Raw genomic sequence first — 71,619 nt, 5'->3', positions numbered from 1 at the left:
TTTAGATAAAAGCACATTGAGGCACAATCCGTACAGCAGGTCTTTCCTGCAATCAAAGGGGAGAAGAAAATCTGAAAACTTTCTATAATGGGGGCTATCAGAAAGCATTCAGTTGGGTGCCGCACCCCGCTCCAACAGGACTTGTAAAAAGCCGTCAGAGCGCAGAAGGGACTGCTCTCTCCTCTCTGCAGGATAATACATCAGATCATGAAGTAACGGGCTGTTTAAAATCATCAAGGACTCTAACAGACTAGTAAACTGTCTCCGGCCATCACACAAGTGCATTCCTGTTGTCCTAATGGCCCAATCTCATGATTACCCCATAAGTCTCTTATGCCTGCTATTGCTGATTTCATACGTAGTTGGCATTACTTGGTAATGTTGTTGTGATTTTTTTTATATGTTTACTACCTCCATACCTACAATTTTGTACTTCCTCTTTTTGCACAGTTAACTATTTAACTTATTTTATCCAATGTTTCTATATTTAAAATCACAGTCTGCAGTAGCTGACCTGGTTTACATTTTACTGACAGGTTATATTCTGTTATATAACTTTGTATGTGACAAACAATCTTGAGTATAGTTTTTTGTTACTTTCCACCCTATCTTGGGTAGGCTACTTTAAGTAAGCGTCGCTTTAAAAAATAGCCTTTTCTAGGTTCTTGTATGTAAAAGATTGTTTCCCACAAGTGAATGAACCGCTGTCGTCAAATGCTTTTGGGAACATTCTCTAAGTGGCACATCTCTAGAACGACCCCATCCCAACGCACGTCTCTCCAGAACTCCCAGGAGCAGAGCAATCAGGGGGAAAGAAATACAGGACAACAGCCTCGGTCAAGGTCTGTACAATAGCTTTCCAGTCCGAGAGGGAGCTGGATGAGTCAGAGAGAACCCGAGGGGACCGTGGTGAATGTCTCCTGATTGTCCCTTGGGCCCACCACAAAGGATTCTGGTGTGCGCAGCCTGTAAAGATTGATGGTAAGCAGACCACAAGCTGTGTTGTCAGTGCGCACAAACACATGGTGCCCTCCCTTTTGAGGTCTGGGAGCTTGAAAGAGGGACCTCTTTCAGTGCTTGAAGATACAGCCAGCAGCTCTCCAGGCACGTTGATGTTCCACATAAGATGGTGACCACGCCACAGACCGCCGGCAGGGGATGGTCACTTATGACCTGACACCCAACGCGGTGAGGGGACGCGTCCGTCGTTAACGTTTTACGTGTTTGACAAGGAGATCCCAGCACCAGGGCCCCCTGTGACAAGAACCAAGGTTTCCTCCACAGGTCTAAGGCACAAATGCATTGCAGCCGTGACCTTGAGTCATTGCGACAAGTGGGATCTCCCTTGGGGGAGAACCCCTGGGTCTTGAGCAACACAATACCTTTGAAAATGAGGCGGAAAGAGAACCAAAACTGAATTTTTGCAACCTCTCCCCTCTGCAGTCTGCAAGTACCCAACATGAGAATATTTGGCAGAAGAGTCCACACTGCCAGAAACTTACTAAGGGAATGCAGTGTCTCGAGACGGACTCTGCTCGGTGTAATAGGAGCGAGCCAGTTCAGTGCCCTGAAGCAGAGGACCAGCAGGAGGAAGACTGAACTAGCCACTCAGGAGACTCTCACTTAGTAGCAGCAAGACTCTCAGAGCTGAGACATTTCTGGGGCAGACATCTAAGATGTGCGCTCACTGGAGACGGCTGTGCTCTGAAGCACTGGAGGTGACAGGGTTAACAGCCCAGCCTCCTGAGGGGCACTGAGGATATATGGGCACCATGTGATGAGGTGTACACCACTCTTACTCAGTGGGGTCTGCCCTCAGAAGCCCTGGGACACAAACATCAGGGCTTCTTGGTCGAAAGGACTTCTTAGCCAACAGGACGGTCCTCAGATCGTTCCTTTAACTTCAAAGTTTTGAACGCGCAGCATCGCCGTGGAGCCACAGTCCCCACGTGGTGGGAGTATGGGTCGCAACGCTCACGGTATGTGCCTCTCTGTCATGAGGAGCACGGTACACGGGCTGGGGCTAGAAGCTTAGAGAGCAGCGAGGGAGGAACCGATGAAATGCCACCGCTTGGTGGGCAATGCCAGGGCTTTCAGGGATGAATGGCAACACCAGGATCGTGACAGACAATGTAAATAAGACATACACACACAGAGCGCTTCCACTGAATGACAAAAGCTGCCACTGTTTCCACCCCACAAGCTTTTATAGCTTCCTGGTCACTTTGTCAGCCCGTCTGTGATGTCTCGCCCATCCATTGAGACTGATTACATGTGATTCAGAGCGTAGTCCATACTGGAAGCATTCTCAAAGCATTTTGACACAGCTCGAGTTCCTGAAGGGGAACAATCATTAATGCTCATGCATCTTCCTGCTAACCTGATCTCCATGAGAAATCATACAATGTGATTTGTAGGAAAAACGTACAATTTGTAACAAAACATAAGCATGAATCGGCACCGTCCTAACCCACCCCTAAACATAATCCTCATGGGTTAGCTGGTTGTATAAAAATGTACAAAATGAGATCAAACAAATTCATACAAATTTGTCACTTATTTGGCTACTAAAACATGATAGAATTACAAATTGTCATTAGACCCATGTTGTCCCAAAAAAAATCGAGTGGCTGGCTATCTACAGCGGGTAAAATAAGTTTTGAACATTGTATGTCACCATTTTTCCTCAGTAAATATATTTCTAGGTGCTGTTTGACATGAAATTTTCACCAGATGTCCGTAATAAACCAAGTAATCCATAGGTACAAAGAAAACAAAACAAATAATTTTAGAAATTAAGTTATGTGGTAATAAAAATGGAATGAAAGCATGGGAAAATTATGGAACTTCTGAAATGTATTTAATAATTTGTACAAAAGCCTTTGTTGGTAATGACTTAGCTTCAAAGACGCCCCCTGTATGGAAAAACTATCTGCAATCATTGCTCAGGTGTGATTTTTGGCCCAGGTTCTTCCACATCTTCCACATATTGAAGTTGCGGTGGACCTCTTCTATGAACTCTGATCCTTAGTGGTCTTAATTTTCTATTGGATTCAAGTCAGGTTATTGGCTCGGCCATTCTAGCAGCTTTTATTTTCTTTCTCTGAAACCAACTGAGAGTTTGTCTAAGTGCTGTTTGGGGGGGGCTCATGCTGAAATTTGTCCCACCCTTGTTTCATCTTCATCATCCTGGTACTATAGGGCTGCATTCGGAAAACTTAGGCAGCTGACTCCTCTGCCTCGCTGCAGGCAGCGTTTTTGCATGAAGGCACCTCATGAGACAGGGTTCTGAGGCAGCATAACGGTTTAATGATCTACAACGTGGTGTCAAACTCAATTCCTGGAGGGCCGGAGCCCTGCAGAGTTAGATTGAACCCTAATTAAACACACCTGGTCCAAATAATCAAGTCCTTCAGGCTTATTTGAAAACTACATGGTATGTGTGTTGGAAGAAGGGTTGGAACAGAACGCTGCAGGGCTCCGGCCCTTTCAGGTAACTGAGGGCTTCGCGTTTACACTTGGCATCAACATGCGATCACCGTGATCCGATCAAGGCAGATCAGATCATCAGTCAGTCAAAGAAAGATGGCACGTTTAAAGAAAACTTGGCAACATCAACTGACATTTCGTCTGGGATACACCCAATCGAGTATCTGTCTTTCCTCCCGCGCAATATTTGAAATAAGTCTGCAGAGAATGGCGCTGGTGCAAACTCAACCTGAAAGTTGTGCAGTCACAGAACATTTTACAAAATCAAAGTAAGGTGTAGGAGTCTCACTAGTCTCCACACGGTGTTCTCCGTCTTTTTTTCTGACAGTTCGTGGACAGGGGGGGTGTGTGTTTTGCGTGAGTGTCACCCCTGCGAATTGCCGAAGCAATGCTTGATTGCCTTACATTACACCTAGATCTGATCACACATTTGTCCTTTACCTACCTCTGGACCAGGACACACTGATCGGCGAACATTCTGAATCAAAAGTGCTTTTATACTTGTTTTTTCAATGTGTATGTGGAACAAAATCCGGATACAGGTTGAATGTGTTCAGGCCAAGTGTGTAGAAAGGTTTTACCAACCCCTGATCTACAAAAAAAAAATTACCGAGTTTTGGTGTTGGAAAACGAAACTATAATTTCATTACCATAATACTGATTTCTCGCTAGAAATAAACATCAAACTGCCAAAAGTGAATCAGAACATATACATTTACACACAGACTTGCCCACCAAACGCCAACTTTCAGACACCAGCTTTATTTTTTTAGCTCAACTGTCACGGAATGGAATGCAACGGATTGTGGGATATCAAAGGCAGCGAAGGATTAGATCTATGCTTCCTTCCAAATGTGATCGAAAGAATGTTTATATTGCCTAAACATCCAAAGTCATTTGACAAATAACATGCAGGTATTGGTATAGAATCGACCAATCGTGGCCGCTGAGAAGGTGAGATCTACAGAGAACGATCAAAGCGATTGCAAAATGCACGCACGTTGTTTGTTCATATCGTTCGACTTGGACGTGTCGCTGCACACTTTTGTATTATTTTTACACACGTTAAGTTGCCAAATGATATAAAAATAATATAAGAAACCATTACTGTGAATCTAAAACAGTTTTTTTTGCTGATGAATTTATTTATTTTTCTTTTTATTTATTTATTTGCTCTACTAGTTAAGTACATTAAAAATCAATGAAAATTAAAATTGAAACTGGAGTGATTAATACTTTTTGGAGTAATATGTATTTAGTGTAATACTGAAACCAATGTAAAACTTAGTTGCCTTAAATTTTTAATAGATTCACTGTTTTTGTTTCCTAGCTCTTAAATCATCACTAAATTAAATGATTTTCTCAAGAACTAAGTAAACAATATTTATCGAATATAAATGTAGTTCGGTTAACATTAATAAAGAACAATAGCAGCCATTTTTACATGCATATCTCAATGCGCCAAGTAATAAAAGTGACGCTTATCATGTTGGCTTGGTTCTTGTAAGGCCTGTTTCCTCCACTAAGGATGGTTATCGTTCGTGCACAGATGACATTGCTATGGTGTACACACAACAATTTTGTCTTTCAATGTTTTAATTTTTAAAGGAATTACTATGCATTTTCCCAATGTTATTGGAAATTGCAAATTTAGTTGCACTTGTTCTTGATCAGAAAGTACACGCTGGTTATTTTTTGTTTCTGGGAACGTCTCAGGACTCAGGTTTAATGTGAAAAGCAGATACCACTGCTAAAGACACAAAATTGACGGACTTGGTTACATGCCCACCACTTCCATACATTGTGTGTTCAACAGATTGTTGACATATATGTATAGATGTAGGTGCTCTATACGTTTACCTTGTGTTACATAAACCTTTTCAGGAGGTGGGAGCTGTAGCATTGCCTATCTGGCAAGATTTCAGAAGGGGTGTCGTGTAATTTCTCAACGACAGGCCGTGCAACTTATTCAGTGTGTTTATGAGTCTGAGGGGGCAATTTCGAGTCTTAACGGCTACATCTTAGGCTGAAGGCCCAAGTTTGCGCAGTTGAGTATCGTAAAAATGGCAAATAGGGTTGGTCCGCGGACAGGCAGCGGGCCTCGGGTGTGCAGTGATTTGTACCAGAGAAAAGACGGGACGGAAGAAAACGGAGGACCGACACTGGAACAGAAGGACAGGCGTATATTGGGGGAGGGGGGTGATGCCAAAGGGGGACACGGGGGGGACTGGTTGGGTTTTCATTCATACAGCCGGTGATAGCAGCGAACAAATGTATTGTTGCTGACCTGTGGAGGCAATGTCGACAGGTGTGGGGTTTTTTTTTGGTTTGGGGCTTTTATCTCTCTAGTAGAACTCATTGAGAAGTGTGGTGTTGTCGTCTAAAGTGATGGGGATGGTCTTGTGTGTTGGGTTGAGGGGGGATAGGAGCGGAGGGAAACTCTCTCCTAGTCTCATAGGGGGGTCTGTGGGGAGGAAGCAACTGTGGTGTCTCTGGGAGGAGTAACCATAAGGAATCGAAGGATAAGAGGGTGGGAAAAAGCTGTGTCCCATAATTTACAAGTATATTTAAAATGGAAAAATGTGTTTTTTTTTTTTTTGGCCAGAATGTGGCTTTCATATGACAGATTGCTATCAAATAGCTCACCTATGTTCTTATCTGATGAAGAAGTAGACCCTTTTTCCTCATCAGTTGGTCAGGAGGGATGGGGTTTTGTGAAGGATCAAATTCATTGCATATTTTAGATCATTTCAGATACATGATTCATATTTAAAGGGATAGTTCCCCCCAAAAATAAAAATTCCTATAATCATTTACGCAGCCCTCATTTTGTTTCCACAACCCGTAAGGACTTCTTGTCAATCTACAGAACACCAAATCAAGAGGTTTTTAATGAAATAAAAGAGCCGTTCTGTCCACAGTCCACGTGTAGCCGGAAGTCCTTTGCTGACAACTGCTAACCATAATCTTCGTTGTGTGTAATAATGCTCAGGGACGACTTTCACTTTTCTGGTCACCAAAGGGGATTTATGGACAGCCAGCCCTCATTAATTTCTCTCTTTGGATTAACATGATAAATTTCATATCTTTCTCTCTCTTGGGCATTCCAAAGACATCCTCTCTGACCAGCATATACAATGCGAACTCCCTTAACAATTGAATTTTAACAATTAGAAATGAGACATTAACACTTGAAACAATAATGTAAAGTAGTACAAGAGTATAGAAAATAAACCATAAAGTAAAATACCTGTGTGGATTAACTGAATACGTTTGCAATATCTTTCTCTCTCTTGGGCATTCCAAAGACAGTCTGTTAGATATAATATTTTTATCTATTAATTACTCAAAACATGCCAATAGCAATACATACGGCCCAACATGATATAACTTCATATTCCTTATCCACTCACTCATAGAAACTTAACAACAGAAAACTGCATACAGTCCTCCGGAGTACTTTATTAAGTGAATATTTAGTCATTGTATACACTTGGCAAAACTTAATTCACTGCCATAAAATTAAGAGCTCTGACAAACTCTTACCTCTCACCAGCATATACAAATCGAACTGACGAGAGCCGCGCACTCCACTTGAAAATGGCGTCATTCGAGGGCGCCAATAGCAGTTAATCAAAATAAAAGTCTCTAAACGGTGAAACAGCAGCATCAAACTTCGATTGGTTCACATTCATCTGTGGCTGCATAGACAATCAGACATTTTTGTATAACATGGTTTTTAAATGTAAAGCTTAAGAAAACAGACCTAAAATAAGATTTCAACAATAATAATATGCATATGTAATCAAGGTGTAAGGTCTAACAACCAGTCAAAAAAAAGAAATTCACATTGATAGTGATTGTATTTTGTATATCTATATATGTCGCATCTGAGTTCAGCTAAAGATGGATTCCAGCAGCAGGCAAACATCTAATGTTTTCCATTCTCATGCACAGGCTTCAATGTTCTCATCAGCCTCTTCTTTGTACTCTCTCCATTCCTACATGTGTTTCCCTTTTAGACATATTGTTCTCTATGCTGAGAAAACCTCAAAAAGAACTGAGAACTTTTCAGAAAGTGTCACCCCGCTAATAAGAGAGGCTGGAGAACAACTGCGGAAAAAATATAACTGTGCTAAATGGAGTCATGGTTTGATGGGGTAAAAAAGATGCACTGGTTGTGCGGAGGGACTCTCCATCAAGACTTATTATTATTTATTTATTTATTTTATAAACACATTTTGGTGCCTTTTAATGGGAGACAAAGCACATGGCATGCACTCCACCCACAGCTCGTTTTTATAACCACTTCTAAAATCACATTCTTTGCCGCTAAGGCTCTATTCTATGAGAGATGAAAACTGTGATGCTGCACTCAACGCAATTAAACCAGACAGTGATTTTAGTAAAATTAGCGTCCTTGACACCATGAGCCCCGGGGCTTCGCGTGCATGTAAGTTTTAAAAGCATAGATGTGTTGTGAATGAATTGTGCTCATAAGCAGCTTTGAGAAAAGAACGTAAAAGATTATTCATCAAGACTTAAACAGATTTGGGCTTTTAGGCAGATTTTTATAATATATTTTATGTAAAACATGCTTTTTGCAATTTAGGGTATGTTTATAATAATAAAACAAATTTCATCCATTAAGGGAAAGCATATTGCAATCTCAAACTAATATTCGTTTTCACCAGTTTGTTTGAAATTGCACTGAGTTTCTTTAAGGAGATGAGGTTTTGATGGTGACATGCTTGTAATGAAACTTAAAAAACAAAAACTTCCCGTTTCTATGTTTTCTATAAAGCTGAAGTCTGATTCTTTTTTAAAGTATCAATGTCCAGGTTAATGATTGTCAAGCAAAGTAAAGGGATTATTTAACTAGGCTCACATAGAGAGATCTATATAGTCTATAGTGTCAAATATACTTTAAAAACATCAAAAACTTGAAACAAAAAAAAACCTCATGTAACTGCTAACGAAACATTGTCTATTCAAAATACTTTCTAACGTGTATTTTAAATTACCTCATGTGTCGACATGATGGGAGTGATGGTTGCAAAAATATCCCATTGTAGGGATGTAATGATAATTCAATATCGTTTATATCGCGTAACCAAATATATTAGCGTGGGTAAGAAACAGTGAAATTTTCTAGATGAATGGTGTAATGGGGGTCATATGGTTAGAAACATTGCTCAGGTATTCGGATGGTTGCTAGGGTACCGGGAGGGTTGCTAGGGTACCAGTGTGGTTACTAGGTTGTTGCTATGCGGTTGCTAGGGTCCCCAAAGGGGGGTTGCTAGGGTTTTGCTATGCAGTTGCTAGGGTACTTGGGGTGGTTGAAAATGTTTCTATACGCTTTCTATGGTACCTGAGGTGGTTGTTAGGGCGGTTGCTAGGGTACCGGGGTGGTTGCTAAATTCAAAGGAATTTAACTAAATTAACGTCTAAATGAACGGCTCTGATTGGTTGTTGCATTTATAAGCTCAACAGACTTGTGTGTGATTGGTTAAAATGCACAACACTGTAAAAACGGTTTAACAAAATCATGGCGCAACACTGAGTAGATCTAAATATTTAAGCTTTTCACTTCTTGCATCTTATTCGTGACAGCTGTAAGGGGTTTATTTATCTGTACAGCAGCATTTGTGTCCCGGGGTGTACAAGAGAAACCTGGGGATATTCGTCACTGATGAACTAGGACGACCACTATTTAAATAGGAATTTCTCTGGATTTACAAATCCTTGGGAACTTTTGGATAAGTAAGTACAGAACTACATGAAATATATCACATTTATTGTAAGAAAAAAAGGTACAAAAGCTGTCACTGGGGCAGTACCTTTTCAAAAGACACACTTTTGTACCTTTAGGTACTAACAAGGACTGTTTAGGTACAAAGGGTGTGCCTTTTGAAAAGGTACCGCCCCCGTGACAGCTTTGTACCCTTTTTTTCTGAGAGTGTATCAAGTAGTTTTTGGATTTATTATTTATTTTTATTTTTTTTTACGAAAATCTTACATATAGTGCCTTTAAGAGCTTATTAATGCATTAAGGGTTAAGAAATAAAAACAAAAATGACAAAATGGGCCTCGTCTGTTAGTGTGTACAGCCAGTAAACAGAAAAGTAATATTCTTAAATAAGGTAGACATGTTTTGAACATCTTTTGTGCTTTGATGCATTTACCACTCTCCCTGACTTCCCCCTTCGCCCCTGCCACTTCTCTTTGTTGATAAGTTTGTGGGCTTATGCATAAACAAATAAAAGTGAAAGCCCGTGTGGATCTGTCTGACGACAGCTGGGACCTGTGGCATATGGCAAAGCAGGCGGACGCCGTCCAGAGACCTGGAAGCAGAGAGACAGAGAGCACAAGGAAATGACTGGGGGTGTGGGGTTTAAAGAAGGGAAAAACAGAGAGCGAGAGGGAGGACGGGGCCCCGGGCCCTGCCCTGTCTTTGTTTACAACAGAAAGCCATTGTTTGATGTGGCCCTCAGAGCCCTGCTTCAAACCAGGCTTCTTCTGCTGCAGGATGTGCCGTGATGCCAGCGAGACCGAGGACTGGAAAAATTGTTCCCTAGGGACACTCGGGATCTCACCGCTCACTCCTCGCTCCTCCGGGGACGCTCATCGCTGAGCTCCTGACTTCTCCCACAAAAGCTGGATTGTTCCCCAGCCAAACCTTCCTTTAAATTTTTTTTTTCTTTGTCCTTTATTTAGAATGCAACCAACATGGTTTGCTAAATAACAAAATGCCCACAGCAATGTGTGCTTTGGTTTGAGGGCAAATGAAGTGGCGACTTAAGAAGTCAAAGGCCATAAAGATATGCTTAAAAAGATACTCTGTTATAAATATAGTCTATTCTGGGCAGCAAGATGAATTTTAGTATAAAGGTTTTTGTTTCCTGAAAATTGAATTTTATCCGGGTGCTCCAGGACAGATGAACTTGGAGACCTAAAAAGTGTGTTTGGGTTTTCAGTATTTAAACATGTACGTCAGTTCCACATGGGAAACATTACAGCAAGTATAACACAAAAATTGCTCACAGCATTGAAAATAACCACTTTGAGTAGTCTCAGAGTGATTTTATTTTGGTTCCCTTTTAATAAATTTTTTTTTTTTTGCACTAAAAATGGATAAAAATTCTGAATGTTTGTCTGTCCTTAAAGCAGCAATAATCGTCCTCAGCCTAATAAAAAGCTTCTCTTCACCACAATCTTTCCCCGTGAACTGAAACCGTTTTAAATCTCAATATAATTTGCCCCCTTTTCTCATTTTTCTAAAAAACCCAAAAAAAAATATTTTCTTTTTTTTTTTTTTTTTTACATCGGCCCCCATGCAAAGCATACTGGGAACTACAGTTTCAGTTACAGTATGTCATTGAAAATCAACTATTTACATTTAAGTCCCCTAATTGAATAGTTTGCACATTTAGAGAATTACAAAAGCGCGGATTCTTTTTTGTGTAGATCACGAATAATGATTTAGTAAGCTGGACAGTCTGAGCTTTTCGAATTTTTTCTTTTTTTGCCATGCATCCCAAAAAAATGCTGCTAGTTGTTTCAGCCCCAACTTTGGAGTCAAATATGGACTAACTAGCCATTGGGTTAAATTTTTGACATTCTATTTACCTAACCCAAGAAAGTTGGGTTGAGTCAAATTGACCCAAAGTTGGGTTGAAATAACTCCAACATTTTTAGAGTGTACTATTTCTTAAGATAATAAAAATGTTATAATGTAGGTGTATATATATATATATATATATATATATATATATATATATATATGTGATGATGATGATATGTGTGTGTGTGTGTGTGTGTGTGTGTGTGTGTGTGTGTGTGTGTGTGTGTGTGTATGTATGTAGAGCCTATGTATGTATGTGTATCAGCGCCTTCATCTTTACCCTTTGGACATCTGTAACTGTTATTGCGCAGATCGGGGTCATGCGCTGACTTTCGCTCCTTTTTGCCGCCTCACCAACCCCTTTCTTTTCTGTGAAGCTTTCACAATTTGTTGCACCATCAGTCTCCCCTGTTTTCTTCGCCGCGCCCCTTTATCTTGATCGCTTGTTCGGGATTGCTTAACGGCAATTCGGGTCCTGGTGTTTATATTTAATAATCCTGTGGAACCGGATATATGTCATGCTCCCCCCCGTCACTGGCCTGCTAGCCTACAACCCAACGGATTTGTTGTGAACCTCCGGAAATTATAGACTCTTTTACTCCTACGAATTTTGGGGGTGTATTACTTGTGAACAACATGCATTGGAGAACAAGGCTTGTGAGTCTCATTCCACTTGTGTTCACTTCACTGCTAGGTGAGCGAAGTTTAAGTGACCATTTTTCTGAATGAAAAAAAGGGTAGAGCAATAAACATTTTATCCCCGATGCAGATTTATTTTTCACAACACGCCACTCGTTAAATCTACTATTGTACCAATGGTGTGCTATAAGCAGAGTATACCAACAATCAACCTGAGGGGCAGTGTGTGGTGTGTCTGTTGTGTATGTGTGTGCTGTTCGTGTGTGTGTTGGGTACGTGCTGGGGTGTGTCGGGCTGTGGTGCGTGTGTGGTGTGGTGTTGTGTGTTTAAAAAAATCGTTTGAAATCACTACCAAGGGGGTTGTGTTCTCTTTTGTCACATGTACATGAATACGCCAGTTCAACCAAACCTTGATTCTGGACTAAATGCGAGATGGAGCCGATCTTAGGTCCTCAAATCCACTTGTGCTGTACTGTATTGTTTGAACATTGTCCAATTGTGTATTAGTTATGCCATCCCATCAAACGTCTTTGCAACCGGGTATGGTTCAACCCAACGACACTCTCTTCCCAGCGTTCATTTAATGTACTGCCCCTTTATCCGCCTATGTAATAAAAGAGCCTTATATTGACACTAATAATAATAATCAAATTACATTGAATACGTAAACGAGAATAATGTATCATACTTAAACACTCAATCCCCTACCTTTTTAGGCTAGATACTGTGACTTCACCTTGTGTACCTCGCTCAAATGTCTTCGGACGGTCTGTGCACGGCCTCTGAATCGAGTTTCGCCAGCCACTACATCATCCCACAATTGCCACCAATACCACCTTACTGCCTTGATTCCTAAAACCATTCCAGGGACCTCAGAACGGACTCGTCCTTAGAACAGCGGACTTGAACTTAGACTGGCCGCCTGTAACTGCCTAGCAAAATGCATCAACAGCTGATGTTAAAAACACATTTTCACTAGATTGTAGCAGTCATCGAAGCCTTGTTACTGAATCGGGGCCTCCAGGGACCTGGGAAGCGATAGTTTAGCTGAATTCACTAAAACAGCTTTATGTGCAGAATCCTGCTAGCGCCTAGTTCCTTACAGCACACTAAACTACGCAGATTTTATATGGAGGTCAGGTCAAGCTTTGTCAGCATTTAAACTCGAACTTATAATACAACAACACAGTAGCACTTATTCACAAATTAATAATAGGTTTATATAGGCCAAACATAAGAAGCTTCTTTCAAAAACAAAAGAAACAAAAATCTTGCTAATCCCAAACTAGTGTAATGGCTTTTGTAAGTGTAATCACAATATAGCACGGTGATTCGGCTATGTTCTGGTGTCTGAAATTAACTTACAAATAGAGGTGATTTAAAATATGGACTATCACCAATCTCATGCTAGGTCTAAAAATGGAAGTGGTTACAGTAATGCGGCAACAGTGTTAATATCCGACCACTGTATTTTCCATTAATATAGAATATGTCATATTATAGGCTGCAGTGCATGAATGAGGGAGGTTATTGAGGAATGGCAACCCCCCAAAAAAAGCATCCCTTCTTAAAAAAAAGCCTATCCTTTACATTAATATGCTCGTCTATTAGGTAAAACTCTTAAAGCAAATGAAATATTAAAACTATAGGATAATTTACAAAACTATAAATATCTCATATCTCTAAATCTGAGCACATGGATCAATCAAGGGTTTGTCGGCTAAAAAATGCCCTAAAAAAGGTGTTTGCAAAGCACATTTACACATGGCTTTGCGTGACTGTCAGTAAAACCAAGAGAATGAAAGAAGTGCTTAGATGACACAAGCGTTTCTCTGAACATTCCTCTGACTGAGTACATTAGAAAACATCACGGAGAACAGTAGTCTACTTTATTCAGTAACAGATCGTTGTCAAAGTTATAGCGAATTGTTGGAAATGAATGCAGTCACCGAGGTTTCACACACATGCGCATGATAAATAAATGCATGCGTGTCAGGTTTTAGTCCCCAAAGTGTTGAGCTATTTGCTTCTTAAGGAACTGTGAGGACTGACAGTCTCCATTCACAAAATACAAGCTTTGGAGAGCTGAAAAGTGTGGGGCTCAAAAATAACGGTCATTTTGAACGCACTGAATTTTTATTAATTTTTTAAAAAATAAAAAAATAAAAATTATAATCACAATCAAATCAAAACCATAAAAATAGAAACTTGACTATAAACCATAAAGAGTCAGTGCTGCAGTCATAGGCCTGCTTCAGTAGATTTTTTTATTCTCCTGGTTTATCCTCCCTAGATAAAGCCAAATATTTTCAACATGGGCTAATAAGGTTTATTTCTGAAAGTGAAAGTGAGACTGAAATGAAGAGAGAACAACAGACACACACACACAAACACACACACACACACACACACACACACACACACACACACACACACAAAAATCATAATAGCATTTGTCTAGATAGGATGCTGAAAATTATAATTCAGCCCAAACTAACGAGGCGATCAGAGCTGATGATGATGATGATGATGATGATGGAGTGACAACACGATAATTTTATATTGTGCATGATTATTTATGATTAAACAATTCTGCTAACGTTATTAGAATGATTTCTAAATGATCATGTGATAGACTGGATGTTACATGTGACACTGAAGGCTGGAGTAATGATGCTGAAAATTCAGCTTTGCATCACAGGAATAAATTATTTTTTTAAAAGTATATTCAAATAGAAAACTATTATTTTTAAGTTGTAATAATATTTCACAATATTTACTATGTTTTTTTCTGTATTTTTGATCAAATAAATGCAGGCTTGATGAGCAGAAGAGACTTCTTTCAAAAACATTAAAAATAGTAATGTTTCCAAACTTTTGACCTGTACTGTATATATACTTCTTTTTTTCTAAATCAGAAGAAACAACTACCAGTTAAGCTGTACTTAGGGTTTTTAAGACTATTATAAAAACAAACAAATGAACATTATCAGTCATTATATTTCATAATCTACCCTCTCTGATGTTGACAGCTGATTTTAATCTCAGTAAATTACTTGCACTTATGCTCATCATTTGCTGTCCCCGGTTCTTCCACTCTTTTTTTATTTGGTCATTTTTAAAATGTATTTTTATTTTTTGTATTTGTACAAACTGCCTTCTCTTTGCTTTACCCACACATTTTCTCTGCTATGTCTTGATGTTGTCTGTATGTTTCTCCTGCATGTTTATATGTAAATCATAACAACATTTTTGGTTGGAAGAAGTCTGTCATAAAATGGCATCTTAAAAAGCGGTTAGTTTCTGTAGCGGTGACTTACGGAGTTCCTCATTGTTATCTCTCAAACAAGCCTGACAGAAGACTTGACGCTAATCTCAGTAAATGGCATATAGTGTTTAGTGACATCCTTGCTGTGGTCATTTGTGTACTGCCCGCAACAATCCCGCTGTTGAACAGCTGTATTTACCTGAATCCGGAGCGTTTGGTAGATGTAGCTAGTAAGCAGAAGGTGTCAGGATGAGATGCAGCGCAGAGATTGAGGAGCGGCTGCTGACAAACAGATCATGTCACGGCCAACACTACAGCGTCTGCTGGTGTGGCATGAGGCTGCCTGGGAATTATACAGCATGCAGACGTGTAGAGATACAGAAGCACAGGAGCAACGCCTCACAATCCGGGACAGTCCCCATACAAGACAGGATCAGTGTCAAGAAAAATTTGACTCACAATTATTGTGTTTTTGGTCCCCGTCTCCACAGCCTGCAGCTGTGCTCCAATGAGCCATTTTATTGTGTTTATGCAAATGTTTTGCGGGCCAATTTTCAAAACTGACACTTTAACTTTTAAAAGTATCATTTTAGTTTGCTAATCTCCCATTAGCTTAGAGAAGCCCATTGGTTCAAGTGCAGGAATTCAGTTTCAGATCTTCTTACTTCCTGAGAACTTTGGCTTAAGAACCTTTTCACACTGCCTTAATGATTTTAAATGAATGAATTGTAAATATTTGTTTTTATTTATTTTAAATAAATGCCGTATTCTAAACAAACAGCATGCACAAGAACAAATCACTTATTACATCAAGGAAACATTTCACATGCATCATAGCACAGCAGAAATAAATAAAAGAGACGGCACATTAGTTGTATAAATTATACCATATAATGATTTCACATTTTTATTTACATTAGACATTATAATAGAATTATATTAAAATGCACATGGGCGATTAAGCACCATTAAGCATTCTTTTTTATATAAAAAATGTTATTGGAAGAGCATCTTGCACCTGTTAGATGCGTTACTGTTTTTAGATTGATGTATATTTTCACCTCTTCTCAAGTACTTTAATGTACTGATTATTAGATTGATAGGATAATTTATAGGTTAATCTGAAATGCTTTTAAAATACACTGGGCTTTTAAAAAACACTGGGCATCGTGGCAGGATCAAAACAAATGGGAAACTGTTTAAGTGGAACTTTTGCAGAAAATATCACTTTTCAGTTGTCTGATAGGATGAATTATTTTGAATGAGATTTTTGAGGAAATTTTAAGGCAACGTCCAAACTTGAGTCCAGTTTACATTATTAAAGAGATAAAAATCCCTGGTTCACTCATTCTTGCCTTTCTCTGGACCTCAGTTCTGAGAGTTTTATTTTGTTACTGGAAATTAACATCTAGTTCCATATATAACAGATATTAACATCCATAGCCCAGCAGGTGGAGGTATTTACACTCCGAGTCTGAATCAACAACAAGAAGCTCAGAGAAGAAGCCAGCGCGTGTTAGTGAATGAACAGAGCTGATGGCGGGGCTCGAGCTGCTGTCGGATCAGGGATACCGTCTAGATGGACGGAGAGCGTGCGAGCTGCGCAAGGTCCAGGCGCGCACGAGCGTGTTCGCGCAGGCGGACGGATCCGCGTATCTGGAGCAGGGCAACACTAAAGCGCTGGCCGTGGTGTACGGACCGCACGAGGTCAGGCCTTGTATCGTGTGTCGGATACACCAATAATAATAATACTACAAGCAATGCATGCAGTGTGTTTTATATAACAGGGACTGAACGGCATTGTTCTGAACACAACTGTAAACTTTGTGTCAATGTTGTGCTCAAAATGAGCAATAATTCTTCATAGTAATTTCTCATTTTCAAAAGCGCAAACGTAAAATAACGTTTAAAAAGTTTGTATAATATTAGCAGGTTTAAATACTGTTTTATTTATCACATGTTCTTATATTTCGTTAGCCTCAATGTGTTTTTGTAAACTCATAATCTTGTTATAATACTGTTCGAATCTGGGATTTTCAATGGTTGCAATTTACTATTTTTTATTATTTTATTAGTGTGCTGTCAAACGATTAATCGCATCCAAGATAAAAGTTTTTATTTACACAATATATGTATGTTTACTGTATATTTATTACTTATATATAAATACAAACACATGCATGCATGTGTATATATTTATAAAAATATGTTATGTTTACATGTTAAATATATTTATGTATAATATAAAATATAAGAATGTAAATACATGAAAGTATTTTTAAAATATATACTGTATGTATGTGTATTTATATATACATAATAAATATACACAGCACACACACATATATTATGTAATTTTGGATGATATTAATCTTTTGATAGCACTAGTTTTTTGACATTATAATATTAAATTAGTGATGAGTACAAATAATCCACAACAATTAAATGAAAAACAAAATCTGTTGTCCCTGCTTTTTAATTCATAAAAAATAAGTGAGATTTCACTTATGATATTTTGAGCACAAAACTAGTAGTAAATGTCCTCAGAAATCTGGTCACCTTGCATATTGAGAGATCAGGAGCGCTGCTTATTAGTTATGATGGGAGAACTTTCTGAAGATCTGAGGATTTTATCAACATGCAAACTACTGCAACACGATTCACAACTCCTCGAAGCAGTGTTTCGAACACACCGTCTCAGTTATGAGGTTTTACCAAACAGATAGGATTTAAGTCTTTCTCGTTTTCAGTGTTATCCCTGACAGTGTGTCAAAGCTGCAGTTTGTGTCATTTATCCATACTGTCGTCTCATTTGCTCTCTCTGGCTCCCTGTAGACGCGAGGCTCTCGCAGTAAATCTCTGCACGATCGCGCGGTCATTAACTGTCAGTTCAGCATGGCCACGTTCAGCACGGCGGAGAGGAAGAGACGTCCACACGGGGACCGCAAGTCCAGCGAGATGAGCCTCCACCTCAAACAGACCTTTGAAGCTGCGGTGCTCACCGAGCTCTACCCACGATCACAAATCGACATCTACGTTAAGGTAAGAGCACTCAGCTTAAACTAGATGTAATCTAGACGTGTGTGTGTGTGCTAACCTGCCCAGTAATACTGGATATTAATATTTCTTTCTGCTTTCACTGACATGGATTTATTATTGTGAACATCTGTCCTGTAACTACCAAAAATTCATTCGTTTCAGAATTTTAACCCTTAAAATGTCAGTTTGTTTAGATAATGCCACTGTTGTTTCCTTTTATGAACAACACAATAAATATATATATTTTTTTTTTTATCCATATGCACAATGCCAAGCATTTTGGGGGAGTTATTTAGTCTTGGATATGTCAGTGATTAGCAGCAACATTAATTTAGATGCATTATCATTTCTTGTGCATTTCTCCTCAATGTCCTGAGTCTAACGAATTTTGTACCTATTGTAAAATAGATTCTTAAAGGAAATGAGGGTGAAAATACACATTTATCAATTTATTGCTGTTTGCATTAATACAGCCAAAATTATATATATATATATATATATATATATACATATTTAGGGCTGTCAAATGATTAATCACGATTAATCACATCCAAAATAAAAGTTTTGTTTACATAATATATGTATGTGTACAGGGTATATTTATTATGTATATATAAATACACACACATAAATTATATATTTAGAAAATATTTACATGTATATACATTAATATATTTATATTTCTTATATTTCATATATATATATAAATATATTTAATATATAAACATCATAACATATTCTTCTTAAATATATACATGCATGTGTGTGTATTTATATATACATAATAAATATACACAGTATACACACATATATTATGTAAACAAAACTTTTATTTTGGATGTGATTAATCGTGATTAATCATTTGACAGCCCTAATATATATATATATAAAAGAAAAGTTGAAAAATATACGTAAGGAGACACGAGGCTTAATAAAGATAAGGTTTTCCTTCAAGAACTGGCCCACTGTGGTTTCCACCATTTATCCAGAGACTTTATTGATTTATAATACCTTAATTCACCTCCCAATACATTTACATTTAGTCATTTAGCAGACGCTTTTATCCAAAAGCGACATACAAATGAGGACAATAAAAGCAATCAGAATCAACAAAAGAGCAATGATATGCAAGTCTCTGTTAGCTTAACACAATACACATAGCAAGGTTTTTTTTTTTGTTTTATAATATAATAAATAAAAAGAAAACAGTCTGTCTGAAGCGTCTCGGCGTATTTGTACAACGCGCAGCCTTTCAATCTATACTTCATTTGATAATTATTTCCATCCAGTGTTTGCGCTATTTCTCTCCAGAAGTCATGAGCGACAACACTGTCTTTATACTCGGTTAAACTAGAGTTGTGGATATCTCATCACTTTGTGCCAAATTTCATGAGAGAAGTGTCAAACAAATCAAAAATCACATTTCGCAATGCAAAATCGCAAAGAATTGAGGACTCTCGCCAACTACCACATGTAATATTGTGAAAAGATTCAGGGAATCCGGAGAAATCACAGTACATGTAGGGCAAGGCAGAGCTTGACCTTTGAACCCTCAGATGGCATAATGCATAAGAAACCGTCATGCTGCAATGTTAAATATAGCCACATGGGCTCAGGAGTACTTCGGAAAACCACTGTCTATTAACACAGTCTGCTGCTGCATCAAGAAATGCAACTTGAATATGTTACTCCAGGAGAAAGAGTCACTTACAATACAAAGATCAGATCGTGTCACATTTTATTGGCTATAATATCCACCATCGCTGTCTCTGGTCCTGTGCTGTAGATTCTGCAGGCAGACGGTGGGAACTACAGCGCTTGTGTGAATGCTGCGACTCTGGCTCTGGTGGACGCTGGTATTCCCATGCGGGACTATGTGTGCGCCTGCACTGCTGGCTTTGTGGAGGACACGCCGCTGGCCGATCTGTGCCACGCTGAGGAGAGCGGAGGAGGAACGTCGCTGGCGCTGGCCCTGCTGCCCCGCAGCGGAAACATCGCCCTGCTGCAGATGGACGCCCGGCTCCACCAGGACCACCTGGACGCTTTAATAGAGGCAGCCATGACGGCGTGTAAAGGTGTCAGTAAAGTCCTGGACGGCGTTGTGCGTCAGCATCTAGAAGAGGTTTCAGTTCTGACCAGAGATTGAGGAGGAGAGAGGCTTTGACCGTGTTATCATTTGTAGAATGAAGCCTACATTTGGCTGACGTGATAGATTTGAACAACAACAAAAAAATATGGATGAAACCTCATGTATCATTTCTACAAAAAACTGTTTTGTAATAATAAAGATTTGAAAGAGTTTCCATGAAAAGGTCTTGGTATGTTTCTAAGCAGTTGACAATCATTTTTCCTTCTGTGTACCTCTGTACACAATCCTTTTTGTTTCCCCACTAATAGATTATAAACATTTGTTCCACGTCTATTTTGTACTGCCAGTAATTTATGCGCAAAAAAAACATTGTGAATAAACACATCCTAATCAGGGTTTATCAAACCAGGGAGTTCATGAAAAGTTATTAATTAAATGAATTGTAAATAAATAATACAATTAAATATTTAATAAATAATACAATTTTAAAAAGGTTGAAATGCTAAAGTCCCTTTAAGGCAAGTCATTTCGCTCGGCAGCCTTTTTTGAAACGCCTCTCCCATTTCTTTGAATGGAGAAACATCAAATTCTCCAAAACAAAACACCTAACCAAACTAACAAATAAATTACTTAAAATAAATCACCAGTGAAATCTGACAACAACTGCCTCATAAATGTTGTTCCTTATGGTCCGATAGCATAAAAAAATACTTATTTGTCAGGCTTGACCAGCCAGTGCGCATGCGCTCGTCTCAGAACGCTGACTTTACAGATTAACGATTGGCTCTTTCATTCAGAAGGCGGGGCTTCCTTCGGTAGAGCAGCCATATGGAGTGTTGCATTTTTCACCATTCAGAACTATAGGAGTGACACATGGGTATTTTGGAAATGGGCAGCTGGTTTGTTTACAGCAGTTACCATGGAAACAGCTCTATTTCTGATGCTCCATAAGCGCCACCTGCTGCCAGAGAGTGGATTTACACTTATTCAGCCTGTCTGCTGTATTTGTTCAGACCAATGAGAAAACAGGACCAACATTTTGTTGTGAATCTGTTAGATGGAAAACAAACTAATGTGCATTCTAAAAATCTGAACACTTCAATACTAAAGTAGCCCATGTAGAATTGTTAATGGAGCGTTAGTATACATTAGCAGATAACATGATATGTTGTAAGTCACCCAACCAGTATTTATTATTTGTTTAAAGTCTGTTGGTTTTTAATATAATTTCACTGTGTGTATGAGTACTTATTGAACATTTCCAGCACATTTGAACAATACCGTGATATTATTATTTTCTATATATATTCTTGGTCACAATAATCATATGAAAATGTCATGCCATTTTATCTCTAATGTAAAATCATTCTGATTAAAAAAAAAAAAAAATTAAATGGATAAAAAAAAAAAATGTTTTTGAAGTAAACATGTAAATGTGCCATTACGTTTTTGAAAGGAGCTTGGCTGACAAAATTTCTGAAAAGTCCTATGCTAAGTGATTATTGAAATACAGTTTATCACAGGTGGCTGCAGATTCAATTATGTGAATGTTTACTCAAATTTCTAAGCAAAAATTGATGCAACCATACAGTTTGTGTGTTCAGTCTAGATCTGTTTAGTGCAGCAATGAAAAGCTAATATAAAGCATGTCATTAACCATGTTAAAGGGAGAGTTCATCCAAAAAATTAAACTGTTATTTGTTGTAATTTTTGTTATTTTTCCACACAAAAAAGTATTCTCATAGCTTCGTAAAATTACGGTTGAACCCCTGATGTTAATTGGACTATTTTATGAATAGTTCTTGCTACGTTTCTGTGTCTGGGAACATTTAAGTTGCGTTGCTGTCTATGCAGGGTCTGTGAGCTCTCGGATTTCATCAAAAATATCTTAATTTGTGTTCTGAATATGAATAGAAGTCTTACGGGTTTGGAATGACATGAGGGTGAGTAATTAATCACATCATTTTCATTTTTGGGTGAACTAACCCTTTAAGAATGGCCCAGTGCCCATTTAGATTGTTGTGATGAAAAATTGTTTACTCTTTATTTTAAAGTGTCCTTGTTACAGTGTAATTATACATTTAAGTACCGAGTAATATTAATTAACTACATGTTCTTACTACTGTATATGGTTAGGGTTTGGCTTACATAATTTTTTTGTTATTATAATAACAAAATGCAAGTACATGTAACGTTTAATAAGGACACCTTAAAATAAAGTATTACAGAAAAAGTTCATGCATGTAACAATAAGTTGCTAATCTGTAAGTATCCTATTTAACCACACTTGGATAAAAGTCCTTGAATATTTGCAGATGTATTATTTAAATATTTCTGCATAATTCCTGAAATCTTAATAAACCAATTCAGAAAATTGCAAGCAATGATAAAATAATGCAACAAGTGTTTAAATGTACCCCAACACTACCACAAGAGTCACTAAATGAGTAATAAGCTACAATGAATAGGACTATTCTGAAATTATTATTATTACAAATGATAAAAAGAATTCTATAATACAAAAACATTCTAAAAAATTATTGTAAAGATAAAAAACACAAACATATTATTAAAAAACAAAAAAACAAAACAAAACATGTCAATGAATCACAGCCCAGCAGAGGGAGCCCATTGTCCTCTGGCCAGCTTCTTTAAGTGCTTTTTATTTATATTGTGTCATATCTGACCTTTTGCATCACATTTGCATAAACGCTTAAGCAGCTATGCTTAATTCAAATAAAAATTATTCATAAAGTACAATTATAATTTAAAGAAAGCACCGTAACACGTATGCTGAATTATTTTAACATAAATTAATCAGTTTTATTTTATGTCAGTTCTCAAAGTATAATTAATGAATTGAACATCCTGAAAGAGAACAGTGTGTGTAAATGATAAAGACACTGTTACCCAAAGAATGAAACTTTAGTAAGTTTTGGTCTGCTACTTTGATAGTATTACTATAATAATAACAATATATGCATAATTATAAGCAACTAACCCATATAGTAAATACATGTTACTACTCAGTACTTAATTGAATAATTACACTGTAACAAAGACATCTTTAAAAAAAAAATGCAACCTAATTGCCATATTCCAAGTATGTACATAAATAAAGAATCCTGAAATATGGAATAAAAGGAACAGATTATCAGAAGAACATTTAGAAGTATCGGAAAAATCATCAAATGAGTCTTCATATGTTTCATGATGTGCAAAAACACACCAATGGTATGTAGATGTTATACGCTGACCTATAAACAGTTCTGGGTGAGTCCTCTTTTCAGCTCGGTGAAATGTTGTGAAATAAATCATAATAAAACATGCATAACTTGTTATGCTGCTCTCCACGTGTGACATATGAAGAGTTTGGTTCCAAAAACGCCTTTTTAAAAAAGTTTCCGCCAAAATCAGTATTGTATCTGTATTGAAAAATTTTCATTTTACGCAAAATGCGATACCCGCCGAGTAGTTCTGTCATCTTTTTTTCCAAACTGCGACAAAACACCAGTCTCCTTTTTCTGCAGAATGTGATATATCCGCTAAACCAATCACAGCGCACCGTTCCACCCACTGTAAGCGGTAACAACCAATCACAGCGCCCCACTCCGCGCACTGTAAGCAGTAACAACCAATAACAGCGCACCACTCCACACACTGTAAACAGAAACAACCAATCACAGCGCACCACTTCACGCACTGTAAACGGTAATGGCGGCGCTTTGAATACACCCAGCATCCTAGTTTTCCTCATCTACTTTGTACTTTGATCAACAAACAAAGGCTCCACGATAAATCGCATGTGCATCATTCCACCATTCCAGTTTCTAAATATTGTAGAAACTTAATTTTCTGTAAAGTTGCTTTGCAATGATTTGTATCGTAAAAAGCGCTATACAAATAAACTTGAATTGAATTGAATTGATTGTCAAGCATCTCGTCAGTAAAGCCGGTTCTGTGATTAATAGTAAACTACCGGTAAATCTCCATCACGTGCTTTCAGATGGAGTGACATTTAATACACAGAGCCGTACATCACTGACAAGCTACACTATATCGCATTCATTAGATTAATCGCATTCGATTATGAATGCGATATTGTGTAGCCTGTCAGTGTTAGTGTTTTAATTAATGCCATTTATGTTTTTGTTAATACAGCACTAGTCAGCTAAATGAAGGTAACATGGCAAACATGAATGCACTTTAGGAAGTTGAATGTAAGGGAAATGTCCTGTAAGGGAATTCCTGTGGTCTAATGTGATGTTGTTCATGTTCTTGTTCATGATGAAATTTTATTTTATTGTTGTAATTAATTTATAGCATTAACAAGATGACACGCTGAATTCATTTTGGGAGCTATGAGTGATGAATGTATTTTTAGTCCAGTGCCTGCATATAAGATTAGTATTGACCAAGTTCAGAGCAGGTCATATTTGGATCAACTTACTATGTTGAGTAATTTCAACAGTTTCAATATGAAAAATAACTTTCATATTGATTCAATGGATTTATTGATTTTTGGGGGGGAAAAAAAAGAAAAAAAAAACTATCATAGATTTATTGCATTTTATTATATACATAATAAATCTTTGAAAATCAAAATCTGGATTTGAATTTTTAATGTTAGCCTATTATAACCTAAAGATGCTTTGTGAAAGTTTGAAACAGAAAACAGTGGTTTTCATCTTGCCACTTTCTTGGTAAAGAAAACACACTTTTACTCAAATGAATCAAAATGGATTTATAGCGTTTTGTAACCAAACTCTTCACGAATACTCGATCCTCCATAAAGCGCTGTACGGCGATGAATCGCGTGCGTTGTGACGTCAGTGCATCTGCTTGCATTAAACGAGGAAGTCAGAGATCCGGTAGTTCCCCTTTACTCTAAGAGAACTATTAGATAGTTCGGTTAAAAACCAGTTCGAGCTTCGCCATCGCATGTTCAGAAAGTCTAGCCTTTTCATGCGTTTCCCGTATTTAATGTTGAGCTCGTGATCATATTTTCTTACCGGAACTAGTTGAAAACTCAAAAAAGGTGAAAGCAGACAACAGGATGGATGTTACTCACCTGACGGAGGACGAAATGGCCGATATAAAGAAGGAAGTAGGTGTCTTGTGTATGAATGTGGTTTAAAACAGATCAGAGATGCCGTGTGTGTGTGTGTGTGTGTGTGTGTGTGTGTGTGTGTGTGTGTTAGTGGGGTTGCCAGATGATGCTTTGTATCGAGGTGGAAGCGAAAGCGGTGGCAGTTCTCTGTTGATCCGCTGACCATAAACCCGATCGAGCCGCTAAATATGTCAAAGAGTGCAAAAGACTCATGAGAAGCATTACATCACATGAAGTACACACTTCAACTTTCCAGCATACTTAAGCTATTAAATAGGCCTACGCGATAAATCATATATCCTATAGATTAGATAGATTATAGACATATTAATCTTATAAATTATTGTCCAGCGTTTCTGTGTTAAATGTTTAACTCTGTGCATCTGCTTTCAAAAACAATAGCCTTCCTGCTTTTAATTCTAAGAGCATTTCTCCTGCTTCTGTTATAAATGAAGGAAAGAAAAGAAAAGTTGTAAATTGCTCTAAAAATGTTTTTTGTGAGAAATCACAGAATAGTGTGCGAGCAAGCATCTGTCTGGATTGTATTGTATCCATGCTTTAAAGAGATACTTCACCCAAAAATTAACATTCAGGCAACACTAAAACAATGCAATGAACACGGATAGTTCATCCCAAAATTAAAAATGTTGTTCCAAACCTAGTTTCTGTCTTCTGTTAAATCGAAAAGGAAATGTTTAAAGAATGTGGGTAACCGTTCATTCGCTGGTAGCCATTGACTTCCATGGTGTTTTTTTTGTTTTGTTTTGTTTTGTTGCCAAACTATGGAAGTCAGTGGATGAGTAAATGATGACAAAAGTATCATTTCTGAGTGAACCATCCCTTTAAGATGTATTCTATTCATGGCCTGATTAGAAAACCTACAGCTAGGCCATTTGATATGAGTATTAAAGTCTTTTAAATTATATGTTAAGTAATATGTATCACGGAAAATAAACTAAACTACTTTTTTATTTTTTATCCTGTTTTGGAAACAGGCTTCCTTAAAAAAAAAAAAAAAAAAAAAAAAAAAACACTGCTCACCTCTAAATATTTGGTCTTCGTGTTTCTTTTTCCTCGTAGGCCATAGACAGGTTACGGCCGTACCTGGTGGATAAGATCATCGCAGAGCGCCACTTTGATTACTTGCGCTCGAAGAAAATCCTGACCAGAGATGACACAGAAGAGATCAGCTGCAGAACCACGAGAGGGAGACGCACCAGCAAGCTGCTGGATATCCTGGCAGAAAACCCTCGGGGTCTAGACATGCTCATCGAGTCCATCAAATGGGGCCGAACGCTCAACTTCATCATCGCGAAGATCACTGATGAGGTGCAGCGCGTGAAAAATGAGCGACTGGAAGCTTTAAAAGGTAAAAAATAACCTATGTTAATTAAAGGGGTTATATTTTGAAATCCAATTTTACTTGATTTTTATTTATATATATATTTATTGCTACATCTCCTTTAAGACTTGAGAGTGAGCAACATTATTATTAACATTATTGTTAAAAATCAACCATGCAAGAAATGCAAAATGTCTAAATTGAGGAAAAGCCCAAAGGGTTTTGGACCCCATTTACACCCGTATTTTACACTGGATCAACCAAAATGTATTTGTGACCCTGGAGCACAAAACCAGTCATAAGGGGTTAATTTTTAGAAATTGAGATTTATACATCACCTGAAAGCTGAATAAATAAGCTCTCCATTGATGTGTGGTTTGTTAGGAGGACAATATTTAGCTGAGATACAACTATTTGAAAATCTGAGGGTGCAAAAAAATAAATAAAAAATTATTAAGAAAAGTTATCCAATTGAAGTCCTTGAATGATCTAAAATTCAGTTTTGATATTTATGGTAATTTACAACATTCTCATGGAACATGATCCTTAATTAATATCCTAATGTTTTTTGGCATAAAAGAAAAATGGATAATTTTGACCCATACAATGTACTTTTGGCTATTACTACAAATATACCCCAGAGACTTAAGACTGCTTTTGTGCTCCAGGCTCACATATTAATATCAGATGTAAACATGGACAAACATTTCTTCGTTATTAATAGATTACAGCATTGAGAGCTTGAGCTCTTACCAAATGAAACTGATGTTTATTGCTTACAAGATCATCCATTCATGTCCCGTTCTGAAAATAAGACATATACTGTCTGTCTTTCTTTGAAGAGAGGAATACATTTAAAAATGAGTTTTATAAGCTTGAAGTGAATAAAAGATGCTGCTGAACAGTGACTCAGAGTGAAGCAGAAGTGGTTCAGATTTTGTGTATGTCATGAGTAGCCTACGTAACTAGTTCACAATATAAACATCTAGAAAGGAACTGATTTTAGAGGGCAGCTGGCTGTGATTTGCTTGTGCATGTTGCAAATGTGATTTTTTTTTAATTGTTCAGATTTAGTTCAGTGTGCTGGTTTTATTTTTCAATATCTTATTTTTTGAAACCGATGGTTTGTTATATCATAGCTGTAACATTTGTTTGAAATGTATCATTTTGCTGTATTTATTTAATCTTAGAATGTATAGTAATATCTAGCAGTTGGGTTTAAGGTATTGAATTTATAATAGTAGACAGTGTTAAAAAACAGTTAATACAATACCACATGAAGCACATTTTTAGGTAAAAATTAAGTAGTGTATTAGACAACAGAAAAGCTTTGTGTATTAAGCTGCGAGCAGAACTGGATACATTCACTCATTTCTCATTTCACATTGCAAAGGGTTTCTTAAAAGTCCAGTGGCAGAAACAGATCATAAAAATAATGTCATTATATTTATGTATATATATATACAGTACAGACCAAAAGTTTGGAAACATTACTATTTTTAATGTTTTTGAAAGAAGTCTCTTCTGCTCATCAAGCCTGCATTTATTTGATCAAAAATACAGAAAAAAACAGTAATATTGTGAAATATCATTACAACTTAAAATAATAGTTTTCTATTTGAATATACTTAAAAAAAAAATTTTATTTCTGTGATGCAAAGCTGAATTTTCAGCATCATTACTCCAGCCTTCAGTGTCTCATGTAACATCCAGTCTATCACATGATCATTTAGAAATCATTCTAATATTCTGATTTATTATGAGTGTTGGAAACAGTTCTGCTGTCTAATATATTTGATGAATAAAAGGTTAAAAAGAACTGCATTTATTCAAAAACAAAAAAAAAATTCTAATAATATATATTCTGATAATATATTTTTCTTTACTATCACTTTTTATCAATTTAACACACCCTTGCTGAATAAAAGTATTGATTTTATTTAAAAAAAAGAAAGAAAAAAAAATTACTGACCCCAAATTTACTTACCAGTAGTGTATATTGTTATTACAAAATATTTATATTTTAAAAAACATAGCTTCTTTTTTTTTTTTTTTTTTTTACTTTTTATTCATCAAAATATCCTAAAAAAGTATCACATATTCTGAAAAAATATTAAGCAGCAGAACTGTTTCCAACTTTGATAATAAATCATCATATTAGAATGATTTCTAAAGGATCATGTGATAATGATCCTAAAAATTCAGCTTTGCATCACAGAAATAAATTATAATTTAAAGTATAATAAATTTAAAAACAATTATTTTAAATTGTAAAAATATATCACAATATTACATTTTTTTTCTGTATTTTTGATCAAATAAATGCAGGCTTGATGAGCAGAAGAAACTTCTTTCAAAAACATTAAAAATAGTAATGTTTCCAAAATTTGGTCTGTACTGTATATATATATATATATATATATATATATATATATATATACACACACACATTTTTATATACAGAATATACATATATTTTAAAATATATGCATTGATATATTTTTATATTATTATTTATTGTAATAAATTACAATAAATAATAATATAACAGTATATTTCCCTTGACTCCCTTAGCTTTCTGGAGACTGTGGTTAATAAAAAGTTGTCTAATGGCTTTAAATCGCAAGTAACATTCATTAGTTTGATGAGAGTCATTTTGTAATTAGTTTCTTGTTTTCTTCTGATCAATGTTTTCTTAATATTTTCATGTACTGCAGCAGGGTCCTCTGCAAATTCAGGTTATTCGAGCACAAAAGGAGCAAGCAATGACTTCTCCAAAATGGACCCGGATTATGACAAGTACTCCACTATATGCTATCATCCCGAAGGGGAAGGAAGTTCATCGTCTTCTGTGGCTACGGGATCCTTTAACCTGCGTTACGGCTCGGGTCGAGGGAACGAGGCTCTGTCGGTCTGCGGAGGTGCTGGGAGCGTGACCGTGTCCTCCACCGCCTCATCAAGCCTGCCTAAACCTGGAGACCCCGGAGCTCCGCCGCTGCCCGAGGAGCCCGACATGGACGTCCAGGATATAGATGCTGCTGTTTGTGGAAGTACGGGGAGTAGCGGGGATGCTATTTTCCAGCCGCTGCGCTCACGTTCTTTGTTTCCGATGTCTCACGTGTCGTAGCGCAACCTTTCGACGTAATCTCTCATTCCATCAATGTGTGAGATGCAGAACATTCTCCAAAACAACTGTCTCTCACCAGCACGGTCACACTGCAGATCTTTTCTGCTTGTTAAATTTGCTTAATTAAAATGAGTTTATGCTGAACATTTTGTTTCTACTTACTTTAAATGTATCCAGTCATGTAGAACTGAATTTTGCTTCATTTAGTTACTTAAAGCCTTTATTTATAATGCGTTAAAAAGGGATTCATAATGTACGTTTTAATGCATAATGTAATTTCATAAATAATTGTAACCAAGTTAAAATGCATTATAATTAGTGCTGTCAATCGATTTATTTCAATTAATTGCATCCAAAATTAAAAAAAAACAAATTCATAATATATGTGTGTATTCTGTGTATATTTATGTATACATATATATATATATAAATGCACATGCATACAGTATATATTTTGAAAGTATTTACATGTCTATGTTTATATTTATATAATTTATATTATAAATAAATATATATAATATATAAACAACATATTTTTTCTGAAATATATACATGCATGTGTGTGTTTATATATGCATTATAAATATACACAGTACACACATATATAATGTAAACAAAAACGTTTTTGGATGCAATTAATCATTTGACTGCACTAAGTATAATATCTGAAGGCTTGTTTGTCATGTGTTATACTTTCTGAAGGTGTAACAATGAAGGGAAAAGCATTGTAACTGTGTTTACAATTATGAAATCATACAATGCATTATAATGTGCATTACAATGCATAATTAATGCATTAAAACTAAGGCTTCAAGTAAAGTGCTACTTGTGTTTTTTTTTTTTTTTTTTTTAAGAGTTAACTCAAACTGGGCAGTGGATTTTTAGCTTCCTGCATGTTTTGCATAGGGCTGCATCAGGACAGTAAATGTTGCATATTTGATAGAAGAGTAAAATGTGTTATTCTGAGTAAAGGGAAAACCCTGTTGGTGTTTACTGCTGTAATGCTGACATTTAAAGAGTTTCTATATTGTGTTTTTGTGGTTACCATTGTGCTGAAGACTAAAGCTTGTGGTTCAGTTGTGGGTGGATCCATGATTTAAGTTTTATAGTATGTTGTTCCACTCAGTGAGCAATAATGCTGTGATAACATCAGTGTAGAGATGTTCGCTGCAAACATTTGCTACAGAAAGTGTTTTAAGCATACAGTAAAAGTCAAGAGTTCCTATTACTCACTTTTACAAGCAAACCGTTGTGTAACTTATTGACAAATGTTAGACTTTAGGTAGTGTGCTGTTAAATGGGTGGATTTTACAATCTTCCCAAAACAAACTGAGAGCAAATTGTTACCTCAGTTTCATTCTGGAGTGGATCAGTTTTTACAGTGCATTACTGAGGATCCTAGCCTGTAATAATAATGATGTGCATTGTGTTTATATTTTGTTAAACCGTTATATTGTCATATATAGTTACAGATCATCAGCTTATAGTAAAAGTGTATAACTTAATTGGTCACACTATATTATTAGGTGGCTATAACTACTATGTACTAACATTAAATACATACAACAATATGGATTTACTGTGTAACTGCGTGTTGTTCTGGAAACTTCCCACTTTAACTGATAATGAGTTTGAAGTATGGTTGGGTTTAGGAGTATGGGAAGGTTAGGGTTAAATGCAAGTACTCCACATAATATAAAGTGTTAACACTTCATTTGATCATTTGATTTCATACAAATACAGTATGGGGGTTTCAAATTTGATAATTATAACCAACTGATCTGTGCATGTGTATTCTTTTGACTCTCCGAGGACATTATATTAATACAGTCACATGAGCTTCAAACGAAGTTTTATTTGTACACTTAATGCTAAAATATGTTAAAACACCTTAAAAGTTAACTACACTTAAGGGAGAAAGAACCAGCGTCCAGTTTTTTTATGGACTGTCATCACATTTTATGAAACTGTAAATTATGAGCAGTGTGAAACATGAGGCAAGATAACCCAGGATTAGAATGACCCAGGGTTATATTTCAAGTGTGAAAGCCCTTTTCTCGGCTTGGTTGACTCAAAATATGTTCAGGAGAATTATTGATCTCTCTTTTAAAGATGAGACGTCATGTAGTTACTGCAGCATTTTCTTATTTTTTATACTTTACATCCACACCCACAAATAGTGGCAGACAAATGAAGTGAATGCTGCACAACCTGCTCAGAAATGTTTTATCTGCATATTATCTGATGTACGGCACGGGGCGATTTAAAAAATGTGAATCTATCTGAGCTTTCGGCAGCACTTCAGCTTGGAGATGAGCTCTGGTTTTACCAGTTTGAAAACTGCGAGACGACAGCTTCAGTTCCTCAAAAAAACCCTGTGTGTGTTCAGTGCCGAGTCAGTCCGTCGTCCTGATTTCAGAGTGAGCTGGCACAATGTCTGACGGAGAGCATTTTTTGTCTGGTGGTCCGAATAATCACCCGGCATGCCACAGAACGGCTAAATCACATGTGGACCCTCAGTCTGTGGAAAACTTCAGGAGGAAACTGAAATATTTCTTCATGAGTCCATGCCAGAAGTACAGAGCCAGAGGTCGTAAGCCATGGAAAATGATGCTGCAGATACTCAAGATTGCCATTATAACCTTCCAGGTATGTGATTTACTCCAGAAATACTGCATTTTGTTAGTTAGTTTAATGCTGAAATCCACGTTATCCTGAATCCATTTTTTTAGTAGTCTGTTAGATTTAGTCTTCCACATCAAGAGAATGTTTTACATTACACAGATTACTTTTAATTCAGTAAGCTTTCATTCAAATCCTTTCATTTTCAGAGTGCATTAGAGTTAATATGTATAGTTCCTCATGTGTCTCACCATCCTCAGGTTTCAATTGTTTCGTAAAACTGGAAATATGACTGTGACCATGTGTCCTATTTCTAAACAAGCTCAATTTCACACTTCATTTACTGTCAGTTTGTTAGTCTAGATATGCAGTTCTGATGATATTGTTTATAAAATTGATTATGATCTGCCTGAGTGTTGTATTTGTTCCACAGTTAGTTTCTTTCGGATTGAGCAATGAGATGATGGTCACCTTCAAAGAGGGAAATATCGTCGCCTTCAAACATTTTTTCCTGAAAAATTACCAGGACAGAAATAAAGATTATGCCTTGTACACAAAGCACGAGGTTCATGACCACATCCTGTACATAATCAACAGGGTAAGTGCTTTGAAAAGAAGCATACTTTGGACCAACTTAAAAAAAAAAAAAAAAAAAAAACTATAATTTGTTACAGAAAATGTTTTCCTCAAAATATATTTATGTTTGGTTCAAAACCTACATTTTGATTTAATATCAATTTTAAAAAAAATCCCAAAGACAAAAATGTACATTCATTTATTATAAAGACCTTAAACTTAATTTATTTTCTTTAGATGCAAGCAATATATATTTATTGCAATATACAATATTTATTTATTTATTTCACCATAAACAAAAGCTAAATTACTTATAATATGGAAGTCAAATGTTTACTCAAGACAAACTAAAAACATTTTGTTACTCGATGTTTAATTTAGTTCACTTAAAGATGGGAACATTGTTTATGAAAGACCTCAATGTTCATTGTGATGTCTTTTAAAAATATAATCTTTTAAAAAAAATCTATCATAAATAAATAAACCAACCAACCCACATTAATTTCTGCGGTCAGTAAAACTAGTAACACTTTGGTGTAACACTATTTAAACAAAATTGTTTCTTTTAATTTTTTGCTTTTAGACACACTAAACAGAACTGAAAACCGTGATTTTCCATCATTACCAATATAAAAATGCAATTTAAATAAATGACATTGTTTCAGTTTTTTCATTGAGAACTGGAACATTAAAATAAGCAGAAAAATATAGGATCTAAACTTCCTCTCCTATGAATGCAAATGTGAGGAACATGCTGAAATCATGTTTTTTTTTTTTTTTATTAAGATTTGCACAGTTTATGAAATACTGATCATGAAATGCATGTACATTTCCAAAACAAGCAGTATATATGCGGCTGGGTTTCATTTGAGTAAATATTACGTTTCACAGAGGTGGCGTGATTTAATCTCTTTTATTGTTTGCATCTGATTTATTGTCTGATTGGTTTTTTTAGTATCTACACCTACAAGACCTGACGGTTGATAATCATGCGTTTGAGAGGATTGATGAAGTGTTCACTCCTCTGTCCGTCTGTCAAGAGTTATATCGACATGCTAACATCTTACCAGTCAATGAGACCTTTGATATTGATCCACATGTAGAGACAGGTACATCATCATTTATCATAATAACACAGCTGTACAATCTAATGTAATTACTGTGGTAAGGATGACAGAAGTAAACATCCACTGTCACGTTAAGATGAAAAGACTACTGAGATAGAAGTTAAATGTGCTGTAATATTATATAATTTCTTTGGTCTCTGGATTTACAGCTTATTGTTTGTTGTTTATTCACTTAATTTGCAGAATGTCTTTATTTTTACCCCTTTTCACTCTTCAAGAAAGATGATTTGGAAAATGACATGAACCTCACTTTAGATTTTCAAAGGTGCGTATATTACATTTATATTTGAATCATTCATCCGTTTAATTGAATTCATTGGGTTTGTGCTTTATTTTTGCCTGGACATTTTTGTGGTTCATTTCCAGGTTGTTAGCAGTAAACATCTATCTCAAAGTAAAGGCTATCAACCTTCAAACAGTGCATTACAAGGAGTTACCGGACTGCTATGACTTTGCCATTAATGTAAGTGTAAAATTTCACACATACTGTACGTGTCTTTAAGATAACATGTTGTCTTGTAAGTGTAACTTTGCATGCCAACTAGCAGTCATCTGCTTTATAACACTTTATTTTGCTGGTTCAGCAACACACATTCTACTGCCTAACTTTGCAAGTACATGTCAACTTATTCTACAAACCTTAAACCTAACAGTCTACTAATAGTCTAATGAGAGTTAGCTGACATGTAGCTGCAAATGTACTTATAGTTCGTAGAATGTCTAAAGTGTAGCTGTCTTGAAACTCTTAATTCTCCGTTTGCTTCACATCCAAAGACAGCTGCTTCTGCTTTAGGTTTCAAAAAGCACATTTCCAAAAGTCCATTTACTAGCCATAACCACACAGTTTCCAGGATTGGTTAATAGAGGTTTGTCACATGAAGACTACACCTCCATTTTTGTTTTCATTTCTTTCATGTCAACCATTTAGTTGATTTCATGCCGTTTCGTCAGGAGCTCTCGAGTTCATTATTTCTCAGTGTTAAGCAGAGGATGCCTGACTCAGAGCTGGAATAACTATTGGACAGGTTAAAGTTAATTTGATAAAGTGGTTAATCTGCTGCGTTCGATTACAGATCAAGTTTGACAACCATGCACACAGTGGAAAAATCAAGATAACGCTGAGAAGTGATGTTCAGATAAAAGTCTGCAAGGACTGGAATGTTTCTGGCTCAAGTAAGTTGTGATATAGGACCAAAAATACAACACACACACACACACACACACACACACACACACACACACACACAAAAGAACACAAAATCCCCTCTATACAAAATCAGCAGTCATCATACCCTTACGAAAAATATATATACTCAACATAAATATTCTTAAACTACTTCTAAAAAAAAAACATAAAATTATGCTTTTAGTTTACTTTTTTATATACTTCTCATAAATGGGCTTTATGTACTTCTCAGAAATATACTTAAAATGACATTTAAGTATACTTGACTTATACTTACAAAAAGTCTAAATATATTTGAGCTATACTTGTGCTCCTAGAATCTGTGTTTTCATTGTTATACAGTAGAGGGCGCTCGTACACATCTTCTGCACAGAATTTCCAAAAAAACACAAGTGAAGAAGAAAAAGAAACAACAGATACTAACACATGCAATCTAACACGATCATCTGACATGAAACAGCATCAAAACTGTAAGGTTATGGAATAAAATGTCGACTGATGAAGAGATAATAATTAAAGCAAAGCTTTGGGGTGTTGATCGACTCCATCTACGTTTTGATTATCATTCCTAATTTAATAAATAATAAAACACACCCACATTCAAAAAATTATAAAAAAATAATTTTTATGAAACCCACATTAAAGTGTTTTAAAAAAGAATGCATGAAGCTAGAATAAAATATTTTTGTTTACAAGCAGATACTCTGTTCTTTATTTGGATGTTTTGTATGTTAAGATATTCATATAACAAAATATATACAAATTAAAACCTAAATAGGGACATAGTAGTATACTTAAAGTACGATGTAAAGTTCACTTAAAGAAAACTTGAGTATACTTGCAGTATAAAACTACTAAACTAGTAGTTTACTGAGACTATACTTCAAAGTGTACAAAGTATTTAATTAGTAAACTATCAATATACCTATAAGTTCACTTTTAGTATAATTGCAGTACAAACTACAAACATAGAGGTAAACTAGTTGTGTACTCAAAGTATGATACTGTTATACTTAAAGTATACTTAAAAGTATATTTTTATATACTAGAAAGTGGGCCAATTTAGTCCCAAGGAGTATAGAAACAGTACACTTACAAGTATACTACTAGAACACTGATATTTATATACAGTACTTGCTACATAAAGTATACTTAAAAATATACTTGAACTTTACTTAAGTATACTTAAGTAAAGTTCAAGTATACTTTTTGGTAAGGGTAGTCATGACATTAACTAAATTAGAGCATATTTGTAAACTTCAGACAGGCTTAAAAATGTATGAATTATTATATACTAAATATCAAACAAGTGACCAATCTGCAAACAAACTTGAAAAAGGACTTGTATTATCCTTAAGTGTCCACATTCTTTCTATGGCCTCTGTAGCTTCATTCCATACTGATTTTCAATACGCCCCCCACTCAACATGGTCATGTGATCAGTTTTCCACTGCTGACTCTAAACAAATACAAATGAGGATGATGAATATATTTAGTCACTGATTTACTTATGTTGTCCATGTAGCAACTAACTAATAGTATGTGAGAAAACGTCTGAAAGTCTGTTTTGCTGTGTTTGATCCAGCAGACCTTCACTATCAGCTCATCGTTCTGTTCGACTGCGTGGTGATCTGCTCCTGTTTGCTCTCGCTCATCCTCTGCACACGCTCAGTCTACAAAGGCGTGCTCTTGCAGTTTGTAAGTCTGATATGACTGTCCCATTAAAGGGATAGCTCACCCAAAAATGAAAATTTGCTGTTAATTTTCTCAACCTCTGGTTATTTTTAGAGGTGATTTTTTTCTTTAGTAAAACAGTAAAGAATATTTTTAGCTGAAACCGTGTGCACTGGTGATTCATGAACTGCTAGTCAATGACTACCGACACTTTAAGAGTCAAAAAAGCACATGCAGAAAACACAGAATGAATCCCTGTGGCTTTTGACAATATATTGAGGTCTTATGAAGTGAAACGATTGGTCTGCGCAAGAAACTGAACACTAAATTAACAGCAAATTTTCATTTTTTGGTGAACTATACCTTTGAGGCTCTACAATTACAAGGCCAAAAAAACACTGCTCCATTCTATTCTATTCTGATTTATTAATTTATTTATTGTATATTGCTGCTGCCACACAGATCTAAAATAAACATGCAGTTTATTTCCCAGCTGTTTACCTTCACAGACATAACCAACTGTTTTTGTAACTCGTCTGATTTTAACGTAAACTTGTGTGTGAATGAAAACTTAGTTTAGTTCTCACATGCTGTGACAGCCGCCTTCTGTACGTGTGTGCTCAGAAAACCGTATATATCAGAAGTTTAAACTAATATGGTTTAAAACGCATGATTTTAGCACAATAAACTTGATAATCAGAACCAAAACAGATGTTTTTAACAGCAGCTCTATTCTGGAAAAGGCGGCGGGGAGCAGATGCTCATTTGCATTTAAAGAGACAGCGCATTTCTGCTCCCACTCAAAATAGGCATTTTTAAAATGATATAATGAAAGATCTGTGGAGTATTTTGAGCTGAAACTTTACAGATACATTCTGGGAACACCTGAGACTTATATTACATATTGTAAAAAGGGGCATAATATGTCTCCTTTAAAAAACAATAAATACCTATGTCATATGCATGTGCTTTATCGTCAGGAGTACATCACATTCGCATCCATTTACCATAATAAAAGAGTTTGCTGGTCTGAGAGAATGGAGTTCATCAACGGCTGGTACATTCTCATCATCATCAGTGACACGCTGACTATCGCAGGATCAATTCTCAAAATATGCATACAGAGCAAGGTGAGCAAGAGATGCGCAACAGAGGCTTTAAAAGGAAATAAGTCACGGTCTGTGTCTGTTCATCATATGAGCTGACAGGCGCAATAGTGTAGATGTATAGACTAATGCTCAGCAATTGTCTTGTTTTCAGGAACTAACAAATTATGATGTGTGCAGTATTTTACTGGGCACAGCAACAATGCTTGTGTGGACTGGAGTAATGCGTTACTTCAGTTTCTTTCAGAAATATTATGTAAGTCGCTCATTTATTCATTTTGTGTGTGTGTGTGTGTTTTAAATATTAAGCAACATTAAAAAATAAATAAATAAAGTGGCATTGGCAAAACAAAGCATGCTAGACCTTTCAGTGGATTTAGTAATCTATGACAGTGACGAGTCTGTATTTCTTGTGTCTCCATCAGATCCTCATCCTCACCCTGCAGGCTGCACTTCCTAACGTCATCCGATTCTCCTTCTGCGCTGTTATGATCTTTCTAAGCTACTGCTTCTGTGGATGGATCGTTTTGGGGCCACACCATGAAAACGTGAGCAGTATTAAAAAAAATATATTCATAGCTATAATATACCAAAGCCAGCATGAACTGTGAAAAGTTTTACCTTTATTGCTTTAGACATTGTGTAAAATCTTTCACATGCTTATACTCCTTACGTTATTATATATTATTATATATAATCACAGTATATGTATAGTGTTGTCATTATTCTATACAGTGGACATCTTTTTTTATTTTTTTATTTTTTTGTTCTTTGATTATTAGTATGGCTTTATACTATGAGGAATTAATTTAATGTGCTATAGGACCATTTTTGCAAAGGCAAAAGGGTGATGAAATTAGGATGTTTTTAAGAGCTGAATTAAAAAATTAATGGCTCTGTACAATCACAGAGGCTTCCACAAACTATATTACATTATTACATGCTACATTTTTGTTTTTCACAAATAAAATCAATTCTAAACCCTGTGAGATAAGCCATTATTTAAACAGATGTGTTCATTCAATCAATCATTTTGAGTGCAATGCAAATGTGCAAATAAAGGCCTTAACCTGCTGTTTACTAATGTACAGTGAGAAACCTTGAAACCTGAAAATAGTGAAAATGAAAGAAAATAAATATTGTATAGATAAAGTGTAAAAATATTAAATGGCTATGCATGCATTGTTACAAATAAATGTTTAAAAGTACGTGAAATATTCAGTGTAGTTTATAAAAGCTACATGCATAAAAAAAATTCTAGATGGAGTATGAGTATTTAATATCAGCTACCCATTTAAGTGGCTTTAAACCTAATAAATTAAGCATTTAAATAAATAGCATCCCTGCCTTATGAAGAAAATGATGATAATGCTTATTTCTCCACAGTTTCGGTCATTTAATACGGTGGCTAACTGCCTTTTTTCCATGATTAATGGAGATGAAATCTACTCAACCTTCACCAAAATCCGAGACAAGAATGATCTGGTGTGGATGTTCAGCAGGATGTATATCTACACCTTCGTCCCGCTCTTTACATTCATGATTCTGAGCCTCTTCATTGCCCTTTTCACAGACACCTATGAAACCATCAAGGTGAGTCGATTCAGTTCTGCTGCAACAACAGCAGCTGTGGTGCAAGAAATAGCAAAGCAGATGTTTCGATTTCCTGTGCAAGCTTGCCATCACAATGCTTTGATAACTAAGTGCATGCTTTTGGTTTCGTGGTGAGCTCACACACTGATACGTGATGACTAGGAATGATCGATTATGTGCTGAAGTTTAATACTTTGTGTTAGTAGTGAGTAATAGTGATGGGCAGCAGAACGCAGCTGTCAATCCCAAACACTGACTATGTGAAGTAACTGTGAGGCTGACAGTCTTAGCAAGCACGTGACTCTGCTCTCTCTTTACCTCCAGCGCTATCAGAAGCATGGAGCGCCCTTATCAGAGCTGCAGGCTTTCATAGCTGAATGCAAAGACCCACCGAACTCGGGGAAGTACATGGTGGATGAGGAATCCTCCACCTTTTGGTGCCTTTGTGCTCCTTGTGTGAATTGCACCTGAAACAGATGAGAAAACCGCATTGCTCAGCATCTCATGCATTGCTGCAAACCAGTGGCTCTCGATTGGTGGGCCGGGACCAGAAATAGGTTGCAGGGCTTTTCATACAGGATCATGGACAGCACAAAAACATTATTAATACCAATAATAAAACATGCATATTTTGAAACGGAGGAGAAAAATGTTGCCACATGCTGCCTGCACACATTACATGTAGCTAATGATCTGAAAAGGAAAGAATGATTCTGGGAGGAGCCAAATACAGCTCATAAAGCCTGATGGAGCATCCAACTTACTTATGCATTATTATTGTATAATTTATTATATATGTTTCCCTAGGCAAGATCATAGCACAATTAAAAAAGTGTAAAAATAGTGGTTTGACTTTTTATTGAGAATTAGGAGGCCTGTGACTGAATGCATTTTCTTCTGTCGAAAACTCAGAAAGCAATTCAGTTTTGTTAATAAACTGACAAAACAAAAATGATCAAGTTTCTCTGTCAGCTCAGACTTTGGTCTCACGTTCCTGATTAACTATCAAGCGCGTGCGTGCATGACAATATGACGTCAGCAGCAGATAACCAGTCACATGCTGTAAAACTTGGTCAAACATATGTTATAGGCCATGGTGAAACAGTATTAAGGACACAACATTAAATATTTAGGAGCAAAGCGATTCATAAATAGTTATAAAAATGTGCATACAATTTTTATGGAGAGAGAGATTATTTTGTGTTTATTTATTTATTTAGTTAAGTATTTTTTTGTGCTGTCTAACAATTAAGCACGATCAATCGCATTCAAAATAAAAGTTTTTGTACATAAAGTACATAATATATGTGTGTAGGCCTACTGTGTATATTTATTATGTATATATAGGCCCTAAATACACACATACAGTATATATTTTTGAAAATATTTACATCTATATATATTAAAATAATTTTTATTATATATAAATATATTTCATATATAAACATAACATATGGTTCTTAAATATATACATGCATGTGTGTATTTATATAAAGCCTACATAAATATACATAACACACACACACACATATTATGTAAACAAAAACTTTTATTTTGGATGCGATTAATCATTTGGCAGCACTAGCATTTGCATTTATATATATAAAAATACACACACACACACACACACACACACACACACACACACACAACAGACACACATAGGCCTATATATATATATATATATATATATATATATATATATATATATATATATATATATATATATATAAAAAGACAAGTGGAAATAGGTTAAAATAGGTATAGATATATAAAAAATCAATAAAATGTATTTGCGTATTTTATTGTTTACAGTTAGTTCTCTGTAGGAAGGCGTTGAACACCTGTTGCGTGTTGTAACAGACACCTGGGGAAGAATGGTCCAGCCAATCAAATGGCGAGTTGCTGGTTGCTTGACAACAGGCCGGCCAATGAGAGTCGTGCTTGTTTATTCAGAAGAACAGAGTTGCACTTCAAATCATCCGAACATCTCCTGCGCTTCAGGGCAGGTGGCTGATACTATCTCACACAAACACACGTAAACACCTTTAAAAACACTTCAAAACACGGATCAGTCTGAAAAACCTCATCGGTGTGTATCCTGGATCCGTGGAGCCACAGCTGATGTAAGTCAAGCCGTGTGACTGTGTGTTAGCCGCTGTGCTAAAGCTGAAACTCGGCTGTGTCTCAGTCTTAATTGTCGTGTGCTGCCTACATAGACAGCTCGTCTAGGAGCGAAGAGACACGTTCAGATCCGCCCAATAATGCTGTCTATGTAGTTGACTGAACCACAGGACCCACCGCGTCCTTTGAATGCTAGCGAATGCGCATAAACAAATGTGTGTGAAATATGATTTTCAAAGAAGCAGTGTTATAGTGAGAACTGAGAATATCAGAATCAGATTTAACTAGTGTCACTAAGTAGCAGTGCACGTTTCCGCCATCTAGTGATAAAACAAACAATCCCGACTGAATGTGGATGCTTTGCTCTGATGTCATTTCGGTTTTTTGAAGCAGTAACGAATGTTTGGAAGCAGGTGCGTGACGTCATAATGTCAACAAAGAGACGTCAGCAGTTGTTAACAAAGTAATAATAAAGACTCGTGTGGGCTAAGTATTTACATTTTATATAATGCATGTTCATTTTTTATTTATTTTATTTTTTTTATATTTATTTTTTTGAGATGTTACAGGATTTGTGAACGAGGGTAAAAATATATTAATTGTACTCTTTTGGCAGTAAAGCTGTTTAGTTTCCTGTATTGCTTCTGTAACTGTGCTGAGGTGATCAGTTCGGGCCTTTGTCGAGGAACAGGATCTCTTACACCGTGTTTAATGTTGTGTAAGTTAATGTTCCACCCATCCACGAGGGCTCTTGTGAAATCTGAAGAATGAGAATCTCTCCAGCTGCTGACACGGAGTTAAAGTCCCTTATCTAGACTCTCTCCCTAAGCATGCTGCTGATATCTTCTTGATTAAACCGCTCTCCACCTCCAAGCCTCTCAAAACTGAACGACCTTGACTACAGGAAGCAGTGTTTTTTTATCATTTACCATCATAACGACAGTTTAAATCAGAAGGAAAAGAAACCGAGCATAGAGGATTAATTATTAACATATTAGTTCACACACATCCATAAATCTGTATGCCATTACAAACAGCAAATTAACTTATTAATAAACTTTTTTTTCTTATTAGAAACTGGCCAGGCTTCTGTCTAAAAGCTCAGAAATGCTAGAACTTAGCCTTTCAATTACTGTGAAATTGGTCTTAAATTTCACTTGAAGTGACATCAAAAAGGTCTTGAAAAGTTTTAAATCTAACTCTACAAAACCTGCAAATACACAGTGAAAACTCTTAGTGGTGTTTGCTAAGATAAGCATCTGTTTACTAACTGCTTATACTTTTTCCAAAACTTTGGGTTTTTTCCCAAACCCTGCCATTATGACCTCTCACGTTTTATTTTTGGGTTTTGTTTTGTCTCTCTGAAGAGGACTGAGTGGAGTGTAGACAGGGGAAAGTAGGGGCAAGAGAGGGAGTGGGGAATTGGCATCGAGACCATTCCACATCCTTGTTCACTAAGCACATAATTCACCTTTTATTTACACTTCATATAGAATATATTTTGATAAATATTCATAATGGAAATTTGTGACAACAGTAAAAAAGTAAATCAAATGCATTTTTACTAGTGCAGTCAAACGATTAATCGTGATTAATCGCATCCAAAATAAAAGTTTTTCTTTAAATAGTATATGTGTGTTGTAGAATGGTACTGTCAGTATGTTTTGAAGCTATATTTACTTTTAATTCTTAACAATAATTATATATGAATTAATATATTAAGTAATTAACATAATTATAAAAAAATAGCCTACTTATATAATTTAATAAAAACGCACAAAATAAATTTGATATAATTGTGATGCATTGTGATATTGAATCGAATCGTTGACATGATAATCATAATCGAATTGAATCATGAAACCAGTGCCGATTCACACCCCTAGTATTTTAAGATATTCGGTGCAAAACAAATTTGATTTATTGTGAAAGGATAATTCTACTCTGCGAGCAGCTCGTAGGCAACAAAAGGCAGCAGAAACCAATAATTTGTTACGTCTCATTTAGCAGACGCTTTTATCCAAAGCGACAAGTAGAAGAGCGTTTAACACACTGAATCCGGCTTACAGTGTGTGTTTGAAAAAAGGATGTAATCGTGCTTTGCTTTTCTTCTGGGGTGCATTTTATCCCAGATGGCCTAACAGCAAAGTGAATGAACGAATGAAAATTCACAACAGCAACAAGAGATTTGAAGCTCAGAGCAGACACGCCCAGGTGATGATTCGCTCTGTGATTGGCTGAATGTTAGTTCACTCAAATCGAAGTAACAAATCAGAGAACACTGCCGGAAATATTCACGCTGGATCAAAAAAAAAAAAAAAAAAAAAAAAAATTGCAGGGGTCAGAATCACCTGTTTCTAAAAGTGCGGGGGACGTGCCCGCCCCCCCCCCCCCCGTCCCCCCGGTTGCTACGCCCCTGATTGGGGGTTCAAGAGAAGAATCTTTAAGATTCTTATAAAACTAATGTGTTGCATAGGCATCAACACATAATATACACTCTCATTTAGATCCTGAAAATATGAACTCATGGATACCAAACATCATATAGATGAGTTATATGAACTAGTGATCCATCATAAGCATGTATAAAACATATACAATACACAAAACACAATATACAAGAACAGTAACAGCATACACAATGCCCTAAAGTATATGTGAACTAATTCAAAGAAAGGTTTTTATATGAATTAATTAGAGAAGAGTCCCTTTTTATGTGCATTGTGTGTCTGTTTTTGAGAGACTTGAGTTAAGAGTTGCTTAGCCACATTCCTGAGCGTCATAAACCTAGCGTTATCAGATAGTGTGCCTTTGGTTACTATGGAACCAGAAGCCTGTTCTGCCTTTTGGAGGTGATAGTTGCATTTTGGGGGAAAGGTCCATAGACCTTTTGGTTAGATGAGGGGGCGTTAGATATTATTTGTTAAATATAACAAATAGTTGTGTGTCTGGTTGGTCCAAATGCTAAAGTGTGTACTGTGTATATTTATTATGTATATGGGTCAAAGACGAAAAAGTATTTAAGCATAAAAAAAAGTGTAATACTGCTTTAAACTGTTGTAGTTTTTCCCCCCAAAAATGCAAAAAGTTTTCTGTTTTATTTAATTGCAATTTTGTTTTTGTTTTTCTGAGCAAAAAATAAATATCATACATTTGTCCCTGATTTACAGAAGATACCCAGTAAATGTCATTCAGTGTAACAATGTCGTCAGGCATATTTACAACAAAAATCAATTTATGACATATTAAAAGACTAATTACTTTCACCCCAAATACTAATTAGTTGTAATTTTACATTTTTAACATTTGCCACTATCCTAGGTTTTGCCCATTTGTCAGTAAGAATTTTTTACTAATTTAAAACACAATAAAATGTAGTATGCTCCATTATTCTTTTAGATATTTTAATATGTGCACGTCAGAATAAGCATGTTGTTTGAATTTTTGCATAAATATTGTGTTACACTGAATGACAATGTAACATTATTTCAACCAAATTTTGACATTTTATTCTCCAAAAACTTAAAGTAAACATTTAAACCTTAAAAGTAGACATTTTACTTACATTTAATCTGCTTTCTATGGACACAAAATCACTTTTGTACATTTCTTTTGATGCGGACATCTTAACGTCTTTGACCCATATATAAACGCACACACATACAGTATATATTTTGAAAATATTTAGAATACAATACAATTACAATACAATATTAAAAATATATTGTATATATTTATATTCATATAATTTATATTATATATAAATGTATTTATTATATAAACAACACTTTTTTTCTTAAATATATACATGCATGTGTCTGTATTTAAATATACACAGTACACACACGTTATGTGAACAAACTTTTATTTTGTATCCGATTAATCGCAATTAATCATTTGTCAGCACTAATTTTTACATAATTTAAGAAAAAAAAAATAAAAAAGAGAAAATTTACATATTATACCTCCTAAATATCAATGCATTTGATGGTGTGGATAAAAAGCGTATGAAAAAAGAATTTTCCAGGAGGAAAACGGGACAATGTCTTGGGCCTTAATCATAACTCCTTTGCTTAACATAGAATATAATATTAAGCATTCTATTGACAATATATCCCTATGGCTTAAGAAAAATCATCTAATTTTCCTTTTGAATTTAGTGGGGGGGTTTTTTGTTTTGTTTTTTAACCCCATTGGCAGATACTTTTGTTATTTTAAGCATAGTCGCTTAATTTTGATACATTTATTTTTTCAGAAAACAAGTATTATATATTAAATCATTTTGCTTCTCAAGTAAATGTATCTTGATTTGAAAGTATGTAGATAATTGCACTGCAAAACAACGACAAAATTATATGTAAGAGAAAGTGTAAGTGTGATTTATTTTTTATATATATATAATATATTATAATTTTTAGGCACAAACCATTTCTTTTGTCATGTTAATTGCAGAGCTGATCGTCTACTACACAACTGTGTTGTTGGTAGCACTTCCTCAAAGTATTTACTGTTTTTCATGATTGGATGCATCCATGTTTTTTTCTGAATATTGAACTGAATCTGTGAAGTCTTGCCTTTTCTTGACAAGTGTCTGTGCGAGTTACTTAACCAATGAAATGGGCTGTGGGGCGGGGTTTGCCCTTCACTGGTTTGGGGGGAAATGCTGGTGTATGACACATCAATCCTCCCGTGCTTTATGCTTTTCTTGCTCTGCGTGATCTCCACCCCCTCCGTCCCCCGCTGCTTCTGCTAATCCTGCAGTGGGATTCCATGGCTGTTTAATCCGCTTCACAGGCCTTCTGCTGTGTAATCCAGTGCACCTCTCTTCAGTTTCAGGCGTGATGGCCGAGTGCTAGCCTCTGTCTCTGGCCCAGCCACTTGTGTCCAGCCTTGCATCTTATTTGGATGAGCAGGGCACTGGAGAATCCCATCCGAGCTGAAGGTTTCATGGGAGATTGGTGGACTCCAACAATGATGCCAGATCCGTCTCTCGGTGAGCAGCAAACATGGAAATGTTGAGCAGGCTTGATCTTGTTAAGAGACCGAGCTAATTTGAGCATGCATGAATTAATCTGTGAAGTGTTGCATTATATTGAAGCAAATTTTACATGTGTGTTGTGTTCTAAAAACTCTAGTACCAGCAAAAGGTCAAATCTGCACTCATGTCAAGGCTAGTGACGTTTGGTGACTGTAAGGCCTAGAAACAAAATGCTTATTTTTTTTTCTTGTGCAAAGTTGTGTGCAAAGAGTCAAAACCAGCATGGTTTCAATTTCAGACTAGTTTTTCTGCATTTTAAATTGTCGAAAGCCTAATTTTTCTAACTTCACCACATTTCAGATCGTCAGCAGAACATCTTGAAATCCTGTTTAAAAACTTGATACCATTTTCCTTTAACAATAAATGCACTGTATAGTGTTTAATTGAATATCTCGGCAACACCACTGCCTGAAGTATTTGTTTCTTTATTATTTTAAAACTTTTCCTCAACCTAAACTCTCCCAGGTTAGTTCTTTCGCAGCTGTACACGGCACTATGTTAAAACAGTCATGTTAGACATGTCTAGTTTCGCCAGGCTTTAATGACAGGCTCTGCCTTTTCTTTTGTCTTCTGCACAGACACCAAAGAGCTTTCCAGTATTTCTGGGATCAGCATGTCTCCCTCCAGGCAAAACTTGCCCCATTCGCTGCATTCCACCATGGCTCTGCCCAAAACCTCCTACAGCGTGATAAGTGCGTTCTGCACCGAGGAGAACATATCGCAGTGCATCGTATATATCAATCAGGTACACTACTGGAGGAGTGTTACACATGTTGGATATGATGATGTCTGGGGTTAAACTATTACTATTATCTTTCATCTGACTGGTGATAGAAAAATAAAGCAACATTGATAATGTAACAATTTAAATGGACTTAAATGTAAGTTTTACTAGCATTAAACACAAAGCAAAGAGTGATGTTTTTATAGTGCTTACTATGTTCATTTATTGTGGTCTTGCACATGCAACATCAAATGAACAGCACAAGTGGTGCTTTGAGGGACAGGGCAGATGTACTTGTACCTTTAAGGCACCGTAATTCTAGCTGTTAAGATTATTTCGAGTAATGTTCCTGTCTTCGAGTGAACCTATGGGAACACCCTCCAGGTGTGACGATTGTTTGAAGTCTGTACAGAATGGCGCAGATTCATTGGCTGATTGCGCTAGCTCCTCCCTCTGCTGTGTCTTCGCACATTTCCTTGTTTTATCAGGAGTGAGGACACACACGATAAGTGCGTTAAGAGTTTGGGTCTTTGTCATGCTCCTGCCACACTAAATGGCTTTTTGAATATCTCTCACTGCAATAATTTAACATTGAGGTCCTTCATTTAAGGCCCTCTTTATGAATAATACAAGAAAATGAGTCATCCCTTGTGGTCCCGGCTCATGAGCTTGGGTCCTGGAGATCCAGTGTTGATCTTGAGGCTGTGGAGAGTCAGCTGATGGATTGCTCCCTTTTTCTTGCACTCTCACCAGATCGAGTGTCATCTCTGGTGGAGTTTGCACTCTCGGCTGGGAAAGTTTTCTTTCTACTTCTGTATTGGACTCTTGAGGAGTTTGGCAATAATCAGAGCGGCACTCTTTCCAAGGAAATGTGTCTTTGGATTAGAGCTCTGAGTGTTGTGACACATGCCATGATAATTTAAATGTAAAATTCAAACATATAGTATTCTATGAGTACATGCACCACCCAGCTATGACTCAGGAGGCTGTTCAAAATCTCACGAAACTCACATAGTTCTCCGTTAAATGACATTTATATATGTCCCAAATTGCTGTTAAAGTCCTCATGAAATCCAAATGGACTCTATTTACTTTGTTAGTCCACATTTCTAGTCTTGAGATGAACAATTAATCCGTGCAGTATGATTTGTCTTGGTAATCAAAATCTGAACGTTTGCGTCTCTCGAGATTCTGTTCTGTTAGTTTTGCCACTTCACATCTCGGACAGTGTTTTGAACAACAATCTTTTTGTTTGCGTGCCACACAGCACTGCCTACGAAGCCCAGAAGTTTATGATGATGTGCTCTTAAGAAGCATACTGAACCCATTATTTCTAGTCAGGCTGTGCAGTCTTACATTATGGGATGGGTTTTACCTGCTGCTCAGCCAATTAAAGGTCCCATTTGGGAAGGCTTGCAACAGACAGAGGCACAGGACATTTTGGTACACTCATATCTCATGCACTGACTGGAGACATGGAAGACTTTCTCTGATCTGAGCACTGTCTGGCAATTGCATTGCTCTCATATGAGCCTCAGTGACCCTCTTTCACAGGCTTCAGCTGTAAAATTCCTGATGCCTCTCTGTTCATTTGGAAGAACATCTCATGAATGTCTCCTGTTGGGTTCTGCAAAGCATATAAAAAAGGTTCACTATCCAATTTTGGCACTAACCCCCTCATAGCTCAGCACTAGGGCTGTCAAAAAAAACTAAAAAATATGTTGAATTTAAAATAAAAAGATAGTCATTTATTTTATTGCTTTGAAGAGACATGCATTAATAATATGTTGCTCAATGCGCCCTCTTGTGGCCTCAGGAGAAGCCAAAAGCTTTTTTTTTCTCTAACTGAAATTATGCCTTTTGAATATTGATAAAATTTAAGTACAAAATTCAAATGTATTCTTTCAGCCATTTTGACAGCCCCACTCACCACAAAAGCCAGGAAGCTCAGATTTTATGGCAGAAAATACCCTCCCTGTAAGAAGATAGGAGCTGTAGAGAATATGCTTCCTCCCAAGAGGGAGTCTGGTTTCTACATCCAGTATGTTCTAGTGCTGAAAAAGGATGGCGGTGTTTGCCTTTGGGCAAAGTCTGTCACTGCGAGGTGATGATAAATGTCTTGTGCAGTTTTTTGAAAAACATCCAGTCTATTGAGTCTGGAAAGGTGATCATCTCATGTGACACACAAATAACGTGGAGGTAATGGTGGTTTTTTAGCCTTGAGCCATTTCCTTCCAGACATTAGAGACTGTCATGTGGTCATCAGGATGGACAACATCAGTGGTCTCTTATGTGAAACCACTAGGGGGAATGCATTTATGCCCCATTCCTAAGCTTCTGTCGCTGAGGGCGGTGCATCTCCCAGGTGGTTTGTATCTGGGAGCCGCTCTTTCTCAGGGTACAGGTTGAGGCCTGAAGAATGGAGTTTGCATCCTTAGACCATTGGTCTGATTTTTTTTTTTTTTTTTTTAGCTTTGAGCGAGACGGCTCATTGCCCCATTTTATCCTCTCGGTCTCCTCTATTGCCTTTGGGGATGGACACTCTGGCTTATGTGCTGCCGATGGTCCATCTGAGTGCTTTTCCACTAAGTCTGCTTCCGGCAGTTCTTATGAGGGTCTGGAAGGACAGAGTGCTGATATCACCATTTTATCCATTTCACCATATTGTTCTCAGGTTTGGTGTCTCTCCCAGAGCAGCTTCCTTGGGAGATCTGGGGAGCATTTCCCAAAAGCATTGTTATCTAACTATGGTCACAAGTTCCATTGAATTCTATTGGTATTGTTGGAACTTGTAACCATTGATGCTTTTGGTAAATGATTGTCCAAATACCCACACTTGCAGTGTTGCCCACTTGAGAGCAAAAAAAAATGCTCTGGAATGGTATTCAAGTCTAAGTGTATCCTGTCATGCACCATGGTCTGCAAATAAATTGTGACTTTTTGCCGAAATCTCGTGGAAAACTTTTCAATGCAAGTTAAATATTTAAAAAATTAGATATTACATCAAATTTGGTAGTTAAACAAAGTGTTGCACATTTTATTGGTGCAAAAATGAGTATGTTAATTTGGTACAAGTGCGTTTTATCACTTTATTAGAAGCATCACAATTACTAAATTGTGTATTGTGTTACAGAGACTGAACAGATGTTTAGAAGTTTATTTTAAAATGCAAAGTATTGAAAATCAACATAAAGCTCTGTAAATACTCCTTCATTTCGCTTTCTGGATGTTGTTGCAGTCATTGTCTCCTCTATTCTTTGAGTCGTAGGAGAATGAGAGACCACATATGCTTTGTCCTCAGGGTGTTAGGGATTAACATTGACTGCATGATCCAGTGTTGTAACTCTGATCAGCTGTTTGTGTGTTTTGGTGGGTGTTGCCACTATGAAACAACAGATGTTGCATTGGGTATAAGATTCGACTTGGGTGAGGGGCACATCTTCCCTCTTGCCGTTCAAGCTCACTCTACTAGAGGTGTTGCACCTTCTCAGGCATTCTCAAAGGATGCAACTTTAGAAGATACTTGTGTGGTGGCAGGTTGGGCCTCTCTGCACACTTTGATCAGATAATCTGGATGTTGACTTCACTCTTGGTTCCCAGGTTTATCTGTTTAAACAGGTGTTATTTTTCTCTCATTGTGTGCCTATGTTTTCACAGGCTCAAAAACTGGAAGACACTCTGTAGTTTTACTCTTTAGTAACTCTTGGAAGGTGTTCCCATTGAGTCAGCTAAGGATGCAGTGTCTCATTCCCTACTCAGGGAACCAGGGTTACATATCCAAGATGTTTCCACCTGGTTTCTTAATAGATTACTCCTAGAATTATAAACTGGCCATATTACGATTTTCATCCAACAGAGGTCATCGACTCCCACCCAGTACTTTGACCTATAATGACATGGTTTAAAGCATATATCAGTAACGTGGATTTAGTTTTTAGGATATACAGTATGTCTGTAAATTAATTGTTTATTCAGCCATTATTTGGGGGGTTTACGGTCATTTTGCACAAGATGAGTGATATATAAAAATGGCACACTTCTGACACAAGTAATGTAACGAACACAAAATATGACAGTTAAAAGGGGTCCAGACTGGACAATGCAAGTTCTCTGACTTTTTACTAGCATGTCAGTTTGCATAGGAATTAAGTGTTGCAATAAATGTTAATTTAACCAAAATTGAAGTTGTTGTCTTGATTGCTCCTGAGACGTGCTGTACACCGCTGCAAGAATCATGCATATTAAGTTACTCTACTAATAAATAAATATTGCAATATTTAACATAAAACACAATTACATCACTTGTTGAGAACTGAATTTTTCCTGTAATTGATAAAGCAGACGATCTGTTTGTCTTGGTTCTTTCTCCTCAGGAGGTGTGTTCGCTGGGCTTGACTGGAGTGAGTTTAGAGTCTGAATCAGGCGGTCTGAGCGCTGTGCCGGTTTTGAACCTGCTGTATGAAGTGCTGCAGCTGCAGAGGAGAGCTCAGCGAGCCCTACATGAGCTGGAGACACAGCAGCTGAAGAGCGGCAGTGACCTCGAGCATCTGCAGCACAGCACCTATAGACTCAAAGTACTCCGCGCTCTCTGTTTACTCCAGACAAAACAATGGGTTGGAAATATTAAGGAATTTTAAAGTGTTAATTTTTTTTTTTTTTTTTTTTTTTTCATCTGGATTAGTCAGGGAAATAAGTAAAATCTTCCTGTAAAAGTCTGGAAGATTTCTGTAGTGAATTATGATTTGGATGTTTTTTTTATTTATTTTTATTATGCCTTTTCACTGGATTTCACAAAGTTTTGGTGTCTTGCTAGTGATGAATTTTAAATGTTAGAAAATGCTACAAATCTATACGAATTAGCCACAGTTTCAGTTGCAGTCTGGAGTATGACTATTTATTTATTTATTTATTTATTTATTTATTTATATATTTTTACCAGTAACACATACAGCATTCGCGAAGTGAGCTGTATTTTGCACAGTGCTGTGGTGCTGAGTTTACTATTTTATCCATTAAATAATGAAATAAGAGGAAAGTGTTTGTTAGTAATGTAAAATTTCTATGCAAAAAACCCCAAGCAGCCTACTGTTAATTTCTGTCACTGTTGTGTAATTGTGTCTCAGGATCAGCTGGAGCACACCAGGAGAGAGAACCCAGGCCTGCACGAGGGAGAGCGACAGCTACAGCTGAAGATCAAAACCTTACAGAACTGCCTCAAGTCTGAGAAAGAGGAAGTAAGAGAAACTCAATTCATGTGGTCCCACAGGCATGACAGCTGCACCACATCATGTTGCCCTTTATTTGCTAATGCATTTTTTTCCAGCATAACTAAACTACAGTTTTGTTTCTCAAACACAGAAAGTTTGAAATGTAAAATGCAAAATAGCAATGTATTTTCCACCGTATTTCCCCACTGTGCCTGTGTGTGACCTAAAATGAGCCCTGTGTCACTCCTTTCTGAAGTTGTGGGTTATATGACACTTCTTTTCTTAACATAAACATAAATGGTAAAAAAAAAAAAGTCAAACAAAACAATCATGATCTGTAATATCAAAGGCAAATGTGACCGAGCGCTTGCAGTGGAAACACTGTCTGACCTAAATGTGTCCCAGACAGCACCACCTACTCACCTCATACTTAATATGTAATCATTACTGGACGTGTTATGAGGAAGTGATCACAAGTGATCAAAAGATTTGTTAGAGGTGCCTGTTAATACCAGTTGAAAACTGCAATGGATATTGGCCGACCATGCTTTGGATAAAGAAAAGCGCATCTTAAAGGGAAAGTTAACTTAAAAATGACCCTGCAAGAAGATCTTTTGAAGAATGTGGGTAACCAACCAGTTGCTGGGAGCCATTGACTTCCATAGCATGGATGAAAATACTATGGAAGTCAATGGTACCATTTTTCCTTGTACATGACCACGCACAGACTATATTCTATTTATAGAGTGTAATATTATAGTAATATAATAACTACTATATATACAAACTTGCTTAACAAAATTAACAATTTAAGATATTTTGGATGAAAACTGGGAGGCCTGTGACCTCATACCTTTTCTGGACATTGACACTGTTATTTACTTGGCAGTCTATGGGACAATCACAGGCCTCCCGGTTTTCATCCAAAATATCTTAAATTGTGTTCCGAAGACAAACGAAGCTCTTATGGGTTTGGAACGACATGGGGGTAAGTGATTAATGACCGTTTTCATTTTGGGGTGGATCCGCCCTTTAACAGAAGGTCCCATTGAGAGACAACATCTCTTCTACCAGGACCTCCACTGTTCAAGATAGGCAGCAAAGGACAAAAGGACAAAATATTTATTTTGTAAAGCAACGAACTCTTTGTTGATATCTAAGTGTTTGTTCATTTCTTTCATTCACTTTTTTTTTAAATTAAATGTGGTTCATTTAAGACTATAGTGTATATATCTCCCAAAATATACTCAAAAAACACCATAAACTATGTATATATTAAATTGATGTATAATGGACAAGAAATGTGGTGCAGGTACAGAAACTGCAGAGCATCATCTCTAGTCGTGCCACGCAGTACAACCACGACACCAAGCGGAAAGAGAGAGAGTGCACCAAACTGAAGGAACGTCTCACCCAGCTGCTCATGGACAAGAGAGACAAGAAACTCTGTGAGAGCTTGCATTTCTGGCAACCTTTAATGTAGTGCTTTTCAGACTGCAAACATTCACAATTCACATTATCCTGAACGATTTGAAGTTTACAGTGTTTCTATATTGTCTGTTTTCGTTTGTGTCCAGCCATTGAAATATCAAACCATGTGGGAAGGTCAGATGGCAAGAGAGGCCTCTGGAAGACGGGCAAGATGGAGGCCAGGTAACCTCCTGTGCTCTTGTGGCTCTTTGACATGGCATTTATACTTCTCCCAGTGAAACACGGTGTGAAACTCTTGTGTTGTCAGACATGAGGGCGAGATGTACAGGGCTCTGCTGAGTGATTATGAGACACGACAGAGATCTCTGATGATGGAGAACTCGGAGCTTAAAAAAGTGCTGCAGCACATGAAGGAGGACATGATCACCATTCTGAGCCCAAAGAAGCCCTGCGTCAAAACAGAGCCAGCAGATGATAGCCTGGAGCAGGTCTGAAGTCTCCTCGCACACTCTGAACAATGACATGTTTAAAGCTGTAAATAGCATCGTATGTTAAAGCATTCAAACAGTGTTGTTTCGACTTGATAAAAACCTCATAAAATCAACAAGAAAAAAAAAAAAACAGCTGAATCAGCTCTCCTTTTTGACCAACCAATACCTTATTAGCAATTTTTGGCTACTTTTGTACATTAGACAATGCAGAAAATTTCTTTCTAAAATCTTACCTGGAGTTATTTGTGGAAGCCCGTTTCAGCCACTGAATAACAAATAAAAAAAAGGTTATTGCGACTTTTTATCTCACAATTCTGACTTTTCTTCTCGTAACCTCGCAATTGAGTGACAAAGTCGCAATTCTGAGAAATGAAGTCAGAACTGTGAGATATAAACTCACAATGCAAGGGAAAAAAAAGTCAGAATTTATTCAGCGGCTGAATAAAAAATTCTCACAATTCTGACTTTTTTTTTTGTCTCATAATTGGGTGATATAAAGTCACAATTCTGAATTGCAAGAAAAATAAGTCAGAATTGTAAGGAGAAAAAAAAGTCAGAATTGCGAGTTTATATCACGCAATTACAAGAAAAAAAGAAAGTGAGAATTGTAAGTTTATCTCACAATTCTGACTATAGAATTCGCAATTATGAGTTTATATCACGCAATTACGAGAAGAAAATAAAGTCAGAATTGTGAGATAAAAAAGTCGCAATAACCTTTTTTTTTTTTCAGTGGCGGAAACGGCTTTCCATAGTTATAATATGAATTAAATAATTTTAATATACATGCATACATATTGTTTTATTTTTGGCATAATGTTCTCACCATGTTGTTCCGAACCCATAAGACTTTTGTTCATCTTTAATAAACAAATATATTTTAATGGAACATGGCAGATTACTGTTCAAAACAAAATGTTCATAAAGAGATAATCCAAATGAAGATTGAGCGGAGAGAAATACATGAGCTTTATGTGATGAACAGATTTATTTGAGGCTTTTTTCATAAATAAACATTGATCAGTATACAAAGAGCTCATCAAATATGGTTTAAAAAATACAGTTAAGCTTCTATTTTCCATATTTGTGCTGAATGTCTCTTTAAAAGACTTGGATTAAACTCCTCTATTCATTTGGATTGCTTTTACAATCTCTTTATGAACTTATTGTGACGGTGGAATGGACTTTCAATGAAAAGGTTTTTATTAAAATATCTTCATTTGTTTCAAGTCTTACGGGTTTGGAATGCCATGAGGATGTTTTTATTTGTGGATGACCTCTCCCTTCACCAGGCGGTCTCTGAGGGTGAGGAGGAGGCTGGTGACCGCAGCAGAGAGGGTCTGGAGCAGTCGTGTGAACAGGCCCGCGAGCAGCTCACCAACAGCATCCGCATGCAGTGGAGGAAGCTCAAGAGCCACATGGAGAGACTCGACAGCCAAGGTACGACGTGTGGCTGTTGCTTTCCTCTTTAAATGCTTTTTCAGATCTATAAATGTATACAATCTGGAGTAAATGGCCAAAATAAACCAGCAATTGTATCCAGGGACAAAATACTTGGCAGTGCTGTAGATTTGAAATGAAACCTAAAACAAAAACCTTAGTCGCTCAGACACTTCATTAAAAAATGTTTTATGCTGTCATTTGATTACACAATACAGAATTTCATATTATTGTAGAAAAGAAATCAAGTTGTTTATCAATTCAGTTGATTAGACATCATTTTGATTATTACATTTTAATGGGATGCAGAAAAATTTAATTTGAAAAAAAATAAAACAAATTTCATAGGACCCTATTGTTTTTATATATATAAATTGTGTATGTTTCATGATTTCAATAAATTAGACATGCTTTTTGATTACTGCAATTTAATTTAACCATTAAAATGTATTTGGAAAAAATAATAAAAAATGAAATTTCTATTTACACTTTGCTCTAAAATATTTCATCAGTTACGTATCGGTCCTGTTCTTGAAAACTGATGTTGAACTTTGGACCAAACATTCGTTAGAGTCGGTTCTTTTGTAACGGATGTCTCTGCTTGTGCTTGTTGCAGCGTCACTGGTGGCGTGTCAGGAGCGCGAGGGAGACGAGGTGATGTCCAGGAAGGAGCGTGAGGACGAGATGCAGCGGATGAGACTGGAGTTACAGCAGTGTAAAGAGTTCATCCACATGCAGCAGCAGCTTCTGCAGGTCAGTGTCTGTACACACTAAACACTAATCTACACATCACTGCCAATATCAGATTCTGTCAATGGACCCAAACTGACTGTCAGTGTATTGCCTTGTGTGTAATGATTTATGGATGTTATTTGTGCATGAGCAGATCCAATTCAGTGTCTGCTCCCTTCCATAAATTGGGCCAAACCTTAAATCAAGATACATTTTGTATTTGAGATGCAAACTGAAGAAATGAAGTCTTGTTCATTGAGAAATTAAGCAAAACTTATTTTCCCCTTGCATTGGCAGATATGTTTTTTTTCATAATCATAAATTCACTGCATTTTGATAAATGTCTCAGAAAACGGGACTTCTTATGTCATTTTGCATGGTGCACTGGGAAAAGGAGGAAGAACATCAATAGTGTGATCAGAAGCTAAAGTAAAAGATATTTTCATATTCTAGCTGAGCAGATTTTTCATAAAATTAAATTATGAAGATCAGTTGGAAATTATATTTTACATGTTCTAAAGTGCTTCTAATACATTTCATTGTGTTCTCCTCAGACATTTACAGAACAAAGTGATACACTCCTCCCTTTAACTCTTTCCCCGCCAGCATTTTTAAAATAAAGAGTTGCCAGCCACCGCCAGCGATTTTGATGATTTTCACTAAAATTTGATGGCTAACAGTATATTTTGCTGTATGAATATTTGAATATGCAATACACCAAAATAAAGATCAAAGCCTCTACTTTTAAACTTTTTTTTATTTTTTATTCTTGCTTAAAGTATTCTTTTTTTATCAACACTTGACTATAGGTAGGTTTCATAAAAATTTATAATTTTGAGCAAACAGGTGAGAAAATCACGTTTTTATCAAAAACTACATCTGGATAATATTCAGTACGATTATCAAAGCATAAATCCATTAAAGAGCTTCCATCAACACCAAAGCTTGCACAGACATATACCACTTCCTGGATCAACATTTTACTCCATAACATTATGCAGTTTTCATTTAATATGCTGTCAATTGCATTATTTATCATATGCATCTGTTTACATAAGAGATCACTCTTTCTCCGTCCCACTCACATTTTTTTTTCTTAAAAAGATTAATAACACCACCAACAATATAACAACAAAAATAAAACACAAATGTCGTCAATGGCAGGGAAAGTGTTAATTTGTTCCTTAAGTTCTTTAATTGGTCTTAAAGCGTTCGTTCTTCCAGGTTGCAGAAAGCCTGTAGACGTGTGGCTGTATTGAGTCTGGTGTGTGTTTGCAGCAGCAGCTGAGCTCACCGTGCGATGAGGAGACGGCGGCTCTGCTGAACGACTGCTACACGCTGGAGGAGAAGGAGCGCCTCAAAGAGGAGTGGAGGCTCTTTAACGAGCAGAAGAGGAACTTTGAGCGAGAGAGGAAGAACTTCACTGAAGCTGCTATTCGTCTGGGACACGAGGTACTGAATACATACAAATACATTTATTACACCACATTAAAGGAGGCATGCATTTAGAAATCGAATTATCCTTGGTTTCGAGAAACTCTTGTGTGGCAGACGGAATGGGATGAATGCCACGGAAATAAGTAAAATTAAAGGGATACAAGACTTACAAGACACAAAGCTATTTATTAAAAGATGAACCACCATGTCATGCCTACCTTGTCAAACTATAATGCCTATAAACTATAAAGACGTGTTTAGCTGATGTATTTAAAGTATCACCTGAATGTATTTTAGAATTTTTGTCTAGTGTATAATATATGTATATTTTTTTGGTAATTTGCATGACTTGTTGTTTATCTGTTTTTGCCTAAAGATAGCCTTGCGGCTGATATGGTTTAAATAAATAAGCAAACAAACTCAACATCTGAGTAAAACATCCGTTCATCATCTGAGTCTGTAGCTTCTTCTAACAATGAACTGAAAGCTCTTCACATCCATACAGACGTGTTTACCTGTTGCAGTGTGTCAGTGTAGTTTGCACACCAAAGACACTGACACAATTAAAAAAAAAAAAAAAAGCGAATTAAACCATGAGCAGGGATTTTTGGTCCTCTGACACTGTTTTTGGTTGCAGAAATGTTGGTACATCACACTCCATCTGGCTGTTTTTAACTCGAGATGTTCTTTGTGAACAGCCCTTTACTCCTGTTAGTTTTTTTTTCCCTTTTTAGAGGAAAACATTTGAGGAAGATCGAGCTGCATGGCTGAAGACGCAGTTTTTGAACATGACTCCATTTGTAGACCGTAAAAGACCTGCATTGTCTGAACCTCACAGTGCGTTATCAGTTGGTGAGTGTCACTGAGACCCTACAAAACATCCCACGTCTGACGCTTGCTCACTGGGGATCAGCTGATTGATTGATTCTGTGAAATGCATCGCTTTTCTGTTTGTGAAAGTTCATGTGTGTGTGTGTGTGTCTCTAGGCACAGAACCCGAGGCCAAACTGCAGTCCACTCCACCGCTCGTGACCAAGTCCCTGTTCTCCACCCCTAGAGCTGCCCCGCTGAAGATGCCCTCCACTGCTGACCTCTACCGCACGCTGCACCTCATCCCAGACAGCAGGTACGTGCCACAAATCATCCAAAAATGGAAATTCTGTCATGAGTTTACCCTTACATCATTCCAGCCCTTCACACAGGTCATTTACCTCATAACAAGGTAAAAGACACAGTTGTCAAGACCTAAAATCAGGACAAGACACATGATGGTTAAAGCACCGTGAAAATGATACACAAGGCTGCTGTGCTACATTCAGTCTTTTGAAACCAAAGCACAAAACAAATAAAAAAAGTGTGTTTTCAACTTTTGATTAGTATTACCCAATGGGGCTTTTATTATTTTAGTATCATTGAGAGACTAGTTTTTGTTTTATTAACATTTTGGTTTTCTGATGTCATTATAATCCAAAAATCTTAGTGATATGTGACCCTGGAGCACAAAAGCAGTCTTAAGTCTCTGGGGTATATTTGTAGCATCAGCCAAAAATACATTGTATGTGCAAAAATTATAGATTTTTCATTTTATGCCAAAAATCATTAGGATATTAAGTAAAGATCATGTACCATGAAGATATTTTGTATATTTCCTACTGTAAATATATCAAAACGTAATTTTTGATTAGTAATATGCATTGCTAAGAACTTCATTTGAACAACTTTAAAGATGATTTTCTCAATACTTTAGATTTTTTTTTTGCTCCCTAGATCAGATGATTTTCTCAATATTTGTCCTCCTAACCAACCACACCATCAATGATTTTTTTTCAGCTTTTCCCTCAGATTCCCTTAGACTTTCAAATAGTTTGTATCTTTAAGACCAATTTTTATTCAGATCCTAGACAACATCATTACAAATCAAAATGGAGAGATGTCGCTTTTCCTTTCTCTCCAAAACAAGTTTATATATAATATGATTTTAAGTTAATTTATTTAATTTCAAGAGCAAAATTCTGTTCCCTTTCTCTCCTGACCACCAGAGGCAGTGCTGAAAGCACTAGTGGAAAACTCCTCGGGCTCACGCTTGACCAAAAATCGAATCAAATTATTTTCTGTGTTAACCGACATTTGTTTTCTGTCTCTCCAGAGGCCACGGGAAATGTCCGAGTGGTGAGATGTTGACAAAGTCACGGTTGCGTAATTGTTCGACAGACTGCAGTGTCATCTCGTTGGTCAGAGACGAGAACAGCCCCATCTGAGGACACAACAGTATTACACTGATCAAACACTACAGAAGGGACACTCCATTTTTCAAGCTGTTGTAATTGTAAGAGTCTTCCATTCACCCCCATCACAGCATGACCAACCAGCTGCTCCTTTACCTCCTCATCGGGTTTGCTGCGTTGTCCCTTTAGGGATTTAGGGTTGAATAAAACATATGGTGTGTTTTGCTGGATCAAATTGATCTCGGAGACAATCATTTGCATTTGCCACCATTAAATCTCATAAATATGTAAAGTGGCCAATGTGCTTTGTGTAGTAGTAATTATAAGGTGATTTAAAAATATACCGTTAATCAGGTTGTGATGATTTTGTGAGCTGTAAATGTTACATTAATTCATTAAGCACTTTTAAGAGGAGAGATGTTTAATGTAGCTTTTAAATACTAATATAATTTGATATTTTGATTTGTCATTATTGTTGCAAAAACAGATTTATTTTGGGTTGGGTTTCACATTTAGTTTTGTACTTTTATTATAATTTAGTGATGCTAAGTGTTATGTATTGATCACATCTTTTTTTTAATGCAAGACAAGGAATAGGCCTTTTTCCACTTGAATACTTGAATCGAAAAATCAAGAATGTCTTTGATAGAATTACTTTTAGAACACGTTTACACATTTAAAGATCAGTTTCTTTAAATCAGTGCAATAAAGTTTGAAAGATCTGAAAGTAAAGATCTATTTGTGTTTTTAATGTTGGCATGAAATCATAATTGACTCAATTTTTTTTCTTCAATGAATGTTACTAGTCTTTCTATGATATGACTCCCTTCTTTCTGCTGACATATGTAAGGCTACAGTTGAGCCAATCACAATCAGATGTATGACGTTTACTTTGTACAATCCAGTCAACAACTGATGGACAAAATACCAACAAAAATTGATTTGTGATTGGTCTAGTTTTGAGATCGTTTTGAATCGCAATTGGGATCGTTTCGCTGACCTGACAACCTTGCTTTCTTGTTTTCATGTTTTAAGAAAGGTTTCCCCTTAAACTCCCTCCATCTGCCATTGGTTGACAAATGGGTATTTCCTCCCCCAAACTTAGGCCATTGGTGAGTCTAGTGAATCGGGATCCTCAAACAGTAGTGTTGTCACAGTAGTGTGAGTCACAGCGTTTAAATTTTTGGGGCGGGGGTCTCATCTCTGGCCCTCGAGGTCCATTTTACTGCTGAGTTTAGCTGTAACCTTGATCAAACTCACCTGCCAGTAACCTTCTAGAAATCCTGAAGAACTTGATTAGCTTGTTCAGGTGTATTTGTTTCGGGTTGGAGCTACACTCTGCAAGAAAGTGGACCTCGAGGGCCAGAATTGAGAACCCCTGCTTTAGGGGAATCAACCTATGAATGTACCTTAATTGTAGTCATCTGGCTAAAAGGCAAGACATTTGTTTTTTTTTGTGTGTGATTTGAGTTTAATGAATGAATGCATGGGTAAATATGAATCAAACCATTTTGACAGGAGACTAATTTATTTTAGTGACCACTTTATTTTTTTTGGCAACTGCAGTTTGAAGCATATGTTACAAAACATGTACCCTTTGTTCCTCGAGATTGATTGATCGCTGTTCGCTGAATGACTGTTAACTTGTATCTTTCCTGAACCTCAATTAAACACAGTAATACCTTTTGAATTATGGCGTAGCGGCACTGTTTGCATTGCTATGGAAATTTTCAGATCAACTAAAAGCAATGATTTTGAAAACTACATCTACTTGGCTATCAGCTGACTCAATGGAGAGCATCCTCCTCGTCTTCGATATCGTCCTCCTCATACTCGCCCGTTTCGTCAGCGGTGGCATCTTGGTACTGTTGGTACTCGGAAACCAGGTCATTCATGTTGCTTTCTGCCTCTGTGAACTCCATCTCGTCCATTCCCTCGCCGGTGTACCAGTGCAGGAAAGCCTTGCGTCTGAACATGGCGGTGAACTGCTCTGAAATCCTGCGGAACAGCTCTTGAATGGCTGTGCTGTTGCCGATGAATGTGGCAGACATTTTGAGCCCACGTGGCGGGATGTCGCAGACTGCCGTCTTGACGTTATTTGGGATCCATTCAACAAAATAGCTGCTGTTCTTGTTCTGGATGCTCAGCATCTGCTCGTCCACCTCCTTCATGGACATGCGGCCACGGAAGATGGCTGCCACGGTGAGGTAGCGACCGTGTCGCGGGTCGCAGGCTGCCATCATGTTCTTGGCATCAAACATCTGCTGCGTTAGCTCTGGCACTGAAAGAGCGCGGTACTGCTGGCTACCACGACTTGTCAGGGGCGCAAATCCAGGCATGAAGAAGTGGAGGCGAGGGAAGGGCACCATGTTGACTGCCAGCTTGCGGAGGTCGGCATTAAGTTGACCTGGGAAGCGCAGACAGGTGGTGACTCCGCTCATTGTTGCTGAAACAAGGTGGTTCAGGTCGCCGTAAGTAGGTGTGGTGAGTTTAAGTGTGCGGAAGCAAATGTCGTAGAGTGCTTCGTTGTCAATGCAGAAGGTCTCGTCGGTGTTCTCCACCAGTTGGTGCACAGAGAGCGTAGCATTGTAGGGCTCCACCACGGTGTCCGACACTTTGGGTGAAGGCATGACGCTGAAAGTGTTCATGATACGGTCAGGGTACTCTTCACGGATCTTGCTGATGAGGAGGGTGCCCATTCCAGACCCGGTGCCTCCGCCCAGGGAGTGTGTGAGCTGGAAGCCCTGCAGGCAGTCACAGTTCTCGGACTCTTTGCGTACCACATCCAGAACTGAGTCTACTAGCTCTGCTCCCTCTGTGTAGTGTCCTTTGGCCCAATTGTTCCCAGCTCCACTTTGACCTGAAAGAAAGCCCACGTGTCTGAGGTTAAACACAGAGGTTGATTAAAATGAACAAATCCGGCTGGTTGGAGGAGGAGGATTAGTTCCATTCAAGGCTATCCAACCCTGCTCCCGGAGAGTTACCTTCCTGCAGATTTCAGTTCCAACCCCAACCAAACACACCTGTACCAGCTAATCAAGGTGTTCAGAGTTACTTGATGATTACAGGCAGGTGTGTTGGAGCAAGTTTGGAACTGAAGTCAGCAGGACGGTAGCTCTCCAGGAGCAAGTGTTTCCCAACCCTGTTCCTGGAGGCACACCGAAACTACAAATTTTCTAACTTTTCCTAATAAAACCCGATTCCACTCATCAGCTTTTTAGTTGAGACTTCAAGACTTAAAATGAATGGGTTAGTTAAGGGAGACATTCAAAATTTGTACTGTTCGTGTGCCTCCAGAAACAGGGTTAGGAATTGTTGTTGTTGTTGTTGTTGTTGTTGTTGTTGTTGTTGTTGTTGTTGTTGTTGTTGTTGTTGTTGTTGTTGTTGTTGTTGTTGTTGTTGTTATTGTTGTTGTTGTTGTTGTTGTTGTTGTTCTAAAGCAGGGGTCACCAAACTTGGTCCTGGAGGGCCGGTGTCCTGCAGACTTTAACTCCAACTGGCCTCAACACACCTGCCTGGAAGTCTCACGTATACCTAGCAAGACCTTGATTATCTTGTTCAGGTGTGTTTGATTAGGGTTGGAGCTAAACTCTGCAGGGACACCGGCACTTCAGCACCGAGTTTGCCCATGCCTGTTGCCTTAAAGCTATGGTGGAACACAAAATATTCTAGAGCAACCGTTCTTAATTGGCTGAAATTCCACGGATTTGCACTGGGATTTGCACTACATCACTATCTGCAGCGTCTTCACACACAGACAAAACTTACTTCAGAAGTGTAAGGGTTATTTAACCATAATCAAGAAATTTGCATAGTTGTCAGGTCTTGCACAATTTAATGCCCTTTGAATGGAACATGTATGCTCCTTTTGAACTGGAATCATTGCGGAATAACCTGTGATGTCCACTTTGCAGGGCACCTACAGTCGAATGGAACAAACCTCTGAAGTGATAAGAGAAACATACAAAATGTGCAGAGCAGGGTGTTCACGAAGCCCAGGATTAAAAACCCCAGTGCTAATTTTGCTCTAAAGCTATATGCCATTTCTCTCAGTGGAACACAACATTTTCTACACGGTATGGTTTTTCATTATGGGGATGGGTGTGGGCTGCTGAGCTGACAAAAACAGCACCATAAAAGTAGTCCAGACGATGTGTTCTGGCTGTGTAAGGAATGGATGGAAATGTAGGTCACTATTTAGAGCACAGTTTTCTCTTTCACCAAGTTCTCCAATCTCATTCAAATTTGGCTTGTAAAGTTGCACCAAGTTTGAGCATGGATCAAAGAGTTGGGGAATGCGATAAACTGGTTTAAACGATAAACCAGAGGTTGTTAAGAAATAGGTGTACGATCCACTCCATCTTGTGTAAATTCAGCAATATACCAGCAGCAAAGTTTTCCTTCTTCGTTCAGGTGGTAAACAAAATGTAAAAATACTTGAACAGCATTTTACTGTTTGAATAATCCAATGCCACTTATGCTGTTGGGAGTGGTGTTTAGATCAGTGCTTTTTAAAGCTGTCCTGGGGTACCCTCCTCAATGCATGTTTTGGATGTCTCTTTCGTCTCCTACACCGGATTCAACTCATCAGCTCATTACTAGAGATCGCAAGACTTGAATAGAGTGTGACGAACTGTACAGTGTTAGCGGATTTGCGCCTGAAGTTGTTTCAAGCCGAAATAACTAACTCCAAATGAATATTGTTTTGACAAGATTTAGTTAAAAAATGATACATCCATTTCTTTTTGGATCTTGCTTAAGTATATCTGAGCCTTAAGTCTTTGAAAAAGTATACTTAACTGACAATGTGTGTGGATGGACACATTCAGTGCACGAACGCTGTCTAGTGGAGTACTCAATTACTAGCATCTGCTGTTGTTTGTGCATGGGTCCACGACATAGAAAAACTGTGCTGCATTGCTGATGTGGACAAGATGCTTTTTTTTTTTTTTTTTTTTGCTTATGCATGTGCAATATTGGGATTGAATGCAAGCATGACTGAGGGTTTCAAGCAACGCCAGTGTAGGATTTTCAGTGAATAACAAGCAGTCTGTTTCTCATCTTGTGGTGTTCTAAAGCTTTAGAAGATATGGAATATTGCACATAAATTTTATCGGCTGCTTTTATGGTGCTTTTTCATCACTCTCAGCATCTTTAGGCCCAGTTTATTATTTTATAGACAACAAACGAAGGAGATTTATAGTTTAAAGTCTTTGGCCTCTTGTATTTGTACAGGATTAATAATGGGATTAATAATGTTTAATAAACATACCAAACACAAAATTATCTGGCCTGAAGATTTGTCCAAATGGGCCAGAGCGGACCGAGTCCATGGTGCCAGGTTCCAGGTCCACCAGGATGGCACGAGGGACAAATTTGTTTCCTGTGAAATAAAATGTTTGGTATAAACATCCAAAGGCTGAAACATCAGATCTAAAAAAACAGATTCAGTTTCATATTCATGAATTTGAAAATTCATATCAATTTGATTTTACAGTTGGTGCATGTAATACATATAACTAATTATAAATTAATGTATGCATAAATTATTTCCTTACTACTTTGGTATGATGTCTGTACAGTAAATGCTGACTCTCTTTAAATAAGTGCTGCATCATCCATCTTCCCTGCCCTGCTCCACCCTTTTCAAGACAATAGCAGCTACACATAAACGGTTTTCTCTACAACCATAAAAGCACATCTGGGTGTTTTTGAATGATTGTGCCATATATCCCACAATGTTAATGCATTCACATAGGCTTACGATGGATTGATGTTTAAAACCCCAGAAATGCAAGTCAAATTTGTCATCTTTTAAGCAAACCGTGGACAAAAAGATGAGCCGTAATTAAGTCTGGTGAAACCTAAACCAATCTAAAATTGAAAATCTATACTGTAGCCTATAAGGCGGTGGCCAGATGGACCTCGCCTCTTTAAAAATCAATAACTGACAGCTGCGGTCTATAATCAGGGGAGCAGAGCTGGCAAAACCATGATCTAATAAGTGCCTACAGTATATCTCATCAAAATACAGACTGACATATACAGTAGCATCACTGACTCAATTGCTTACCAGATGCCTCATTGTAATAAACATTTATCCTCTCCAGCTGCAGTTCACTGTCACCCTGATAACTGCCAGTGGGATCGATCCCGTGCTCATCACTGATCACCTCCCAAAACTGAAATGCACAAAATGTTTCACATCTGAATAGCTACATCACGTCCATCCACATTCGTTACTCAATGATGCAGCAGTTTTCTCATTTGAAGGATGTTCTGAGTCCAGCACAGAGCCACTGCAGACCTTCACCACACCCATTCAGATCAGAAGATGCCACACAAAACACAAGCACTTACAGGATTTTCTCGCAATTTATAGCTAAGTAATTCGTAAAACATTGCATTTTATATTTTACAGTAAAAATTTAAGATACTGCCTTCATATCGAATCTACTAAACGCTATGTGATGTATATAATCTTACCTTGGCACCGATCTGGTTGCCGCACTGTCCGGCCTGAATATGTACGATTTCCCTCATTGTGCAGCTGTGCGTAAGGATGCGGATGCGGCGTGTGTCTGCAGCTGATGCGGCTCTGGTCTCCTCAGTCTCCTCTCTCTCTCTCTTTCTCTCGCTCGCTCTCTCTCCGGCAGCCAATCACGAGTCGCGGGTTTGACGCAGTGGAAGACGTGCTGCAGCATCGCGTGTTCTTCCGTCACACACGCTGACTCAGCGTTTACGCGAAAACGCCAGAAAACACACAAATCTGCCTCAAAATGTTGATTAATTTGATGTATAAGTTAGTTGTAATCCTAGTGTTGTTTCTGTTTAATAGACGTTCTGTTTGTTTATCTGTAGATTTAAAAAAATGAACAATTTAATTTATCATAACTTTTATAACATAACTAACTTACATAAATCAGCCACGCAGAAGCCTATGGTTATCATTTTAAATCATTTAGTTGCCCTTATTAAATATTCCGAGAAGTGTTTTAAATCGATTGCTCAAAATTAGTTATTTTACTCCCTATTGGCCAAACCTTCACATTTTGATAATGTAGACTACAACAGTATTTTATAGGTGATGACATGATTATATTATGCATGGAATAAATTGTCTAAAAAGAAAACTGTGTTGCATATGGCCAATTTCATAACTAGCATTAAATGTGAAAAATGTTTACATTTATTTTCAAATATTTTGCATAATTTGACAACCATCTTATCTTGAAATCTCACAATGATATTCACTCTTATTAACATGACTGCAGATTAAACCATAAACCAGATGTGTGTAGCGTAAATGATTTGAATTTTCACCCAGAGAAATGTTCCAACACTCGGTTAAGAAGATGTCTGTTGCAGTGATGGTGATGAATGGGCTTTCCACACAGCACTATTAACTGAGATCTTTCATATTTCTTTGTGAAATCTGTTTGAGCTGTGCAGCTGTGAGGGTGTGAAGCCAGCAGTGGATAGTGTTTTACAGTCCTCTGTCTCTTGGGCCGATGTGTTAGACTGGGGTCAGGAGGACAGGCCATAGCCGTTTTAGCTTAAATTGTTCCCAGCATTACTCGTCGTAACTGCATTTTTACTAGTAAGAATTCAGTTAGAGAGCTCTCTAATTCAATTATTACTAGTAACAATTATTATTATAGAGCTCTCTAATTCTTACTAGTAACAATTCCAATTAGAGAGCTCTACAAATGAATTTTTACTAGTCATATGTCTATGGCAAGCCGTTTTAGCTTAAATTGTTCCCAGCATTACTCATTGTAATTGCATTTTTACTAGTAAGAATTCAGTTAGAGAGCCAATTCAATTATTACTAGTAACGATTACAAGAGCTTTCTAATTCTTATATTAACAATTCCAATTAGAGAGCTCTACAAATGAATTTTTACTAGTCATGGCAAGCCGTTTTAGCTTAAATGGTTCCCAGCATGACTCATCGTAATTGCATTTTTACTAGTAAGAATTCAATTAGAGAGCTCTCTAATTCAATTATTACTAGTAACGATTAATATTATAGAGCTTTCTAATTCTTACTAGTAACAATTCCAATTAGAGAGCTCTACAAATGAATTTTTACTAGTCATATGTCTATGGCAAGCCATTTTAGCTTAAATGGTTCCCAGCATGACTCATCGTAATTGCATTTTTACTAGTAAGAATTCAATTAGAGAGCGCTATAATTAAATTCTTACTAGTAACAATTATTATTATAGAGCTCTCTAATTCAATTGTTACTAGTAAAAATGCAATTTCAGAGCTCTCTAATTTAATTGTTAATAGAAAAAAAAACACATTAGAGATATGTATAATTGCAGAGCTCTTTAAATGAATTAGAGAGTTCTGCAATTGCATTTTTACTAGTAATAATTGAATTAGAGAGCTCTGAAATTGGAATTGTTACTAGTAAGAATTGTATAAAAGAGCTCTCTAATTGTAATTCTAACTAGTAACAATGTAATTGTAGAGCTCTACAATAACGATTCTTACTAGTAAGAATTAGATCGTAGAGCTCTCTATTCAGCGCAGCCTCATTATGATAATTGCGCCTCATACATATTCATTAAATGGTGACTGTCTGTCCCCCTGCTGGACAGTCCGTCGATAACGCCGTTGCGCCACCACGGGTATACCTAGCAAATCTAGACATTAGACTCATGTTTAATACATAAAGACATGGCAGTGCAACATCAATCAAGGAGACACAGGCAGACTATACAGCGAACTAACTAAATCACGGAGGAATTTCAGACGAACAACTGATGAAGCTGTCCGTTCACTGGGTTGGCGAAAAGAAGCATATTCAGTGTGTTGTGGTGGATGAGTTGAGTTAATGCTTGTGTAACATAATTTTAGGTAGATTGTTTTTCATTTAACCAGAATAAGTTATGTTCTGTCATTGTTTTTTGAACTGTGTTTACCTTTCAAGTTTTGCATTTCTGATATGGTGGCCGCTGTGCTGTGCTGCATTAGCACTGTAGATTGTAATGTAACGTTTGATATTTGACACAAATTTTGTTTCTCCACCTGTTAAACATCATTAAGATGGGCAATTTGAGCGATTATAGGTGTATTTTACCGTTAAAGTGGGTACCAGTTGGCTTTGCTGAGCAGGAAGTTTATCTCGGTCAGTCAGGCTTCATGTGTTTGAGTTGGTATTCATTACAGAGTAAAGTTAAGCGCATTTTTTAAATCAACAGTTCAAGCTAGGATAATATGTGACTACTTTTTTAGAAAGACGTTCTTTCAGCCGAACAATCAACAACATGTCGTTAAAACATTACATTCAGTTGGACGCACTGTAATGTTAGGCCTAACGTTACATCTGTTCCTCACAAGCTCATTCTCTGTGCCATGTGTTATTTTTTTTTGGCCATCATATATTTTATATATAATTTTGTTTTACGATTGCAAATTGCTTACTGGTAACAGATTACAGGTAACAGTAAATGCAAACAAATGCATATGTTGTATGAATCAGTCATATTTTAATCATAAACAAAAAGTCTGTAAAAGTGTTGTGTAACTTACATCTTTGGGCATAACTGTAGTTAGCAAGTAAACAACAATTTCCCATTTACCTCTCTTTGTAGGCTATGACTGAGCATTACAGTGAGGATCTTAATATTTGTTTTTTTAGGCAACTCGGGAAATGTCTTTGCTTATGTGTGTGTGTGTGTGTTGTTTACAAGTAAATTTAAGTTGAACAATTTTTTTTTCTTTTTACAGGGACACATTTGTCTGTGAGTCTGAGACTTGATGAACGGTAAGTTTTGCATTTATGTACTAAATAAAGAATATAAACCATACAGTATCTTATTAAGATAACCCAACATTTGAATGACATAATTTTTCCCCCCTACATTTCTATCATTAGACAGCTGAGTTCGATCAGTGTCCGGGTCATAGGCTGGAAGATGTAGGAGCGAAAGACATCATTACTTTAATGATGTCTTTCTACCGTTCTGGACCTCAAATGTTTTAGTTGCGTTGCTGCCAGTGAAGGGTCAGAAAGCACTCAGATTTCATCAAAATATCCTCATTTGTGTTCCGAAGATGAACGAAGGTCTTATGGGTTTGAAACTTTATGAGGGTGAACAATTGAGGACAGAATTTTCATTTTTGGTTGAACAAACCCTTTATAACATTGTACAAGTATTTACACAGTTTTTGTTTTGTCTGCTGCCACCTCATCACTTACATTTGTAGTTGTCAGAAAGCCAAACCTCTATCACACCTCATCAAACATCTACCCTGCCACTGCCGCCATCAGGTTTGCTGCTATTTATTAACTTGGTGAAATGTTTGCTGCTATAGTGCTTGTAAAGAGCGGTCACAGTATACAGCTTCAGCAGCCCTTGTTGTTTAAAACGTGTATTTTGATTTGTTTAACGTCTCAATCAACTTGCATCACATATTTGCATCGATTTTCGACCGACTTTGAGTACAATGTTACATTCCTATTACTCTCAAAAGCAGCACAGGGAAACTTTAAACCAGAGGTGTCTAAATGTTTCAAACAAATGTTGTAGTATATTGTTTTTTATCTATATCTAAAATAAAGTTTACACTATCATAACTAGAACATTTGTGTAAAAACTTTTGAACTCAAGTTGAAACAGCAAATATTGTAAGAACTTCAATAAAGCAATTCAGCACTGGGCAAGATTTAACTTGGTGAATTGAAATGACTTTTAATTTTAAGTTGATTTAAATTAAAATTTTAATGCAGCCACAAAACTTTAGTTTTCAAGTTGAAACAGATTTTTTTTTTTCAAGCAGCTTTTTCAGTAAAGCAGCTTTTAATGATGAATAGCAGTGCTGAGGCTCTATTGATCTATTAAGTATATTGTAGGCCATAATGATTAAAATCATTGCAAAATGATTATGCTTTACAGAGAAGAAACATAAGTAGTCTATGTAGCTATACAAGTTATTTTAAAAGGTGAATTCACACTTGCACAGAAAACATGCGTATAAATGTATACTCAGAAATATGCATATTTAATTACTGGTTGTAAAATACCTGTTTTTGTTAAGCTTTGGGTGGGGGGGGGGGGCTGGGTTTATAAGCATTTTACAATTACACAATAATTCAAATTAAGACAGCTAAATAAAACCATTAAAATCATGATGAAGTCTGT

At 36.9% G+C, this 71,619-nt stretch overlaps 5 protein-coding genes across 7 annotated transcripts; 4 read left to right on the top strand and 1 right to left on the bottom strand.

Annotated features, from left to right (window-relative positions):
* Nucleotides 1-16,503: 16,503 nt before the first annotated feature.
* On the top strand, nucleotides 16,504-20,370 carry LOC122137322 (exosome complex component RRP41-like). Its single transcript, XM_042723297.1, has 3 exons — nucleotides 16,504-16,727; nucleotides 17,856-18,062; nucleotides 19,846-20,370. Exons 1-3 carry the CDS (start codon nucleotides 16,557-16,559, stop codon nucleotides 20,203-20,205), a joined length of 738 nt encoding a protein of 245 aa, XP_042579231.1. The 5' UTR covers nucleotides 16,504-16,556; the 3' UTR covers nucleotides 20,206-20,370.
* A 4,584-nt stretch (nucleotides 20,371-24,954) lies between these two features.
* LOC109079863 (B-cell lymphoma/leukemia 10-like) lies at nucleotides 24,955-30,094 on the top strand. Its single transcript, XM_042723295.1, has 3 exons — nucleotides 24,955-25,255; nucleotides 26,339-26,627; nucleotides 29,318-30,094. The coding sequence occupies exons 1-3, from the start codon at nucleotides 25,205-25,207 to the stop codon at nucleotides 29,725-29,727; spliced, it is 750 nt and encodes a 249-aa protein (XP_042579229.1). The 5' UTR covers nucleotides 24,955-25,204; the 3' UTR covers nucleotides 29,728-30,094.
* Nucleotides 30,095-31,579: 1,485 nt separating this feature from the next.
* LOC109079901 (mucolipin-3-like) lies at nucleotides 31,580-40,557 on the top strand. 2 transcript variants are annotated; one of them, XM_042723294.1, is made up of 12 exons: nucleotides 31,580-32,376; nucleotides 32,783-32,947; nucleotides 33,881-34,034; nucleotides 34,236-34,317; nucleotides 34,419-34,515; nucleotides 35,126-35,225; nucleotides 36,827-36,936; nucleotides 37,893-38,042; nucleotides 38,173-38,274; nucleotides 38,444-38,566; nucleotides 39,405-39,611; nucleotides 39,936-40,557. In XM_042723294.1, the coding sequence occupies exons 1-12, from the start codon at nucleotides 32,161-32,163 to the stop codon at nucleotides 40,080-40,082; spliced, it is 1,653 nt and encodes a 550-aa protein (XP_042579228.1). In that variant the 5' UTR covers nucleotides 31,580-32,160; the 3' UTR covers nucleotides 40,083-40,557. The 2 variants fall into 2 exon arrangements, with proteins under 2 accessions (XP_042579228.1, XP_042579227.1); XM_042723293.1 differs by having other exon boundaries at nucleotides 31,581-32,376; nucleotides 36,824-36,936.
* Nucleotides 40,558-41,636: 1,079 nt separating this feature from the next.
* Nucleotides 41,637-61,192, top strand: LOC109054893 (afadin- and alpha-actinin-binding protein-like). 2 transcript variants are annotated; one of them, XM_042723291.1, is made up of 14 exons: nucleotides 41,637-41,737; nucleotides 46,566-46,728; nucleotides 47,352-47,518; nucleotides 51,871-52,071; nucleotides 52,621-52,731; nucleotides 54,017-54,152; nucleotides 54,282-54,357; nucleotides 54,443-54,623; nucleotides 55,919-56,066; nucleotides 56,683-56,819; nucleotides 58,080-58,250; nucleotides 58,970-59,087; nucleotides 59,223-59,361; nucleotides 60,382-61,192. In XM_042723291.1, exons 2-14 carry the CDS (start codon nucleotides 46,641-46,643, stop codon nucleotides 60,491-60,493), a joined length of 1,785 nt encoding a protein of 594 aa, XP_042579225.1. In that variant the 5' UTR covers nucleotides 41,637-41,737; nucleotides 46,566-46,640; the 3' UTR covers nucleotides 60,494-61,192. The 2 variants fall into 2 exon arrangements, with proteins under 2 accessions (XP_042579225.1, XP_042579224.1); XM_042723290.1 differs by having other exon boundaries at nucleotides 58,077-58,250.
* A 794-nt stretch (nucleotides 61,193-61,986) lies between these two features.
* On the bottom strand, nucleotides 61,987-67,107 carry LOC109109401 (tubulin beta chain-like). Its single transcript, XM_042723292.1, has 4 exons — nucleotides 66,947-67,107; nucleotides 66,534-66,642; nucleotides 65,733-65,843; nucleotides 61,987-63,320 (listed from the first exon to the last, which is right to left on the bottom strand). Exons 1-4 carry the CDS (start codon nucleotides 67,001-67,003, stop codon nucleotides 62,248-62,250), a joined length of 1,350 nt encoding a protein of 449 aa, XP_042579226.1. The 5' UTR covers nucleotides 67,004-67,107; the 3' UTR covers nucleotides 61,987-62,247.
* Nucleotides 67,108-71,619: the final 4,512 nt, after the last annotated feature.

The sequence above is a fragment of the Cyprinus carpio genome, chromosome B5 (assembly GCF_018340385.1).
Source record: "Cyprinus carpio isolate SPL01 chromosome B5, ASM1834038v1, whole genome shotgun sequence".
In the NCBI taxonomy this organism is placed as follows: Eukaryota; Metazoa; Chordata; class Actinopteri; order Cypriniformes; family Cyprinidae; genus Cyprinus; species Cyprinus carpio.
This window is presented reverse-complemented; position numbering and strand designations above follow the sequence as displayed.

Excerpts from the sequence above, each read along its gene's own strand:
- LOC109054893 (XM_042723290.1), top strand. The coding sequence starts at position 46,641 with ATGAGCAGGGCACTGGAGAATCCCATCCGAGCTGAAGGTTTCATGGGA. Across the intron at positions 56,067-56,682 it reads GGAGAGACTCGACAGCCAAG|CGTCACTGGTGGCGTGTCAG; the intron begins GTACGACGTGTG and ends TGCTTGTTGCAG. Across the intron at positions 59,088-59,222 it reads TCACAGTGCGTTATCAGTTG|GCACAGAACCCGAGGCCAAA; the intron begins GTGAGTGTCACT and ends GTGTGTCTCTAG.
- LOC122137322 (XM_042723297.1), top strand. The coding sequence starts at position 16,557 with ATGGCGGGGCTCGAGCTGCTGTCGGATCAGGGATACCGTCTAGATGGA. Across the intron at positions 16,728-17,855 it reads TGGTGTACGGACCGCACGAG|ACGCGAGGCTCTCGCAGTAA; the intron begins GTCAGGCCTTGT and ends GGCTCCCTGTAG. Across the intron at positions 18,063-19,845 it reads AAATCGACATCTACGTTAAG|ATTCTGCAGGCAGACGGTGG; the intron begins GTAAGAGCACTC and ends CCTGTGCTGTAG.
- LOC109079901 (XM_042723293.1), top strand. The coding sequence starts at position 32,161 with ATGTCTGACGGAGAGCATTTTTTGTCTGGTGGTCCGAATAATCACCCG. Across the intron at positions 34,318-34,418 it reads CTCACTTTAGATTTTCAAAG|GTTGTTAGCAGTAAACATCT; the intron begins GTGCGTATATTA and ends GTTCATTTCCAG. Across the intron at positions 38,275-38,443 it reads GTTTCTTTCAGAAATATTAT|ATCCTCATCCTCACCCTGCA; the intron begins GTAAGTCGCTCA and ends TGTCTCCATCAG.
- LOC109109401 (XM_042723292.1), bottom strand. The coding sequence starts at position 67,003 with ATGAGGGAAATCGTACATATTCAGGCCGGACAGTGCGGCAACCAGATC. Across the intron at positions 66,643-66,946 it reads GCAACCAGATCGGTGCCAAG|TTTTGGGAGGTGATCAGTGA; the intron begins GTAAGATTATAT and ends TGTGCATTTCAG. Across the intron at positions 63,321-65,732 it reads GCCAGATAATTTTGTGTTTG|GTCAAAGTGGAGCTGGGAAC; the intron begins GTATGTTTATTA and ends GCTTTCTTTCAG.
- LOC109079863 (XM_042723295.1), top strand. The coding sequence starts at position 25,205 with ATGGATGTTACTCACCTGACGGAGGACGAAATGGCCGATATAAAGAAG. Across the intron at positions 25,256-26,338 it reads TGGCCGATATAAAGAAGGAA|GCCATAGACAGGTTACGGCC; the intron begins GTAGGTGTCTTG and ends TTTTCCTCGTAG. Across the intron at positions 26,628-29,317 it reads GCGACTGGAAGCTTTAAAAG|CAGGGTCCTCTGCAAATTCA; the intron begins GTAAAAAATAAC and ends CATGTACTGCAG.